Source organism: Epinephelus lanceolatus, chromosome 18, assembly GCF_041903045.1.
Source record: "Epinephelus lanceolatus isolate andai-2023 chromosome 18, ASM4190304v1, whole genome shotgun sequence".
NCBI lineage: Eukaryota > Metazoa > Chordata > Actinopteri > Perciformes > Serranidae > Epinephelus > Epinephelus lanceolatus.
This window is the reverse complement of record NC_135751.1, coordinates 21,382,501-21,437,013: the sequence shown is the minus strand read 5'-3', so window position 1 is coordinate 21,437,013 and position 54,513 is coordinate 21,382,501. Positions and strand designations below refer to the sequence as shown.

General features: G+C 41.1%; 3 protein-coding genes across 6 annotated transcripts; 1 reads left to right on the top strand and 2 right to left on the bottom strand.

Annotated features, from left to right (window-relative positions):
• The first annotated feature begins 3,777 nt into the window (after positions 1-3,777).
• Positions 3,778-11,252, top strand: lpar2a (lysophosphatidic acid receptor 2a). The gene is made up of 4 exons (XM_033644917.2): positions 3,778-4,033; positions 7,253-8,005; positions 8,732-8,994; positions 10,910-11,252. The coding sequence occupies exons 2-4, from the start codon at positions 7,255-7,257 to the stop codon at positions 10,994-10,996; spliced, it is 1,101 nt and encodes a 366-aa protein (XP_033500808.2). The 5' UTR covers positions 3,778-4,033; positions 7,253-7,254; the 3' UTR covers positions 10,997-11,252.
• A 2,766-nt stretch (positions 11,253-14,018) lies between these two features.
• pbx4 (pre-B-cell leukemia transcription factor 4) lies at positions 14,019-46,283 on the bottom strand. Of its 4 annotated transcripts, XM_033644916.2 has the most exons (10): positions 45,354-46,283; positions 41,252-41,325; positions 24,712-24,956; positions 22,022-22,212; positions 21,709-21,844; positions 21,081-21,237; positions 17,751-17,753; positions 17,541-17,644; positions 16,465-16,551; positions 14,019-15,383 (listed from the first exon to the last, which is right to left on the bottom strand). In XM_033644916.2, exons 1-10 carry the CDS (start codon positions 45,536-45,538, stop codon positions 15,294-15,296), a joined length of 1,272 nt encoding a protein of 423 aa, XP_033500807.1. In that variant the 5' UTR covers positions 45,539-46,283; the 3' UTR covers positions 14,019-15,293. The 4 variants fall into 4 exon arrangements, with proteins under 4 accessions (XP_033500807.1, XP_033500805.1, XP_033500804.1 ...); XM_033644914.2 differs by lacking the exons at positions 17,541-17,644; positions 17,751-17,753 and adding an exon at positions 42,915-43,028 and having other exon boundaries at positions 14,019-15,410; positions 45,354-46,281; XM_033644913.2 differs by lacking the exons at positions 17,541-17,644; positions 17,751-17,753 and adding an exon at positions 42,915-43,028 and having other exon boundaries at positions 45,354-46,279.
• Positions 46,284-48,829: 2,546 nt separating this feature from the next.
• dsn1 (DSN1 component of MIS12 kinetochore complex) lies at positions 48,830-53,134 on the bottom strand. The gene is made up of 11 exons (XM_033644920.2): positions 53,035-53,134; positions 52,698-52,731; positions 52,321-52,573; positions 52,151-52,224; positions 51,563-51,635; positions 51,347-51,434; positions 51,181-51,237; positions 50,991-51,062; positions 50,758-50,905; positions 49,161-49,248; positions 48,830-49,058 (listed from the first exon to the last, which is right to left on the bottom strand). The coding sequence occupies exons 1-11, from the start codon at positions 53,067-53,069 to the stop codon at positions 48,976-48,978; spliced, it is 1,005 nt and encodes a 334-aa protein (XP_033500811.1). The 5' UTR covers positions 53,070-53,134; the 3' UTR covers positions 48,830-48,975.
• Positions 53,135-54,513: the final 1,379 nt, after the last annotated feature.

Sequence of the window (54,513 nt, the reverse complement as noted above, 5' to 3'; positions counted from 1 at the left end):
TCACAGCCTCTGCACTTCATTTCAGAAACAGTGCTGCCACCTGCAGACAAAGAGCCACTTGTTGCTTTTTGTGCCTTTACACCTGTGTGACGGCCTCCTGCTTCACCAGGGCCTGCTGTGTGTGTTTTTCCCTATCTGTCTGTTGTTGTGTCTTGCAGGTCCTGGTGGGCGGAGCTGAGTAAGTGCAACTGGGAGCACCTGTCCAGTCTCCCAGGGGCAGCTCATTTTAGCCTGGCTGTTCAATCAGTTTGCTCCCTTCCCCTCACCTGGCACCATGTTCTTGTTAAATTGGCTTCAGCCTTGTTTTTTAGTTTGTGGTCTACACCATACAACAGCTTGCATACATCAATCACTCATTAATCTACCGCCACACTGAGACACTAGCAAAAGTAAATGTGAGTACAGATTATGATCAGTTCCTTTGCTTCATAGTCACTATTAATATTAGTTTTATCAAAAACAGTTAATATTGGACCCATTTTTCATTTCGGACAAATCTTAGACCCAGAGGAGGACAGTGTGTCAGAGTCTCTTGCTCGAACAGTTACAAAACAGTCCATTGTTGCTTACAAGACTGTCCATACATTTGAAATGATAATACAGCTAATTAGCCAATATGTGGAAAAAGAGCTGCTATTTTCAGACATATTTTCATTTTATTAAAAAACATCCATCTATCCATCATTCATTTTCATCTGCTTATCTGGGACCAGGTCAGAGGCGCAGCACTCCAAAAAAACAAACAAAACATTAAATTTATCAAATCATGCAGTAATTTTGCGGTCCCCTGAAGAAACTCTAAAGGTCACGGGCTCCTTGTTGAATAAAAAATTATATGAACTGATTAGAATTTGGTGGTCAAAGGTCAGTGTGACCTCACAAACCCATTTGTGGCCATAACTCAGTAATTCATACACTAATTAGAGCAAAATTTGACCAAATGTCGAACAGGATAAAATGATAACATGATGACATTTTGTATCCAAGAGGTCACAGGTCAACTTGACTTTGACAACATAATATTCTGCAAAAACATTTTTTCCAGCTGTTATTCAACCACTATAACTCGGGAACAGAAGCGATTGTATAGATCCTCTGTGTTGTTGGCTGGAAGATGTGTGTGAAGTATACACATGTAGACATCGCTGATATTAGCAGTGCACGATAATATTTGCAAGTCATTGATATCGGCCGATATTGGCTTTAAAATTATCTATTAGAATCGGCCAACATTCTTTTTGTTATTTTGCATAATGGTGGGTCATCATGATAAGTATGTATGTGTAATATGATGTTAATTCCACTATAGATGAGACTTGATGATCACTAAAATTAAGTGGGGAAAAAGTGGGTATATCAATATCTGTATCTATTTAATGAATAGTAACATACCTGCATATCACATATCGGCAACAAGTCCAATATGGTGCAGCCCTACCTGATACATCACAATTTTTATTTATTTATTTATATATTTTTTGGTCTCCAAATCTCATCTATCCCCACTCTCTACCTCTCATCCTTTTTACATTGTGTGACAGAGAGCAGAGAACCTTTGCCCAGTTCCCAATATTCAGATGAAAATATGCTTCAGTTACATTTTGTAGGTTTACAGTGTAAAATATAAACACACACAAGAAAGAACACTGTTAAAAATCTTTTTTTTTTTTTTTTTTTTTTTGCCTGTAGATGTTGCACATCACCATGTCTACATTAGCACCAACACAGGTTGGACCGGTACTACAACTTCTGGTACTGTGGGTGTGACTGGGTCTGATTTTGAGTGCTTTGCCTCCATGACACTGAGTGCCTGCTCAGTGGATTGTTTTATTTTGAAGGTATTAGTATGGCTGGTATGTATAGGTGTGGTTAGTAAGTGTTAGTATGGTATTATGTATGTTGGCCTCCCAATACATCCATGGTGTAGGCATGGATTGTGTGTAATCCATTTTTACTGTCAGTGGTTCTAAAGCAATGTAGTTCCTCACTGTGACCACAAGAGGTCAGAGGACACTCATGACTCTGAACACAACCAGCTCAACCTGCTCAACCCATCGGACAATATGCCAACGCTGATACTTCCAGCAAATAATTTCTATGCAATAGAACTCTCTATTAATCCACTTATTATCAATATTGATGTTTCAGTTGTTATTACTAATAATCACAGTAATAGTACATCTACATATTCCATTAAGCAAAGCGTCTATTGTGGTGTTGCAGTTCCCCACTGTGACCACTGGAGGGCAGTGAACACTAATTTGACACCTGAAATAATAACAGCACATATACACACAAATACAAATAAAGAATAAGTGGCAATGTTAAAAGAAAATGACATCAAATTAAAAAGGAAAAAATAGAAAAAACAGAGGTACATCCATAGAGAGAGAAAGATATATTCAGTCAGAAGATTTTTGGGGAAAAATAGTATAATTTTCCTAAGGCTTATTACTTTTTTTTGTTTTTTTAATAAACTCAGTTATCTGAGAAAAGCCTTCATTTATACGAGTAAAGGTAAAATTAGAGAATTAATTAAAGAAAATTAATTAGTTATTATCTAGATTATCATAACAATCATTTTACACCAGCCTCAAGACAGAAACAAAAGCATATGAAGACTTCTGGTAAAAACTTTTAAAATAAAAGTAACAGTAACAGACAGTAATAAATAAATGTTTGGTAATTTCATAAAATAGCCCCAAAGTTGTGGTTATGAATATCCTTACTGTTAATTTAATTTTTATTCATTCATTCATTTATTAATATATATATATTTTAAATAAGAATAGACAATTTGTTTTACTTTTTTTAAGCCCAGGATCTAATAATCTGTCATTATCTTCATTCATGCATTAAAGCCCAAAAGGATATTGTTATTAAAAATGCAAGGCTATATATATTTTTGGATACATAATACACCATCATTTATGAGTGGATTATATTTTGTATTATCAATCTGAGTCTTAAACGTAAATAAAGCTGACAAATAAATGTAATGTAGTAAAAAGTAGAATAGTTCCCTCTGAGTTGAAGAGGAGTAAAAGTATAAAGCATAAAATGAAAATATTCAACTACAGAAAATTCATAATCAGTCTAAAATATATATATATATATATATATATATATATATATATATATATATATTTGTTTAAAGATATTTTTGGGGCTTTTTAGCCTTTAATGTATAGGACAGACAAGTGTGAAGGGGGGAGAGAGAGGGGGAATGACATGCAGCAAAGGGCCACGGGCTGGAGTCGAGCCCAGGCCGCTGCGGCAACAGCCTTGTACATGGGGCGCCTGCGCTACCACTAAGCCACCGGCGCCCCTAAAAAATAATTTTAATGGTAAATAGGATACCAGAGTGCATAAACATGCATCAAAATAAAGCTTGTTCGTTAAAAAAAATAAATAAATTTTTTTAGGATCCCCCTGGACCCCCCACAGAGGTCCGGACTGAGCCCCCAATGTTCCCAAATCATAGAAACGCCCCTGGCCTCAGTCAGAGGTCATATGTGTTTTATGCTGTGTTGCCTTCAGGTGCTCCTCCTAAATGACTATTCCTGTTCACGTTTCTTGCGAAAGCCTTTTTGTGTATTTAACGTTATTGTCATTGTGTTGGTATGTCATTTGCGTAGGCTACTTCACGTGTAGCTCCGACAATTTGGGACTCACACAGAGCTAACTGTAAAGAGTTAATAAAAACACATCCGGTTTGTTAGTTGAGCAATATCTCAAATTTCAGTAAGATTATGAGGATGGTTCCTCAAAGCGACATTTCTTCTTTAAAGCCACAGAAAGGGAACAACCGACAGTGTGTGTGGTTTTTCCGACACTCCCGGCTGCAGCTGGAGGCAGCACGGCTACCTGTCTGTCGGGTCCAGCTGATCTGAGTGAGATGATTCACAGAGGCGTCGACCTGTGTGGACAAACAGAGCCGCTCACAGACCGTGTGTGTGTTTCATCTAATGTAGGCGACCAGCTCCAGTTTCATGTAGGACCTGTCTGGATGGAGGAGACTCTAAAACCGGCGGTAGGTCTCAAATAATTTAACACTTCTTCTGCAGAAAGTCTGAAAATGTGCTCGACGCGTGAGTTTCGTTCAGAGATCAGAGATAACCAGTATCAGCAGCACGTTAAACTGCATGCTGGAACACGTCACACCAGTTTAAAGTGTTTTATATATTACACGTGTGTTATGTCTCTTATTTTTAAAATGTTTTTGCCCTAGAATGAAGAGTAAAACTGTCTTGAATTGTTTTGTTTGTTAGCCAAATAATCCTCTGCCATGTGGTGTCAGCTGCTCAGATCTTAGAGTGTGCGGCTTCGGTCTGTCTTACAATACAAACTGGGCATGTTTGAGGTTGTGGGCTGGTCGTTGGACAAAACCAGCACTTGAAGGGGTGTCACTTTTTGGGGGGGGGCCAGGGCTGGCCCTAGGCACTTATGGGTGCCCCAAGCAGGATGTGGTTAAGCACACACACACACACACACACACACACACACACACAAAAAGCTGCATTTCCACCAAACACTTTAGGTACAGTATCTTTGGAACCAAAAGTGACCCTTCAGACATGGTGCCTAGACCCTAGTGTTTCCACTGCAAACAGTACTGTTACATGTGGGCAGGTTGTTGTCACTCACTGCTCCGTCCAACTCTCACTGTATTTCCTCATTATTGGTGACACAGATGAAAGTCTGCTCCTCGTCCACAGAACAAGGCTGCAAGTCGACATTTTCTTCACAAAATAGAACAGGCTGCAGTGAGAGTCTCGCTCCATGGAATATTTAAAAATAGTGGGTCGTGCATTTAGTCCTTCTGAGGCAAGCTCAGGGGTTTAGTGTTGCTGTAGCCCACAGGAACGACACTCTGCAACACTTTCTTTTTCTCTGAGTGAGGATTGAGATATATACTGTTCACATAACCTGCTTGAAGATCCACTCATTACTAAAAGACTATGTCATATAAAAACTAAAGTAATGGTCAAAGCTGTCACATTAAACTTTAAGGTGTGCTGATGGATTCACGTTGTCAACTCATGCGTTGAGTAACATTGCAAGTGAATGTTATTCAACGTATGAGAAACACTTGTAATGTTACTCATGTGTTGAGTAACATTACAAGTGAATGTTACTCAACACATTAGTAACACTTGTAATGTTACTCATGTGTTGAGTAACATTACAAGTGAATGTCGCCGGCAGTCGGCCCAGTGAATTAAGTTACTTTTTCACTCTGCAGCTGCTGTGAAAGGCAGCAAAACATCCTTTGACTTTATAGTTGCAGTCTATAAATAAAACTCCTCGGTATGAGCAGTGGTTACACGAGCCTCAAAACCAGCTACAGCTCAGCCCTGAGCAGAGCGACCGTGCGCTACTGACCAATCAACAGACTGCAGTGTTCACAGCTCCACCTTTTAGTACCAGATCTATGTGCTAGGTACCCCAACAGAGGGGGGACCAAAAATGGGGACTGTTAGGAACGGTTCACTTGGTACCATCCACAACTTTTCACAGTGGAAACGGAAAGAAAAATGTACCGAATTGTACTGAACCATACCTAATACTCTAATCCAGAGTGGTCTGACCAGACTACATTCTCATATACAGTGCAGGGAAGTTCTTATCTCAGTTTTACATTTCCAACAGCTTCACTCTGTGGAGTCGTAACAGAGTATGATAATATCTATGCAGTGCCTTATGTTGTACGAGTTTCCCCCTCGCTTCTTTCACATACTAACCACATCCTGACACTAATATGACCATCTGTTACCATCACTGTCTTCCCCGAAGTCCCTTTGCTGACTCAGTTAAACACTGAGAGATGTAATGTACAAATAATCACGTGAAGGAGACAGTGAGACCTGTTGGGAGCAACACTATGTTTAAACAGCCTGCAGTAAATACGTATGATTTTTGTTTGTTTTTACGACAGTCCCAGGAGTGCTTGTTTTGCCGGGAAGCTACTTCCCATTTTTAGCGTCACTGAGCTTGTTTTGTCACACAGCATGAAATGTTAAATTTCTATTTAAATGTTATCTCATGTTCATTAAAAAACCTTCTAAACCTTAGTAACTCTAAATATTTCTGTAGATAGGGCCAGCTCTGTCCCTGGAGAATTGTGATGAGCATTTTTAACACTATTTCCTAACATTTTATAGAGACAGTTCACAAAGAGTTAATGCGCCGGCTTTATCAAATCATCGCTGGCAATGAGGCAGTCTTAACAACAACACATCTCTGTTTCTGTGCGTGTGGCCTGAAGTCATGTTCCCTCTGTCTGCTGCTGATGAGTATCTCTACAGACACACTGAAACCACTTTGTTGAATGTTACGTTGACTAAAGCCACAGTTCAGTATAATAATCTATTCTTAAAACAGCAAAAATAGGATCTTTAGACTGTCTTGTGTTTCCATTTTCAGTGTATTATAACATTTGTAGCATCAGGCTGGCTCAGACCAGGGTCTGACAACAACACAGATGTGCTCCATTGACTCTCATTTTCAGGCTGGTTTTGTGGATTTGGAGCTGAATGTTGTGCCTGGAGCACGTCGTGTATTAATGATACTCGTTACCTGGAGAGGTTGGAAAAAGATATACATTTCTTCCCTGTTCCAAAACCAAAATCAGTCCCTGAAAAGTGTAGGGTTAGCTAGCTAGCTACTGAAGATATAGCCTACTGAATGTATACACGTGCTGCTTTTGCTTTTTATGATTATAACAGTGAAACAAAGACCGACCCTGCTGTACAGGAACCAGTAAAGGGAAGCAGGGAAGCTTTGCTGATATTCAACCAGCTCTGTGTCATCACACAACATTGTTTGACTTCCCACCGTTGCCAAACACTGTTCATCTGCACACACTGCGATGCCACACAGCTGGTTCAATATCAGTGAAGTTTCCCTTCATATTCATTGTCTTCTGTGGCGATCAGCAGTGATGTGGTGGTTCACTTTTACACTGTGATCTGTAGCCTATAGTTCGGCTTTAGCGTCTAACTATCTTTGTCTTTTTAACCTGTTGTTGCTGCTGAGTCAGTTTGACATCCTGGATATATCCTTCAAACACAGACTGTAGACCCCTCTGTCTGCTTCTCTCTGGAATCACTGTTTCATTTCTCCAAAAACATGATAATCTTCTTGTGGTGTCACCATGAATTAAAAGCCTTATATTGATGCACTATAACGTGTTGTTGCACCTCCTGTAGAAGCAGGTACATATACTCACATGTCAGTTTTGTGTCCCCAGCTATGGCCATGGAGAGCAGTGTGTGGAGTCCCTGCGACTACAGCCACAATGTCACCTTCTTCTACAACCTGGTGGGTAAGAAGATCAGCGAAACGTGGTCGCCGCGGGACTTTTTTGTGATCGGACTGGGCTTGACAGTATGTCTCATCGTAGTCTTGGCCAACCTGATGGTGATGGTGGCCATCTTCATGAACCACCGCTTCCACTTCCCCATCTACTATCTCCTGGGCAACATGGCTGCGGCGGACCTGTTTGCTGGTATTGCCTACGCCAACCTGATGTTGAACACGGGCCCCTGGACCAGAACACTCACCAAGGAGCAGTGGTACATCCGCGGGGCTTTGATTGACATCAGCCTGACAGCCTCTGTGGCCAACCTGCTGGCTGTTGCCGTGGAGCGCCACCAGAGTATCATCACCATGCAGCTGCACAGCAAGATGACCAAGCGGCGCGTGGTGCTGCTGATAGTCGGCATTTGGGCTGTAAGCATCATGATGGGCCTGGTGCCCTCCACGTTTTGGAACTGCGAGTGTGATCTGGCTGACTGCTCCACTGTCGCTCCTCTCTACAGCCGCCGCTTCCTCATATTCTGGGCAGTTCTCAACCTGCTCACTTTCCTTATCATGGTGGCCATGTACACACGGATCTTCATCTATGTGAGATACCAGACCTGTTACGCTGCTCAGCACACGTCGGAGACGTGGCACAGGCAGACTGTTATCAATCTGATGAAAACCATCTCTATGGTTCTGGGTGAGAAGTTGTTTGTGTTCGACCATCAACTGCTGGATGTTAGTTTTGGGTCAGAAGTTTGTAAGGTTTGGGTTTTAATTAACCATAAAATTAACAGAGGTAGCTCTGGCTCATTTTTAAAATGCACATCTACACTTTTTGTGCAAAATATTAGGGACTTATTTTTGTTTCACTTTGCTTTTCTTGCACATTTGCACAACTCACATTTTAGTTTTCTCACAACAAAAAAATGTATCTGCTATTTAGTTTCTCAGAAGATAAGGTGTAAAGGCTTCCAGCACACCATTTCATGTAAAAAGAAACTGTGTATTAAAGGTATCAGTAGTCTTCTAAATGTGCCTTAACTCAAAGAGCGGTTTCAAAGTATTGCTACATGCGGCCTCCCACTTCCGCCAGAAACCAGTTCTGCAGCTGTCGCCTTGTTTGTTTGTCAGACCTCGTCTGATTACTTGGGGTATATCATGTAAAAAAGCTGGTTAGGAATTTCCAGTGTAACACAAGTGAAATTGAAATGGCATTTCTCCTTGTAATCTACCTCTGATTGTTCAGGTGACTCACCTCCTGCAGGCAAATATTTTCTAACCGGCAGTTAAACTTGATATTAAGCAATTAAGGTACAAAAGTTGCCTAATGTAGCTGCACTTTGAGGCTAACAGCTGTCATATCACATGGCTGTGTTTGTACAAGGTTTAAACTGATTGTTGTTAACAATGCACATCTCTGCAGGCGCCTTCGTAATCTGCTGGATGCCTGGCCTCGTGACCCTCTTACTGGACGGGCTGCTGGGTAAAGCCAGCCACGCCAACGCCTACGAGAAGTTCTGTTTGGTGATAGCAGAGTGCAACTCTCTGGTCAACCCCATCATCTATTCCCTGCGGGATGACGAGATGCGGAGGACGTTCAAGAAGATCCTGTGCTGCCTGTGTCGGAGAGGTGGCGACCAGCAGAGGGAGCTGTCACCTGTCGAGGTTGACTCACCACTGCCAGAGGTACAGTCATAGTACAACCTGTTAACTTTACACCAGAGTTACTTAACTTGCTTTGCCTGGGGACCAATTTTGCAAAAAACAAACAAAAAAAAAAAAAGGACGCTGTGGGCCTAGGATTTGAGGTCAGTCAAGGCTTAGTCTGAACCTCTGTTGGGTCAGGGTGATCCTCTCCTGGGACTTTATTTTAATGCTTTTAATGTCAATCCCAAAATGGCTGAGAGGCCACTCGGCACCCTATCACGGGCCAAATCTGGCCCACAGGCCTTGAGTACCATTGCTTGTTTCCCTCCAAGCACTTTAAAACAGGTGTCACTTTATTTACATCCGTACCTGTGGCCTAGATGAACAAAAAAGGCCCACATTCTGATTATTGCTTTTCTGTTACTGTTTCAGTTTTCAATCACCACACCAGTGCACACGCTGATTTCCAATGTAACATATCAGATACTTTGTACCTGACACGAAAAGGAACCAGCCAATTCCCCTTCTTGATTTCTTTGTTTCATTTTGTTAATCTTTGAGTCATGACTGCTTTTTTTTCATATTTGCAGAAACTGTCACAGTATCAACACGGCACTAAAGGAGACATAATTTGAAAAAAAAAGAAAAAAAAAAAAAAAACATTCCTCTGCCTACTCTACTCTGAAAACAGCCAATCAAAGCTGAGGAGTCTCAAAGGCAGCTGTCAAGCACTGCTCATGAATTTCAGAAAAAACAAGGCAGTGCTGCTCAAATATGCATTAAGATTGTTTTACTGCATTTCCCGTTTCTCACCTCAAATGTTTTCAGAAACATATTTTAGTGCACTGTTTGGTTGTAAAATGAGAAAGCCGATCCGGTCAGCTGTTTTCAACATGGCTGCCCAGTCACAAATTTTATTTACCAACTAACCAGCACATCAAAATACGCTTCTGAGAACATCTGAGGTGAGAAATAGCAAAGAGTTACTGCCTCAAGCGAGGGAGTTCAAGTATCTTAGGGTCTTGTTCATGTGTGAGGGTAGGACGGAGCACGAGATAGATCAGCGGTTTGGTGCAGCTTCCACAGTGATGAGGACGCTGCGCCGGACCATCGTGGTAAAGAGAAGGCTGAGCCGGAAGGTCCATCTACCTCCCAACCCCCACCTATGGTCATGAGCTCTGGGTAGTGAAAGAAAGAATGAGATCGCGGACTAGCAGCCGAAATGAGTTTCCTCTGTGGGGTGGCTGGGCTCAGCCTTAGAGATAGGGTAAGGAGCTCGGACATCTGGAGGAAGCTCGGAGTAGAGCCGCTGCTCCTTCACGTCGACGGGGTCAGTTGAGGTGGTTCGGGCATCTGATCAGGATGCCTCCTGGGCGCCTCCCGTTAAAGGTGTCCCGGCACGTCCCACTGGTAGGAGGCCCTGGGGCAGACCCAGAACACGCTGGAGGGATTACATATCTCGTCTGGCCTGGGAACACCTTGGTGTCCCCCTGGAGGAGCTGGAAAGCATTGCTGGGGAGAGGGACGTCTGGGGTGCTTTGCCCAGATAAGCAGATGAAAATGGATGGATGGAAATAGGCAATGCAGGGACAGAATCTTGATTCAGATTTGATCAGTGCTTCCTAGTTTGACAGTTCGGCTACAGTTCATGAGCAGCGATTGACATGATTGACAGCTGTGTTACAGACCCCTCGACTCCTCCTCCTTTTGTTTGTCACTGTTAATTCTAGCAAATGCTATTAGAGACAGCAGGAAGAGGAGGGGGGACATGATTTTTTTCCACAGACTGTCTTGTCCAGTATTTCTTTTAGCGACAGTTTCAGCAAATATGTCAGTTATTTTCATAAAAGTTAGCAAAAGAAAATGGCATCATAATTGAATTGCCTGGATTTCCCTGAAATTCAAACCAGATTTTTCCTTAATGTCCTCCTAATAAATTATGTTTCGTCAACAGGAAACTCTTGGCTGTGTGGAGAAGTCAGAAGATCAGGCCGTCTGTACAAACCGTAAAGAAGACAGCTGGACGCTGCCGGTGGTATGATGGCTGTAGGCCTGCAATTTAAAAAGACTTTTACTGCCATCTAACCAGCACAGACTGTGTAAATATATTTTGTATTTCTGCTGGATGTCAGTCAACTCCTGCCAATTGACCTCTCTTCTGTTTGCATTTCTGAATTGAATGAGAAAAAAAAAATATATATGTATAAAGTTGTATTTTTCGAAAATGATTTTATCCAAGTGGGACACGTTTTCATCTCTCATAGGACAGCGTATCCGCCATCTCGACGAGGCTGACAGATTCACATATTAATCATCAGATGGTGCAATCTCTCCTTTTATTACATTTGACTATCACAAGAGCATTTGTGACAAATTATAAAATGAAACACTCCTAAAATCTGAAATCAAATACTGAAAAATCACACTAAATCATTTTTTATTAATTTTCTAATAAGAACACTACAATTTGTCATATTCTTCCTTTTTGTTTTACTCTTTCTAGAACAATTCTAAAGTTGAGGTATAAAAGGAGTTCATACAGACTCACAAGTCTGAAAACAGTGGGGGTTATATACAAGAGAAATGGAAAGACAGAGGTAGAGAGAGGGGTAAATACAAGGGAAAGAGGGGAGATACAAATATACTAAGAATAAAACCAAAGAAATCAAAAGGGTTTCAGGAGCCATTCAGTGCTGTGGAAGTTATTTAGTCACGAGATTTAAACATGATCAACGGTAACATAAAAAGTAGGTGTTCAAGGTTTGCAGATCTGTTGCAAAAATATCACTAAATGTTTACAGTGAATGATCAGGCGTGAAAGTTTTTGCGGTACGCATTATTTTAGGAGGTGAGTTGACATATTGGTGCGTCTGCTTTAATGTGAAAGTCGGCCTCATAGTTGCCTCCAAAAAAAAAAAACCCAAAACTTCCTGTTTCTGCTAAGTACTGTTTGCATACTCAGAGTATGAGAGTAAAACATAAAAGCATTAAAAACCAGAGGCGCTCTCGAGTGCAAACCTCAGTCAAAGCCAAACAAAAGTGAAAAATAATTTGTGTATCAGTCCTGTGACTCAGATCAGCTCTTCTTTCACCCATGCTTTACACTTCCACCAAGTCTCATGAAACTCAGGCCAGTAGTTTCCCTGCTGACAAACTGAACCCTGGCGAAGGTAATTACTGATTTGAATAAACCTTAGGGTTAATGAGATTAACGTTCCACAAAACAGGCAACATCTGCACCTTCACATTAAGTTGAAAAAGGCTAGTAAATGTGAAGCTCCAAGAGCATGAATTAACAACGGTCCTTTAGACTGTTAAACAGTTTTACAACTCCTTTTTGCCACAGCATTGACAGAATAAATCTTAAACGATCAATCGACTAGTTGTTAACTATTAAATCAATCGCCAACTATCATTCAGTTTGAGAACGTTTTTGAGAAAAAAGTAAAAACTCCTTGATACCAGCTTGTTAAATGTGAATAATGTCTGGTTTCTTTCCTCCTCTGACAGCAAACTGAATCTCTTTTGGTTGTGGACAAAACAAAACATTTGAGGGTGTTATCTTGGGCTTAGGGAAACACTGATTGACATTTTTTGACACAATTTCCTGACATTTTATAGACCAAACAGCTAATCGAGAAAATAACAACGGTGAAAATAATCGTTAGTTGCAGCCCGAAAACTGAAAGTTCTGATTTCAAGGAATCAGAAAATGATTTAGAAATTAAAGGAAGCACAAATGAGTAAATATTTGTAGTGACAGGAAAAGGCTGGTTGATACAGCAAAGTGCACCAAACAATGTCCACTGGAGAACTTCAATTGATATTTCCACAGCACCAAACGTGGCACCCTTAAACCCCACATTGCCACCCAGTTATGTAACAAAAGACCTAAATAATATTCAAAGTTGATACAGAGTTATCGTGAATCCTGTGACACAAAGGCCAAATAAAACTGGCATCTCAACCAAAACATCAAAGTTTATAAAAGAAAAAAAAAATACTGAAACATTACACAAACTGTACAGTGACATCCATTACAACAGGTAGAAAAAGGGGGAGGGGGGGCATGATAATTTGGTGTGGCGATAACGTTATTTCATAAGATACAGTCGTATGAACTGCGATGAGTAACAAAACGAGTAATTAGATGTGGGATATCACGTGTGACCAGCTCATAAGCTCAAGTTTTGTTCTGTAACATATGGTTTAACAAAGTCTGGACTGACACTTGAATCTTCATAAGGCTGTACCTTACTATCAAAAATGCTTTGTTATTCACATAACAGTTAATGTATAAAATAGTTCCAAAAAGAATGAAAATCCCCCAAAAACGTTGCAGGTTTTTGTCTTAAACACGAGTTTTACCACACCCAGTGCTGCCTCTTTTTTTGGTAACAGAGGAGAGAGAGAAGCCCTTGCCCAATCGGCCGTAGAACTAAAAACAAAATAGTTGTGGTTTTACCAGAAGGTATTAAAGGATGGGTTAAGGGGAGAGCATACCTTCTATGCTCACAATCAAATTACAGGTGTGATATGACAGTCCTCACTCCACCCACCCTCCCATGACGCCCCACAACGAAAAAACCCCAAAAATCAAATCAACTTGAGGCATGACAACACCACACAGAGAGACACAGATACAAATATAATTCCCTCCTCTCCTCGAACTGAAAAGGTGGCTGTGCGCCGACTTTAGAGAGACACAGAGTAGCATTATTACATTGCTGAACGTGGTATTTTTGGTTTTGATACAACAGAAGGTTGTAGTGTGTTGCCTCGGGCTAACAAGCTTTGAATGTTTCAAGATTGGGGGGGGGGGGGGGGGGGGGAGATCTCAGTTGAACCCCCCCCCCCCCCCCCCCCCCCCCCCCCCAACCTGGTGTGTCATTGGCTGGTGGAAGCACCCAGTCTCTCTAATGCTTACAAAGGTCAGAGGGCACCAGCCAGTTTGACTAAGACATCCCAAAGAACACTGTACACACGCCCACACAGAGACACACACATCATAGCAATACATGATGCACTTTTTCCTTTTTGGTCTGACTGTAATAATTATACCCTTTTATTTTTTTTCTTTTGTTAATAAAAACGAAGCTAAAAACTCGGAAGGTTAAATGAAAAACAATAATATCACGCCTAGAAGTCCTACATGCATGGAAGACAGTCACGTTTCTAAATTCATGTCACGTTTGTCCCAATAACACATCAATGCCCCACAATCTTTCCGCCCTTCTCCTTCAACGTCATTTAGATGCTTTATTGAGCTCATTTTTGGTGGTGGCTGGTGCATTCTTGGTGAAACAGCATTAGAAAATAGCCTACAATCAAATAAACTAGTGGACAGAAAGCAAGAAGTAAAGTCTACAAGCCATCTACCAACACCCTCTATTGGTTAGCAACAAAAAGGGCTATTAGTTACATCCACTCAACCAAAGATATTCTCCTCTCTCTGCCCTTTCCTCCTCTTCTCACCAGCCCTATTATCACCTGTCCTGCCTGGTATAGAACAGTGATCCCCTTGACTACCCTTTGACAGGTAGAGACACCCATAACAAGGATGCTAACTTTTGTGCTTGACACATCTTTTATGTCAGCTCACTGTGAAAACGACTGAAAAGTTGTGAGGTGTGTGTTATGGAAGGGGGGGTGCATGCACGTCTGTGCACAGCTCACTTATTTTAAATCTCCAACAGAATGAAACACCGAGCTATAAAGGACTGGAAGATACAACAGTGTCTTGTGTTGAGTTGGCAGAGGGTGATCTCGGAGGAACAGATGTGTTGACAACTACCGGGGCAGCACTTTGGTACGAGCGAGGTGAGCGGAGCTCCCTTGTGATCCGTATCAACAGTTTGGCCGTCAAACGCCAAGGCTTCAAGAGATACAGGCAATCACACACAGTTTTCCAAAGCAAAGGGTCGAGTGCAGAGGTCAACAGCACATGGACAAGCTGTGTGAGTACTGTGTGAAGTTAACGTGCATATACACATAATGTACAGACATCATGATCATCTACACAGCTGGGTCAGTGGTTTTTCAAAAAGTCCTTGATAGTAAAGATGTTTCCTATCTGTCTCAGCATCAGTAAGCTCCGCCCCTCTTTTTATTCTGGAGCTTCTAGCGTTGAAGTGGAGCTGTGGGGTGGAGGGAGAACTCCTCCTAACTACTGTTCAGCTGTTCTGTGTTCCAGCACAGTGTGGTGTTTATGAAATGCGCGCGCAGCCTCTTGCGGCTGTCTAGTTGAGAGACGAGGGAATAGTGAAAAATGAGGACAGAGGATGGTAGTCAGAGCAGACCGCAGTGGGAATGAAGAGATGGCAGGGAGAGCCACCGAATCAGTTGGAGGTGTCGGAGTGGACGCTGCCAGGAGGACCGGGAGGAGAGGTGACCGAGGGGGGGTTGGTGGTGTCCTGCCAGCTGTTAGCCTGCGAACAGTCAGGGAAGAGAGTGTTCTGCATGAAGAAGGAGTTTTATAATTAGTCGTCTAAATCAGCTATATTTGTGCTTACAAGCCAAATGACGCAGTCTCAAGATAGCTCACTGGTTGCAGACAAAATGCGTTTAACTCTAAGAACTACATGTGTTAACACATAATATCAGCTGCTTACACTCAGTTTTCATCCACCCAAGTAAGGTTACTCAGAGAAATCAGAACACGTATTCCTACTGACTGTAACCCAGTAATTTAATGAGGACCTATTATCTTCATTTTCAGGTTCACACTTGTATTTTGGGTTTCTGCTAGAACAGTGGTTCCCAACTGGTGGGTCGTGGCCCAAAAGTGAAGACGGAGTCAGATTTAACGTCCGCCACCTCGCTAGTCGGCACCAGAAATATTTAGCAGTTAAACCCATTAGTGTTTTATTCATGTACAAGGCCACTTAACTGTCATGCAGACACCCGCCACTAGTGGGTGCTACAGAGCCGTCAGACAGCAGTGCCCCTCACCGCTGTTAAGCTCGAGCAGACTAAAATTTTAAACAGCACGGTGGGAAATTGGAGCTGTCGTCTTTTTAGTCCTTTTTTAGACTAGTCAACTAGTCTTAATTAAATTTTTCATTTAGTCTACTGGGAATTAGTCGCCAGGAACATCCCTAGTCTTTGGTATCTCAATATCTCTGCAACGTCACTGCAGCTGGGGTATGTCTAACATAAAATAGCGGCACTCTATAACGTAAAATATCACCAATTAAAGCTTCTAAACACAATCAGACATGTTCAGCAGGAATATAATCTGAAATTGGCAAGAAAACAACCAAGAATACAGGTTTCTTAACGTACCCTACATGTAGCAGTGTAGGCTATCTAATGTAAACATATAAAGTATCATGTCAGGAGCAGATGACCATATTAAGAAATCAGGCACACTATGATGTCGTGCTGTAGCCAGAGTAGACCAAACAGTTGGAAACGAGTATTCAGAGCGGACTGAAGCCTGAAGTTTTTGCTCAAATGAATTACCACTCAGTGCAAATGTAAATCATCACAAAAGGAGCTTGTACTCACATCCAGGCGATGAGGGGTGTAGAGGCCACTACCCGACAGCTCCTCATAGCCGCCCGTCAGGTGTGTAGCACGGTGCAGGGTATCCACCTGTCAGAGACAAAACACACCCACACATTTTACAACTAATTTCAGCACTTATAGAAAACTAATGCTTTTTTAAACTAAACAACCACAGGCTGAACAGAGGAGTGATGGACTCCACAAACCTCTACTGTATGCATCAGAGCCAGTCTGTATTACTGACTGCTTTTCCTGCCAGTGAGCTCGTTTTAATGACAGTTGTTTTCCAGTCAATGCCGCCACTAAACATTGTGGCTCATTCACGACTCCCCATTAAACCACTTCTGCTCTAATTTCCATGAAATGAGGGACTGCACCCAAAGCCAAACGGCAAGCTTGTATGTTTTTTTTAAATGTTATATTTCAAGGCTATATAGCGCTTAACAGTAGAAATCTGTGAAATCCTCCGGAACAACAAAACTATACATGTCTATCAACAGACAACAATCACAAGGACAGTTCAGCTTGAGGACATTTCTTTTTGTTCTACGTCAAGGGGTGAACATATGGAGAGCTGGGATGGAGGAACGAGTGGAGAGGGCAGGGAAAAACAAGAACTAAAAAGGCATGTGGCTGTAGGAGGAGTTGTCCCGCACTGACCATTGATCAGAGGGTTTGTTGGTTCAATACGCTGATATTGCAGCTCTATTTCACAACTATGAGTCTTGAGGCAGGCCCTGATACCCCTAAACTGTTCCAGGGGTTCTTTGCTGAGCTCTCTTAAATATGTATGGGTAGGAACTATGTGTACATGTAGCTATTGAAGGATATGCAACAACAAACTGACATAATTCTTCTTGAGTGAAGCCATATGCTCCTCAGGGCTCAATGTACAGAGCAAAGAAGGGTCAGTTTGTGTGTGTTTGTGTTGGGGAGGAGCTGATGGGGTCAAAGGTAAAGTCAGGACGGGATCTGAGGAGAGGTTGAGGTCAAAAGAAGCTAGGCTAAGGGTAGGTATCCAGGGATTCTGGGTTGACGGCATTGAGGTCAACTCTGCAGCTGTCCTCAGTGCATACCTGCGACTGTAGAGAGGGGGCGATGCTGAGACCCTCCCCGTTGAGCGAACGCAGGCTGAGGTAGGCGTCGCCTGTGTGAGACAAACTGTATGACCCCGGTGACCCTGCAGGCAATATATATAGCCAATATCCAATCAGCACAACCACAGTGCCATGGGGTCAAAAGGTCACCACTGGTCACGGACATTGAAAGAAGTAAATTCTAATAACCAGCTTTAAAATGCCGGTCAGTGTTCTCAGCCAGCTTATTCTGAATGGAGCATTTTACAAGTCTGAAAGCCTGGCTTCTTTTCGGCACACACAACAGCTGCACACACCAACTGCTGAAACGTGTGCCAGCTGGAAAATAAAACCATAAAAAAGAGGTGTGTAATTCCAATATTTACAAACACACATTTTACAGCTGCAAAAAGTGAATTTGGTTTTCTTTGGCTTAGCTGCTCTCCTGTGTGGGGATTACAAACTGGGCTTTTCATTAAGGAAAGCTGAATGTGACACATTTCAGTTCCCAAGAGCTGGTGGTGTTTGTCTGTCATCGTGGGCGACAGTCAAGTCAGGGCTAGGCAGTGATGGAGGACATAAGGAGTTTCACTTTGTGGACGTGTAAAAACGCTCAGAATGCCTGATAGTGACCAAAAGCTACTTTTTTGACAGTAGGATTCATCGTTTGTGTTTTAGTGTGCTTTTACCATGAAATCAAAGATACATATTTTTCCTCTTACCTGTAGTGGTGTTTATCAATCTAGATTATTTTAGTTAGAGTGTTTGAGATATGTCTGCCTTCTCTCAAATATAATGGAACTGGATGGCACTCTGGTTGGGGTGCTCAAAGCGCTAAAAAAGCAGATGCACGTTGTTGTCGTTGTTGGTTTAATACTTAGTTTGAAAATGCACAGGACATTAACAGATCATGATTTGAACTGAACATTAATGAACGGTGCAACACTGCACACATCTGCCTTTTTAGTGACTTGTTGTACGCTATAACCCTCTTTACTGTATTTACACTTCCTTTTCTCCTCCCATAGACAGTGACATATCTTCTGGTCAACGCAGCCTGCTGCAGCGCCACCATTTTCTCTGTGTCCAGTAACAAAAAAGGAAATGGTGCATTTGTGACGCCACACATTCTCTTATGTCTAGTATCACTTCTTATTTATAAAAATAACTTCTCACAGAGACAGCTTCGAGTTTAGTCACTCTTAAAAGGTTTCAACAACTTGGCTGTTCAAAGTGGTCCCCATTTGAAGCCATAAGAAGGGAACTGACTACATGATTCGAACGTTTGAATGATCACCTACTTGGTCCTTTCAGCTTCCTTTCCAAATTGGCGTTACCATATTATTTCTGTGTGCTGAGTGTTAAATAATGGTATAAAATAATGCAATGTACTACACAGATGCAAAAACTGAGGCAACGCACACAAATAAGCAATTAAATGAAGACCAATGGGAATGTTTTGTGCAAAGAAAATATGGGAGATGGACAGAAAGTATGTGAAGCAGACGTGAGTGAGTCCCTCTAACTGATACCCATGAGTGTCACAACAGTCCCAAGTTATATTTAAGTGTCTGAAAAGCATCTAACACATGACACAGCACAAGATGGATGCAAGTCTTGACCTACAGACAACCTAAGACCACGACTATCCTGCTGATGACACTCAGCTTGAGATAGCGCCAAAAAAATACATTTGAAAAACTAAACAGGAATGTCTTGTTCCAGAAATCATGACCTGTTTATTAGGGATAATCCAAAGAGCTTGTTGTGAGCAGTTTCATATAGGAACTATTTCTACTGAACTACACCTGCCAACTGTGTCACCGTGCATCTATTCATGGACAAGAAGCTTGTTCTTGTGACAGCATGAGATGTTATATTTATGGCGTCCTCCTCAGTTGTGCTGTAACTTTAGCTAGCTCAGTGGTGCTGGACAAACAAGCAGTAGATGCACGCTTACGCCTCCTTTCCACTTACTAAGTGACTGGTGTCCATAGATCCATAAATGTACGAATGATGCCTCTAGTGTCCAACGCAAGGAAGTGCATTTCTTTACGGATAGATAGAAACCTGATAGAAACTACCTGTAGCCTTGAGAGAGAGGCTAATTTTGTCCAGTTTTCGCCATCCAGTACTTTGGAATATGCGCTTGGAACGTTACCGGGACAAAAACAGGACCAGTTTTGCATGGCAACAAATAAATGAATATGTTGGCCTGCCAGGTATGCAGCATGTTTGGTAAAATATTTAATTAGAAAGACCGAGTCATAATGACGATCTGACTGTGTATGATGTATAACCATATTTTAGCAGAATAACATTACTCACATTCACAGTGTGTTCAGACTGGATAAATAGGATCTTGTTAATCATACAAACTCATCTGACAATCAACACAGGCAACTGAATTGAAGAAAATTGCCTGTTAGCCAGTTAGTAGCCTGTTAGCTTAGCTAGCACACTGTCATACAGCCTCTCCGAAATCCATCACAAATGTTCAAAAAAATTTTATTTTATTTTTAAAACATACTCGATGAAATATTATGGAGGGGAGGAGTTTTGCAGGCACAACGGGTATCACTGAGATTCCCACAGGAATGGACTTCCGGTCGCCTCATCTCCATACACATATGCAAGTGGAAAAACGGGGCGTAACGTCTGTGTGATGATTCGATTGGAGGGTGTAGTTAGGCACAAGTAAAATAGTTCCAATATGAAACTGCTCACTACAAGGACATCCCTGTTGAGTTTTTCCATATGTATTTTTTTGGCGCTTTGAGCATCACAAGTTGAGCGCAATCTAATTCTATTATATGCAAGAGAAGGCAGTCAACTCTACAGGCGATATCTCCAACACTCGGCAACTCACACCAAAACAATCAAGACTGACAAATAGCACTACAGATAATAACTGTCCCTTTAGAAGCATTAGCTACTTTTTAATCATGGGGATAGAGTTTAACATAGAGTTTAGAAGGAATATGTCAGGAAACGAAAAAATTAAATGCTTCCTTGTGAAATAATGGAGGGTAACAAGGCAACCCTAGGGGAAAAGAGATTTAGACAATGCTGCATATTATTGTCACATTTTTAATATTTTCAGATCTTTCATTATCGTCTTTGTTAGATTTAGAATCCTTCATTTGAAGCCATGATTAAAAAGACAGTGTAAAAGTGTGCACTACCCTTAACAGCTGGCTTGCTGCAGCAGTCCTGGATGAGTTAAGATTGTATCTAGGTTCCTTATTACACATAACTATGTTATATACTACGCTGCTGAAGATAACGATTTACCAGTCATTTATTGCTATAAATACAGAGGATAATTTCACATAAATCTGAGCACAATCTGCGGAGAAGGGGGCTGAGAGCATATTTACAGTCCACAGTATGGGGGTTTCCTTTGAACATTCAAGTCAATCCTTCATACAGTCATATTGTGGTTTAGTTGTGTTAAAATGAAAGTGTATGAAAAGGAACCGAAGCCTGTTAATGAGAAGTGACAGAGCTTGTGGGGAGACGAGATGGAGCGTGGGGTACCTGAGTTGGGCGTTGCCGGAGAGTTAGCCTGGCTAGCCTGCGCAGACACATTGGCAGCATCCACCGCTGTTTTCACTGCGTAGAGGTTCGCCTCCTCCTGGAACTTACCAATGTTCTTCTTGTAGCGTATTCTCTTGTTGCCAAACCAATTAGAGACCTGGGGGACAGAGTGATGTCAGAGATTCATATGCATTGTTTCCTTTGCATTAATTTAGCTGCTGTAGCTTCACTGTAGCCCCCTCAGCTAAAAACTTAAATTTGAATTCAACTTTCATCAGCTAGCTTTACATCTCTGCTTGTCAGCTTTTTTTTTTTACTTATTAAAATGTGTCCAGATTGTATTATATACATTTCCACACAGATCTGTTCGCTCTGTCAAGCTCAAAAAACATTTTTTAAGCATTTACACTTATGTTCAATGTGGTCACAACGCATCCGTGACCACCTCCAGAGGCGGTTTGGCCGATCAGATCACAATCTGTCCTCAATACATTTTGGGTCCATTTTCACCTATACTTTTAAGCACTATCTGATTGTAAACAAAGGTGTAAAAGGGGTCAGGGACATGCGATCCAGCTTTCACAAAAACAGCTCCAGTTTCCTGAGTATTTGAGGTGTAGCAATTCACCTGAGACACAGTGATCCCACACTTTTTGGCCAGTTCCTCCTTGGCTTCCTCACTGGGGTAAGGGTTAGACAGATGGGAGTAGAAATACTCGTTCAGCACCTCTGTAGCTTGCTTGTTGAAGTTGCGCCTCTTACGTCTGACACAGACAGAAGAGATAATGGCCAACATGCTTGGAATGTTCAGGTCTGACACCACGTCAACATGCTCAGATCACTTCAGCCCACAAGAAAACAACCAGTCATCCAGAGCGCGCACACACACACACACACACACACACACTCACACACACAGAGAAAGGCACACACAGACAGACCTGGCGTCAAGGAAGCGTGAGCGCAGAATCATGACGGCTTCGCAGGTGCTCTGTTTGAGCTGCATCTGAATGGAGCTGAACTTGCGGTGGATGATGGCCACCATGCGCTCAATCTCTTTGGGAGAGATGGGCCGTGTGCGAGACTGCTCTCTCAGCAGGTTCATTACATGGTTGGTGAACTCACTGCAGGCCTGGACCAAGGAGAGAGAGAGAGAGGAGTTGAATACTACTGCAAAAAGATAGCACGAGCACAGATTCTGTCCACTGCCGTGACATAGTTTTGATGATGACATGCCTCGGGTGTCTGACTCGTCTGTTGATCAGCTGCCTTCATCTTTTTTTAAGAAAAATAGAGTAATATCAGAATACCTTCTTTGTGAGTTAGTTGGAGCACTGAAAAGATATTACACACTCTGCAGCTTTGAATCTCCAACCTACATCAGTGAAACACAGGTACTAAAAGCAAGAAATGTTTTTCCATGTGGTCTTGGAGAGAACATCATCTCAATGTCTGTTAATACAATTTATGAACATTTGTGTAACCAAATCTAACATCAAAATACATTTTCTTGCTTTATAATGAAGCCACTATCTTTATCCATCCGCTATTTAATCAGTTAAATTTTTAAAAAAAAGCACATTGAATGACTTTATGAATAAGAGTCCAGGAGCAAGATGCATAAGACTCTGTGTAGGTTGACAATAAAAGCAGTCTGTTGCACAAAGACAGAAAAGTATATACACATTCCTTTTCCCACATTTATAAAGACACAAATAAAGCTGAGTGCACATGCTCGAGCCTTACTTCCACACCCAGTTAGCCATAAATGGATGTAGAGACACCCTCAAGCAACTTTGCATATTGATACTTTTGCCCACTCCACCACTCATTAGACCTGTCAATGATAAATACGGCAAAGACAGGGCAATTGCACCGACTGTGTCGCATCCACAGAGTTCTTTAACAGCAGAGCAGCTGTCATAATACACAGCTGTGGCGTTTTGTAGTGTCCGTAATAGTAATTCATCACATTTCTACAAACCATTACTGTGGTAAAAATTTAAATTATAGTTATTATTTAACATCAGCAGGAAGATCAATGATTCATTCAAAGCTGACTTGCCTCAGAACTGAGGATGAAACTAAATCATTAACAGGATGATGATGGCTCAAATCTAAATAAAAACATTTAAATTCATCACTCACAAATAATTAAAATTCATTTAATATATGTGCCTTTGACTGACATTTTACTGAATGCTGTGCTGCCTGCGAAAATAATATCATAATATCTGAACCTGGCAAAACCCCTAAAAACAATGTTGCATCTCTGCATTTATATTCAGTCTCCTCTTGTCACCCACAGCTATCTCAGGTAAAACCGTGCGCACACTCTACCTTAATAAATACCAGTGTATGTGTGGGAAAAGGCATATGCATGGTGTTTATACACTTGGCCCCAGATTTTCATTCCAACTCGACAACACCAAATGTTTTCGTAGATTATGTGCTGACTGGTTAAAGCTGAAGTCACCTGGTGTACTCCTTGTTTAAATGATGCCTGCAGACTCTCAGCTGCCTGAGGCATGTGGTTGCCAATCCTTGCACGCTGTCATTCCAAACAACAAGACAGCAGCTAATTATAGCAATTAACATACCTCCTAACTTGAAAACAGAAATAATCGTTCTTGTGGTGTTACATATTCTAACGGTACAACAGTTTACTATATATGTCTCACATTTAACTCAAAATGATTTTTACTAAACTGGTGAACCCAGGTACAGAGGAATCCTCTCTGACCTCAATTAATTTAACTTGTTAATTTTACCCAAAATTAAATCAAAAGAGCACTGCTTTTACTTTCACATTGTGCTACATTCCTGCTAATGTGCAAATGTATGAATCAAAGACTTAAAATAAGGTTCTTCTCCACCTAAATTCTCCTAGAAGCAAAATATAAATAAAATTGTTTATTGGATTTATGGTGATGCGCTGTAAAGCATCCCTGGATGTCTGAGTTAACGCAGGACAAGGACGAGGATTCAGTGAGGTAACATTAGCAATGTAACTCTTCTTTGCCTTCGTGCATTCACCGTACTGCCGTTTGCTGTGTTTTTCCAGCTGGTTGAACAAGTTATTTGTGTTGCTTTGCAGTGTAGACACAAGTCTCATGCACTCTAAGTCTGAAATACTTCCAAACAAAGGATGATGATCCATGTAGTTGGACTAGCTCCTCGCCTTCTGCTCCAGACATTTGATCTTTGTTTTGCCCATCTGCTCTCTGTTGTATATTACTCCTCTACTCTAGTCTGGACTGCAGCTGCAACTTTAAGAAAGTTTTTTCACAGGCTGCGCTAATGGGTATGTGTGTGATGAAACAGGGGATTGAGGGTTCCAGCATTATAGTGAATTTTTATGCACCTATTTGTGCCTTTTTAACATAAATCTTTGGTGTAAATATCTCTATATTTGGCAAAATCAAAGTCCCTTGCTACTTTCATGTTTTTAATTGTGGGGCAAATGCACGTGTTCTAAATACTGAAGGGGGCGTACCCCCTGCGTCCTCCCTACAGCTATGTGGGAAGCTAAAATCGTTATTAAGATTAATATTCCATTAGCTGTGCAGCCCTACTTAATAAATGTGACTAACAGTATATGTTCAAGCATTTAAGTCTGCTCTGCACACACCTGCTCATACTTCTCCAGCTCAGAGTGATAGATCTGGCGAATCTGGGCGAGCTTGGCTCTGTAATCGGAGTGTTCGATGCTGCTGTCGGTAGGCGAGCCCCCCGCTGCTGCTGCTGCTGCAGCCGCTGCAGCCGATCCGCCACCCTTCTCTGGTCCTGACACACCCTCTGCTAGCAGCATGTTGTCCAACCGCATGATCTGGGGATCTGGGGGGTCCTCCTCCTGCACTCCTCGTATACTCAGTACTGGACAGAAGAAGAGAGAGAGTGTAGGAGTTAGACAGGCAAGGTCAGCGTTCACCTGCTCAGAATAAAAATCCTGTTTTTCTTACAGTTTGCCTGAGCCTCTCTAGGGCTGAGAAAACCTGTTGTTTATAAAGTTTTTGAAAACTGACAGACCACACATTTCCCTTCAAGGAGAAGGCTAATACTGTGGGTTCTAGGGGTGCATAGGAAGATACTTTATCACTGCTAAAATTCAAAGAAAGTGCAGCCCTGCCAAAACCCAGTCAAGTTTCTCCCCTGAGTCATTGCTATGAGCGCCTGGCTGAATTCTCAATGAGCCTGAACTTCCTCTAAATCAACAGCAGAGGGCAGTGTGGTCCCTCTGTGGCAGGCTGCCAAAGATAAGGGCATGAGGCATGGGACCAGTAATGGGAGTGCATGTGCTGTCACTATGAGCCCCAGTGGCCATAAGTATAGTTATCAGTTGCTGCTCTCCACCACTGCATTATACCAGGACCTCTGTCAGCCTGCAGCCATGCTCTCATCTCTCTCTCTCTTTCACACACACGCACACACACACCCCTTTACAGATACCACTCCGTTACTGAAAAGTTTAGTACAGACAACCATCTTTTCTTCGGAGCCTCAAGCTTTTAACACTTAATAAAATTTTCTCTCGTCCCTTTTGCTTCTCAATCATTCAACTTCAGAAAGTTCAGGCAGAAACTTGGTATCACAAACAAAAGTCTTGGGCACATTATTAATGAACAGTTAATTTATTTTACAAATCGTCATAATTAGAAATAAAACACATGGTGTTAACAGTACCAATACGCAAATCAAAAATAACTGTAGAGGGGGAGAAAAAAAAAGTCACTTTTATTGCATTTACTCACAAACAGCTTTTTATTGCTAATTAGAGAAAGGGCAACATATTAAAGCTCCAGTGATTGGTTGACTAATCAATAAGCCAATCCACAGAGAATTAACATCAACTATTATGATAACTAATAAATAGTTCCCTAAATTTTTCAAGCATAAATGGTATAGCATAACATTCACTGACTTGCATGTGAGGATTCCCTGATTTTCTCTATTTTACACTGTAAACTAAATATATTTTGAATTTGGATATTTGAATATTTGAGATTTTAATATGCTTAAGTTTGTGTACAATAATAAAATTAATACATTTCGGTTAAGGCTGGGCAATGTAAAGATATCATACTGATATTGTGATATGACACTAGCAACTGTCTTAGTCAGTGTCGTCTTTCCCTAGTTTTAAAGGCTGCATTACAGTTAAAAGATGAAATTTTCTGAACTTAGCAGACTGTTTTAGCTGTTCTATTATTTGCCTGTACCCACTTAGTCATGATATCCACATTAGTAATTATCATTTTTTAAAAGCTCACTGTGTAAATCAACCTTACACTATCAGTGCAATGTTTATATTGAGGTATTTTGTCAAAAATACTGTGATTTTTTTTTTCTCCAAATCATCAAGCTCTACATTTTGCATATATATCTTCATTACAAAAGAGGGTAAGTTGTTGATGCAGCATTTGTAAACTCATATGGACTGGGGTTGCAGCAGTATACCATGAAACCATATACCATGGTGTGAAAATTGATATTTTTCACATCATGTACATTTGCTAATCTTTGGAAAAAATGAAATCAGATGGAGAATATTACCTGCATGTGCGCGTCTCCTTTACTCCTTGACTACCTGTCAGTCATTTTACACATATTTTCATGTGATAAAGCATTTGTTCAACCAAGAGAAATCTTATAATTATTAATAATAATTGTGTATTACCACTTACTGTGAGAATTCAGATGGTCATTGTACCGTGAAAAGTTTTGTCACTCATGGAGACCAGTGCAAAAATGTTAAAATGTGAATAGTGAAATACTGGTTCAGTCATATATTAAGAAACTACTGGGTCCACATTTATGTTTATCTAATTAACGGGAGACTAAATGAAGGAGGTAAAAGCCAATTAAAATAGTGTTGAAACCAGACAGGATTCTGCAGAACACAGACGCTAACAATATGTATGACAAGATTAATCCCAGTGGAAACTGGGTTAGGCGTTTGTCCTCCTTAAGGATTACGCTAGTTAGTCAAAGCTCATCATCAGAGGTTAAGGGGTGCAAGAACTCACTCATTCACAGCCTCTCTTGTTAGCACAACTCCTACAATCTTGTGATTCTTTATGTTGTTGTCAAAGAGAAAGAAAGAAGAAAGAAATGAGGACAAAAACAGTTTTGCTTAAAGTTTCCAAGTGCTATGAAGCAGATGAGTTTTTGCTTTTTCAAACTTCATTTGATAAATGAGTCTGTTCCACCATTTAAGGCCTCTTGTAGCAGAGCGTCCAACTTTCCCTCCCCTTTTTTTCTTGTTCCTTCTTGCCTTTTTCTTTCCCTCTGCTTAGGTCTCTTCTCTCTCCAAGGCACATTCCTGCTCCGCTGCTCCCCCATCTCAGGGCTCAGGAATGCAGCAGACCCAGCCGCCTGAACTAATGACCCTGATTCGCCCATCTCTTTCCCTCCTCTTTTTCCTTGCTTTCAGCCATTCACCAACGATCTCTGCACTTCCTTGTCGGTAAACCTATAGCTAATATATTGATCAAGCACCAGAGGTATTTGTTCTGTACCTGTTGAATCTACTTGACTATTTAGATGCTGTGTCTACGCTCGGATGGCAGTTAAAGTTTTGTGCGCGCTGTCAAAATTTAGGCCATCCCACCACGTACATTTCAGACTGTACGTAGTCATGTGTGGGGCAGATCTTCACTGTCCATCCACTGAGAAGTACAACTGACCTACAGTGAAGAGGGCAACTGTGGCTCTTGAAGCTTCTCACCTCTCCCCCTCCCTTTTGCCCCCACTCCTCATTATGGCCCCCAGCTGTAGCCTAATGCCCCTACATTCCCCTAATTACTCCAATTAAGCTGTGATTACCCACAATTGCACTCATGCACAGTCTAGTGGCCTAGTGGTATTATAGCAGCTGCTGAGATGAGTTAAGATACTGCACAGAAAAAGACCATATGACATAGACACAGGTAAAAAAAGAGAGTCCAAACATCTCCCACTCACAAAACTACCATGCTAATCCTGAGCGGTACAAACAATAATAAAAATCTACAGGTCTGAAAGCTGGCTGGCTGCTTTGCCAAAATCTAAGCAGCGTTTCCTTTTGATCAACTAGCTCCTGACATCGCCGCTGGGCTGGTTCTGCTACTGAGGGACGAAAACTCAAGAGCGCTGTAAGTAATGATACTTAAATTCCCCTTTTTTAAAAATAGGAAGACAACTAAAGGCCCACAGCCTGCATCCACAGCTCTTAGAAATCACACCATTATACACACGTTACCACCCTAGCTGGGCTGTGTGGCATTGAGAGACGGAGCGAGCAACACATACTATGAAATATTCAGGGTATCCAGCTGGGCTTTCACTGCATACATAATCATTCTCATTTCTGCACAGCCAATGTAGAAACGGTGCACTGTGCAGACACAACACACAATATATGAAGTGGTGCAGGTAAGGGTGAACAACCTATCCAATAGTGTAGTGCTGTACATTAACTGTAATGCCTTCCACACATAGGAATAGATAAGACTTAAACGCAGTCAGTATATCATTGCTCAGCTCACAACACAAGCTTTATCCTTGTCTGTCTTTTCCCTCGCTAGCATCCCCTTTTTCACTCTGTCTCCCCCCAACACACATCCCCTCCCCCCTCTCCCTTTCAGCGCACCCCCACCCACCTCCCCGAGTGCCCCCCCTCCCTCCCTCTGTTCTCCATTTCAGTCGAGTTCTCCATGTGAGCCGCAATCCCTCATGCTGTCAGCCCCCCCTCTCCCTCTCTCTGTAGACAGACAGGATTAGCATTTTAATTGCATCAGCTCCCTTGGGTATTCTCAGCCTTTCACTGGGAGAGAGCAAGGGAGCGGGAGAGAGAGGGAAGGATAGAGAAGGAAAAAAAGGGGAAAAAAAGGTAAGGAGAGAGAGGGTAGAAGGAGAACCAAGGAGAATTGAAAAAAGGAGTCACAGGAGAAGATATGTGTGCGAGAGAGGAAGAGACACAGAGAGGGAGACGGAGAGAGAGGCTAAAGAAATATACAGAATCCAGAGTACAGACGTGCCAGAGAGCGAGCGAGCCAGAAAGAGTGAAAAGATAGGACTGTGAAAACATCAGTTTTTCCTTTCATTACAGACAGAGAATTCAGATAAAGAGAATGGGCCATAGAAAGATGCTTTTCACAATGAAAATATGCTACATGAATATGCAAATCTACCGCTCAAAAACAAATCTCGACTGGAGCTCTGGAGCTATGATAGGTAAAACCTTGCATGAGGATTAAAACTGTTTGCAGGATGTAAAATAGTGCCTGGGCAATACAAATGTAGCTTAGGAAAATCTGCCTATTTAAACTACTCTTTCAGATTTTCACTCTTAAACAGAATAAACCTCTCCCTGTACCATGCATGGCACTGAAGAGAGTTACTTAAAACCCGCATGGTTGAATTTGGTTCCATGAAATACGGCTCTAGATTCAAATTTTGGGGTACCTTAAGCAGAAGTGTTACAAAACCCAAACATGACCAGGCTAGTGTTGGACAATATGACTGTATATAGCCTACAGGGCAAGAGTCGAAATAAGGTATGTGTCAATACCAAAAATATAGTAGTCCATACCAATACCAGTGAAATTCAACAATTCTCAATACCCAATCTAATACCTTGGTTAAAAACAAGAACGAAAACAAAACAAAAAATCCTATGTAGGGCCACAACAAAGTCCCTTCTTCATGCCTCCTTTGCATTTTCAAACAGAACCAAACAGCGGCGTCATCATTTCATTCCAGAATCAAGAGGTGCGACAGGCGTGACATGTAATCTAACAGCGTCAGCCTCTTGTGTGACATAAAACTGACACGTCAGCAGCAGTTTCTATACAACAGTGATATTAATTTGTCAATAACAATCATTTACCTTTCCTGTTATATGGATGCTGATCTCATCCTCTGCACGATGGGTGAGGAGCTCAACAAATGTTTTCCGAACTTGCAGCCATTAACAGCCGCTGTTCTTCTTCGAGTTAGCCACTAACTGCTTCTTTTTAGATCACCCGCAGTGGGTCGCAAGCATAACATGTTGTCATAAGGTCACACCCATGCTGCCCATGATCCCGTCTTGCAAGCTGTTCTTTTTAAACAGACACTGTTTCAGTGCTATTACTGCCTCCTGTGGTGGCTTAAAGGTAAGACCACTCTGTCCCCACATCTCTAATCGTAACTTGTATACAGAATGATGAGGCAACATAACAGCACGGTATTCCCACGACGAACAGGCAGTGTACAAGGGGCTACTAACTCCAACATTAAGAACATTTAAAATAAAATTAATCCTGCCCCTCCTCCACTGTAATTTGATGGCTGGGTGACAGTGAAGTGTGCAGCATTTCACCCAAGGTTAAACAATTTTTATCTTGAGGCAACCAGAAAAAGCTTAACATGCAGCGCACAGCACAGAATAGAGGCTCAGCCCCATGCTGCCCCATCATGTCCGAAAGAGTTGCATCCCTGGTACAAGGGCTGACCTGAGTGCTTCGAAGCTTGAATCATTGCCATGGTAATTGATATCCAAATAAGTATTCTAACTCTCCATTTTCCCTTCAAAATCCCAAATAGTCCCTAAATTAAGAAATAGAAATCCAACATAATTCATTATACATTGCCATTAATTATTAATTATTCTCAGACAAGGACATTCAAACTTAGTAAGTCTTGTGACTCCAATTGTCTGACCACCCATGACAGGCTTACAGATACGCTAGCTGTATGTCAAAAATAGCCAAGCATCTAGAATAGTTTCAAAATTTACAAAGATGACCCCCCGAAACTAAAGTGCCAAATATGCCAAAGGGATCTGGCTATCGAAGGTACTGGAGACTAACAAGCGCTGCCACAATTTCAGAATTTAGGCATCAACTAAACACCAAAGTACTGGCTCTTGTGACATCCCTAGAAGAAATGTATCCACCAGTAGAGATTTGGCAATATCATTTTTATGTCTGGAGCTATTCAGGGCAGGCTATGTAGCAAATTGGGGCTGGGTTCTCATGTGATCTGTTGCATAATCTCTTAAATCCAGCTGCCTCACAGGGTAATATAATTTTGGGCAGACATGGAGGAGAATTGTTCTGTTGTTCTCAAGAACTTTTAATGTTAGGCCACTGTTTTTTTGTTTGTATGGAAGCTCCAAATAAAAGACAAAGATAATCAGTGTGATAAAATATGGTGTGGTTATTCAAACCATATCTTAATTTAACCTACAGAACAATTACTGTGATAACATTTCCGTGATAAAGGATATTGGCCAGATCGCCCACTCCTAGACCAGACCTTATCTGAATTATATTTTTCTAAATTCTCATGTTGGATCAGCTTGCCTTTCGCTATGCAGAAAACAGTGATGAGTGGCTTTGGAGATAAGAGAGAGCAGTTTCATCACAGTCCTTGACCTTTAAATCCATGCACTGAAATACAAACTTTACATTCATTATGTCCACTTAGTCACAAAGTTAAGTCTGTTAATGTAAAATCACGTGCTCATATCATGATAGCAGTCTTTAGCAATCTAAGTAGCAGCCTTGATGCCAGTGGCACTTTCTTTACAAAATCATATGCTGTAACAATTGATTAATGTCGACTTTCTCAAACAAGTTCCTCTGTGCATATAGTATTTTGATTTACCAGGCCATTTCGGTGGAATATGGGTTGCTTGGGTGAATAAAATCTTGCCTTGGGCGAGTTGTAGAATATGGCATTAAAAATGAATAATTTCCCTGATGGGCTTTTTGCCAAATGGATTTTGGGAGAAGCTAAATTTCTACTGAAAATTCAACATAAAATGTGTGTGTACCCCATTCTTCTAAAATGGTGTTTTATTTGTGGAGTGCAGTCAACTTAATGAGCCTAATCCATATGTCTATTCCTACTTTAAGCAGCTCACGCTAATCAGCATCTGTTTGGGTAGTCCACAAGAGTCCTGTTGCACGCAGCCCCCCACTATGACACACACACACACACACACAAAAACACAAACACACACACACACGGAGAGGTAAGCATTCAGAGCAAACACAGTGTGGTCTGATTAAGGTGTGAATTGGAGAACTCACACCTTGGCCAAACACAACACTTCAGTCCAACACATCATTAATCAGCCCTTAATTAACTAAAGAGAGAGGCTTGGACACTCGAGCGATGACTATGTGTACCCCCCCTTGAATGGTCATACACAAACACACACACACACACACACACACACACTAATGAGGGATAGATCAATTTGTGTTGTCACTTAATCTGAACAGAAACAGGGCAAAAAGGGAGCTGCAATGTCTTTTCCTTACGTCTACAATTTATATGCATGCATTTGGCAAATTATTGAAAATACATTCCTGATAGCCATCCCAGTAAAGTAAAAAAGCCTGTAAAAAACTGATCAGCAAATAAAAACTGTATTAAAGCTTGAGAACACTGACAGTTAAACTAGATAGCAATCATTAGGCCTTTCACTATAATTTCATTATCAACTTAACATGGTCAGCCATGTCTATATCTCAGTTCATGTATGATAAGATATTGTCCACTGTGTTGCATAAAAATGTCACCTAAATTTTAGCCAACACAATGCCAGAATAAACTGCAGAAAATGTTTCCGTTATTTGACTATAAGACATGGGCATAGTGCCTGAGCGTTTTTTTCTCATTGCCTAAGCTGAAAGAACAGAAAAAAACAAAGCTAAGACACATTTTACGGTCATTTCTGGTTGAATTAAAAGTCCACTGCTCTTGAAAGGATGTGCTTTTGTTACTATGCCAATATACTGTCATTATGCCCGTGGTGTAAAATGTCTTAAAATGACAATAATATTGTGTAATTATTATTATTGTGCATTTAATTTTGGGACAATACACACACACACACCAGTTATCATCTCAAGCCTAGCAATCATATTAATGCAGTCCCTTTAAATGTAACCCAGAGGATACAAATTATTAGCCACCTTCGCAAATGGGTGCACAAGCTATTAAAATCAGTACATAATACATTCCTTATAACACAGTTTTAGTTGACATATCAATATTGAAAATACCAATTAAAACTTAAAATAAATCACCTTGAATAAGACTGATATAGTATAAGACAAACGTCAGAAAGTCATATTTTGTGCATTTACCGTTGGGCTTGACCAAAAAGAAGCACAACATTAGGCTTCAGTCACAAAAGTGTGGGCAGGCTAACCAGCCTGTGACTCCCAAACTTATCCAGGTAGCGTGGACAGCATTAAACAGGCCTCGAGTTGTGGTGAGTACACTGGCAATTGCTCATAGCTTGTGTTCAGTAATGTGAGAAAAAATGATTCAATGTGGAGCATGCTGCGAGCCTAACTGGTAACGGACCGCACACTGAGGTGTTATTTTAGGTGACTGAGCGATACAAGATCTTTTTCATGAAAATATTTTGGTGTTAATATTGCCCAACAAATGGTGTTTCAAGGGTTTATTAAACACTGCTGAGCACCAGTAACTACATCTCCTACATGATACCCCCAGTCTAGTACAGTTCTGCACACAGAGAAAAACGAAGAGACATGGAAGAAAGAACCTGAAATGTCACAGGAGGAAGAGGAGGATGACGAAGAGCACCTAAGCAGGAGGCTTGTTAAAGCACTGCTAGGATCTTCCCCCAGTCAACTCTCATCAGGCCAGCTGCCTCCTGTGCTCATTAGCACAGACTCTTAAGGAGCTCCTAAAGACTTTGTGAAAAATGAACGCTCATTTGAGAGGTCGTTAATTTGCACTGTTATGCAAATTAGATGGCAATTAAGCGATAGATCAGAAGAGCAGTGCCCATTTATAACAAGTGAACAAGCATTATGACACAGTCAGATGGTGCCAGAGAGAGCTGAGGCTACATGGTTAGTCTGCACAGGTCCGATGTACCAGCTTAGTAAGGGATGAGATCTCTGTGTCTATAATATGTCTGGCTGGTCAGGATAACAATTTACCAGTGGTTTTACAGGAGGGTTCCCTAAATTGGCTTTGCAACCAGTACACACATAAATGAATACACATCTTACAAACTGAGGGAAAAATAAACCAATCATCCTCCCAGAATATGGTTTTATTCTGGATTAACAAAAAGTGCTAGTACATCATCATCCATCTATACCGATGAAGAGCGCCACAAGATTAAAAGGAGCACTGGCCTCCTAGTATCTGTAATTACCCAATGCATGCTGCTAATCTCGGGGTGGCTGCTATACCCCCCCCCCCCCCCCACTAGCCCTGATGTTTCCATCTCTCCCCTGCATTTATGACATGGTGTGAAATATACAAACATACTGTCTGGGACAGCAACGTGCACTACTGCAGAGGGGTGGAAGGCTCCCATCAATTGTAATTAATCCTTAATTAGTCAGGATTAGGAGCCAGGCTCCGACACTCTCCCACCCCACCGCCACCAAACTAATGCAATCCAGCTGAGACCACATTTACATATCTTTAATTAAAGAGACGCCGGCTTCTTTTAAGAGCAAAGCCTAAAAGCAGTGTGAGAGGCATGGACATGCTGAGAGGGAGGGCAGATGAGATGAAGAGGTAGGAGTCGGCCCTGTGGGTGATCCCTGACCAATGCTGATGGGTCACTCAATATTTCCTGGTTTCTTGTTGCTAGGCATGAATTGATGGGAATTTTCGTGGATCCAAAGTGTGCAAAAACACGGTGCCTTACATATCGTGTCACTGTGGCCAATTAAATTTCAGTGCTGTCTGTCACCAGTATGTGTGTGCGCACGTCCTGAGTGTTGCTAAGTTTCATTTTCTGCCCTTAATTTAGTAAGTAACCCTAATTAAAAATATGGCAGAAATATATTTAATTAATTTACGGTTTAATTTCAGCTTTTCTCAAAAGACCCGTCACCAGTTTCAACTATCAGGCAAATAAGCAAATGCTTAATTAACTCTGACCCGTCTCCTATTCCAACTGTCCTTGTGTCAAAGTGTAAATCATTCTTCACAAATTACATCACACCAAAGTCCTAGATCTGTCCTGCTATAATGCAATTCACAACACAATGCTTGTCAACCATTAGAGATTTAGTGATTTTTACACTCGGTTGTCCATATCCAGCTACCCTGATCCCTGTGAAATACTGAGTGACAGCACAGCCAAATCACTGCTCTTCATCATGGCCAAAATCATGTTGCAGCAGTCTTGAAGGTGAACAGTTCCACTGAGCTGTTCCCATCCTACAACACACCCCAGACAGCAGTTCCCCCTGTCAATATCCAGAGGCCCAGTTCCTACAGGAATAATACCACATGAGGAAATCAGTTGGCCCACACACCATTAGGCCTAGGCTGAAGGTTGGGGTGCTCTGCCTCCCCACTTTGAGTTGGGTGGTGGGGGGTGGTGGTGTGTCTGTCAGGGCCAGGGGTCTGTGTGATATTAGCCGTCTGCCAATCTGGCTTGGGGAATGGACACCGAGTAATTACTCCTGCTCTTACTGCCTCATCAATCTCCCTGTATCGCTCCTGCACCCACCCCCCCACCCCCCCCCCCCCAACACACACTATCTTTTTTCGTTCTCTTCTGCAAAGGAGCCAGGGAAAGAAGAAAAAAAAAAGCGATTGAGTGGCAGGACACCACAAAACACAAGAGAGGATCCTGAAAAGCCAATGAGATAATCCAGCACCAATACATAGCGAGTGTAAATATAAATCTGTATCTTTAAAATAGAAAACCAGAGGGTCTGACCAAGTGAAAAGTTGTTGTGGCTGTACAAAGGTGGGTGGCCTATTCTTGTTTTAAACCCATGTGATAGTAAAACTGACAATGCCGGTTTGGTGGCTTCACATAGGTCACATTTCTACCTCAAACTATTTTTATCTTGTTACTGCTTGTGGCTTAAAAGGCAATGTATGCTTCCCCTCATAAAAATATAATAAAAGACTTCCCACAGGTTCCTAACAACTCATAAAATTTTATGGCTCTGTTCCAAATTGGGCTCTTTGAAAACTAATAATAATTAAGTTGCTTTAATGAGGCATGTGATTCACTAGACTTCATGTACTGTAGTCTGTCAAAGTCAGTGGAATACAAACATCTAGATCAATCATGTGGGGCTGATTGGGTTTTTTCCCCCAACAAAAACTGAGAGCCTCCAACTGGATAACACAGGTGTGTGATGTTTTGCTGTCAACTTTCAAGCATGGCCTCTAAAATCAAGATATACAAATTTAAATTAGCTCTCTAAAGGCTTGAAAATGCTAAGTGTTTATTCTGGCTGTGAATTAACACCTGGCAACTATGTGTGAATTTAAGCAGTGTTTTGTTTCAGTGTTTTTACAACTACAATCATGCTGTAATTCAATTAACATGTAATTGGGGCTGTTATGTTGCTCAAATGGTATGTAGGTAGCTTTTGAATGCCTAGGTGAGGCAATATTTGGTTAAGGAACTTACATGGTTTGTAAAAACATTACAACTAGGAATGACTAACAACTGCTTTCCCTGACGTTTAAATGGAAGTTTAAACTTATACTCACATTTAAATGCTGCTAAAATAAGTGAACACTGTACATGAGAAAAACTCACTAAAAATGCCAAACCATACTGATTTTTTGACAAGATGTCATCACTGTTGCACTTTCCACCGTCGTACCTGTGAAGCAGGGCTCGCAGGCCACTGTCTTCTTTGTTTTTCCTATTATTTTGTTTTTGTAAACTAACGTTGTTAACATTAGTAACTAATAGATGCTTGTTTTTATATGGCAACATTTTAGTAGGAAAACATTTCACTGCAAATTACATTAATATATAATGTGAATGTCTACATTAATATAATTATAATCCAATAATAAGTTTAATCAACTAGTATTTCTGGTGTTGACTAGTGAGGGTAGCGACAAGTCGACTAGTTGTGTACATTCCTAATTACTGTAGATACTGTATGTTGTGTTATATGGACCTGTGTCTGCAATAAAGCTTTATTATTATGACCCCAATAAGCTGATTAAAAGATCCAATATGTAAGATTTTGTGTTTTCTCGAGATGAGGTTGCAGAACACTATCTAGAGCCAGTGTTTGGTTTGTTCGTTCTGTACTACTTAAGAACAAAATGGCAGATTATATGAAACGACCCCCTATACGTAGATATAAACAGCTCATTCTAAGATAATGAAAACAACAATTTAGGTTATTATAAACTAATGAAAACAGTTATGTTTGTTATATACCACTTTTCCCAATACATCCTACACCCTGGTCCTTTAACATAAATTGTTTAACAGTTTGGTTACCCTGAATGTTGTGTAGAAGGTTATAGGCAAACAGAAAATAATACAAGGACACATTCTGATAAAGCCTGCACTCCTAAAAACAAGGGGCTGCACTGGTGTGTATGTGTGTGTGTGTGTGTGTGTTGTCACAGGTTACAGAGTAGATAAAATATGAACCACTTTGAAGGCTTATTAAACGCCAAGAAGCTGCATGGTGGTTTATACTCCTTTGAAGTAGGATTGTACAACTCTGGACTGTCAATAAGACAGCCATATTTTCTTCATCACATAGTCTAATTCATATTCATTCAATTTTACAATATGTATTTCAATTTATTGATAAGATAACATAACTAAACAGTAGAAGCTTTTATATTAACCAGGGATAGCAGTGAAAAACATAAACCAGAGAGCAAGTTCGTGGAGTTGGCTAAATCTCACCATTCATCCATCTTGTCAAAACATTAATAGGATGTGATGATGGGCTGTCAGCTAGCCGCTTTGCCAACATACTAGCTAAGTGCTGCTGGCTCTGCTGGCAGGCATCAACTATGAAATGCTGGTGCTTGTAGGTGTTTAGAAAAATAAGACATTTCCATCCAGTGTAGGTAAACATCACTGTCAAATTAAACAAACATTACAGGACTGATCTTCATTTTCATCCTAATGGTTTCCTCATTATTTAAAGGATCAGGCAAAGCATGTGCTCTATTAAAACTATCTGATGGACTCAGAGGCTGGTCAGATAATGCACAGAGAGAAGGGAGTGGGCCTGTGGCAGAGGCAGACAGAAAATACCCAGACACATTGTTAGGAAACTGGCACAACTGGGCACCTAACAGAGCAATCAACTGGCTCAAGTTAACATCACACTGGCTACAGGCCATCAGGATGTCCTTGCTGTTAAACCCTCACTGTTGCTGCTGAGGGATACATGGCTCATAAGAGTGGTGGTGTGCAGGTACGTATATGCATATCATAACAATGGTGACTGGTTCATTAACTTTTAACGGTAAGAGGCAACGCAGAGCTGGCCATTATAGTCTTAAATAGTTAGGATGCCTGCCAGTTTGCCAGTATTTCTACACAGCCAACTACCAGCATTATCCCACAGAGTTGTTTATCAGACAGCTTATCAAGATGAGTGGCAAGTGTTGGGGTGTGAACTTGTCCAAGTGAGGGGGAGGAGAAAGAGATTCAAAATACACTTTGCCATCTCTTAGCTAAAAAAAAACGTATAGCTTTAATTCCACTTCAAAAACTATTTTTATTTTCATTTAAAACCTGTCCAAAAATAAACAACCAGGAATGTTCAGGCTTGAAGAGAGGGACTCGAGCAGGATGACAGAACAGAGTGAGTGACAGATTCAATGTTGTCATGTGTGAAGCACGAGGAATGCATAAAAGTAAGGAGAAATGCCACAAACATGCCCAAACTAAATGAAAAACTTCTGAGAGTAGCTGCAGTGGCTTGTGAGAGATTTTGGCATAAGCTGTCCCATTGCACCAAGAGCTATTTTTACAGCAAATACCCATGAGAGCGAGGGAGAACAGAACTGAGTTGAAGCAAAGCCACTGGCTCTCAACTTTGATCATTTCCCGTCTCTCTCCAAGTGCTTTAATTTCTTTTTTGGAGTGTATCTTTAATAAAGTATTAACAAGAATCAAATTTCACGCAGATGGAGGTCATGTTTAATATGAGAACTCAGGACAACGCAGGCACTGTTGTAAAATAGGGGGTGATTTGGGGTGGTGGCAGTGGGGAGGTGGGGGGCACTGGCATTTGCGCAGAACATTTCCTTTACAATGAAAACAATCTAACCAACTGCAGCACTCAGAGGAATTCACCTCCCATCCCCCACACCCCACCTCCCCTCCTCCACCACCACCATTACATTACCATATCAAAGCCCCGAGTTCAGAGCAAGTCTTCTCTTTCAAGAATGGGAGCGAGGCAGAGGGAGGGAGGGGGAGAGGACAAGACCGAGGCAGTAGGAGTAGACCCAAGACCGAGTTTGCTTTTATCCTTGTTCAGTGTGTGCGTGTGTGCGCAAGAGAGACAGAGTGTGTATGTGGACGCGCCGACACAAGTGCATGTTTGTTATTGAAAAAAGACTGCAGAAAATCTGTGGAGATACTAGAGGACTACTGATTGGGTCTTCCACAAGATGCACTGAAGAGAAGTCAATTCACATTCCAGAGGCACATAATGGGGCCTGCAGGGGGGTCTGATGGAGTAGCAGAGAAATGCCAAAGCAGGTACACAGTGCAGTTAGGAGGGCACTGCGTGGCAGATGGCCAGCAGAGTACAGGCAAAGCCAAAGATCTCTATATCTCATGGTTGGCATATTCACCTCAAGCGTGAATCTATTGTTAACCTACCTCAATGCCTTGTCTGTTTTTCTGCTCGGCTTACTGTAAGAGCACTCACAGACCATCTCTCTAGTTTGCTGGGAGACTAAATGTGAAAATCAAAGTGAATGGCATTAGGGTAAATAAGACCACTGGTTGCCTGGGAAACAGTGTACCCTGCCCCACTCACTCAAGCCCAGCCTTTACTTTTGTCCAATCACTGGAGAGCAATAATACATTATTGACAGAGGACCACAACAGGCAGCAGTGCAGCATTTTCAAATTGTATTTGAACAAGAGAGGTTTGCTGTTAGAAGATACACAAGGCAAGTGAAAGAGAGCAAAGCACACAGAAAGACAAGAACGGAGAGAGAGAGAGAGAGAGAGAGAGAGAGAGAGAGAGAGAGAGGGTGGTAGAGGGAGAGGATTCAAAAACGCACCCCATTTACACTACCATAACCATCAATCTGCCATCCATCCCCGGCCTGCGCCTTTGAACCACACTAGAATCTGTCAGATAGCTGACTCGAATAGCTAACAAGATGAGAATAAGCAGCATGTTTACTTACTGAATAATTGTATGAGTAAGAGCAAATCTGAGATATTTACATAGGCAATAATTTCCATCAGATCACGTGTATATGAAATACAACATTATTTGTTAAGACAGTGTCAGAGCACTTTCTTGTTGCTTTGCATGTTGTGTTGGATGTCGGTACTGCATTGATATGCATATCAATGTATTCCCAATACACAATTACCCTACACTGTGTGGTGTAGCTGTTTTAACAGTGTGGGAGAATAGAGCATCTCTTTGTACTGAAATAGCATAACAGTGTGACTGTAAAACAATAACCCCTGTGGAGTTTTTCATATCTGCCTGCTGTCAACGAGCTGTGCATGAACTTTCTGTCGAGATCAGGGTTGATTTTATAATCTAAGAATTTGGAAGTGATACTTTCTGGTAGTGGTAGCAGCGGGGCTTTACTACCCTGCTTTATCATAGTAAATACTGCTGTGACATTCAGCTAATTGTAAGAGCCTGTTGGTTGTATCATTCATACATTTTGTCATTGACTCTTCATCATCCGAGATTGAAACTGACAGGAATGCATAAATGCCAAACCAAGCAGGGTGTATTTCTGCATTCAGGGGCTCCAGGTCAAAATGGAGAACAAAATGGCAAGCTGATAAAAAAGCATGTGTAGTCAGAGTTGTTAGCATGTTCTGCAGCAAGTTCTACGGTCTGACTCAGGTTTCAAACGCACCGATCCACTAAGATTAGTTTCAGCTGGTCAGTGTGAAGTCTGGACAGCAGCCAAAAATAGGTTAAGTTTCTATAATTACTGGGCCAAAACTAAAAAAAAACAGCAGTGCATATTTAGAATGATTCTGAACCAAAGCATGTACAACACATGCAGCTACCTCAGTTCTGCAACTCATTCAACCAATATCCAATCAATAGAGGCCGTTAAAAAGGAAACTTGGAGCCAGGGGAACTGGAACAAAGGCACACTGCATCTCAACACTAGGTTACAACCTGTGCAGACTGAAGAACACAAAGAGAACGAGTGAAGTAGAAACTCACCCGTCTTCTCTTTGATCTCACAGAGAACGCTGAAGAGGGCTGGCTTCATTCTGTGACAGTTCAGGGCATGCTTCCTGTAAGAGAGAAGAGGGAATAAGAGAGGGAGAGATCGAGGAGGATTACGATAAACAGACCTCCATCTCAAGTCATTCCATGTCCTCCCCCATAAAACAGGTAGAGGAGCTGTATGTATTATGCATACAGCATTTCAAGAGTGTAGTGCAACACAGCAGGACAGAGCCATGTTGTTTAAAGGCATTTTAAATTGTCAAATGCCATTGTCAGTGCAGAAACATCCCTGATGCGTCAATCTGAACTAGCAAGAGTAATGTTGTCATTTGGATGCTTTGCACTGTGGGGCAGGTAATGATGCCAAACCTCAAGGTCATCATTACTGAGCACCAGATTCCAGAGTTAATACACAGTAATCTAATTTCTACCTCTTACAGAAAGACTTGTTTCATGAAAGAAGATGGTGAGTTGATAGAGAGGATTAGGATTAAGTTGCAATTTTAATTTAATCAGAGACGTTCTCTTTATTGCCAAACAGGCTAATAGCAATTAAAGGAGAAAGGGCAAAACTTCTACAGTTCACCATAATCAAATCAGAACACCTCAGCAACAAAATTTCCTGCTAATACACATCCATGCACCCACACACACCCATACAGCTTACATGTGTATTAAAATTTAGAAAACTGGAATGCTGTGGCAAAGCCCCATTCCTAATACGACCCTAAATGACTTGTCTCCAACGTTAACTACTGTACCGACAGGGAGAGGGAGTGCTGAGTACGCACAGCACCACATTTTAAAAGTAATGTTTTTCATACTGAAATAGGTTTGAAAGGCACAAATAACAAAGACATGTAACTAAGCATGCACTACAAGCATGCTACAACAGTGTAGCTCATAATGTTCCATTATTACTGTCAGAGGTGTTTTATTTTACTCTACAATGACTGTGTGTAGTTTATAGTGCTGTTGTAATATTGCATTATCCTGTAAAAATGTTTCTGTAGTTTTGTGCACCCCCTGTATTTTTAATGACTCGTTCTATAAATAGAGAAAACACAGGCATATCGGTGTTCTATGGAGAGTCTTACAAATCACAACAGGCATCATTTATTGGAAAAACAGATTTCAGTGGAAACAACTTAAATATGTTATCAGAAAAGTGCAACATACAGTTTAAGTTTAGGTGAAAAACAAAAACAAAACCAGCATGAGGCCTCCATTATTGATGAGTATGAATTGGGAAACATGAAATAAGAAAAACCTGAAAATCACCCTGAAATAAATAATTCATTTTCCAAATAACATTACTAACAACACAGTGAAAACAACCACAGATGAATATGATTTGGCTACACCTGACCTCAACACCAATTCCAGTTGTGAATGTCCACTGCAGTATTAATGAGGGGACCATGGGGACTAGCAAATAGTGCGCCTACTGTATATTAGACTGCGACGAAAGACTGCCTTTCTGTGAGAGTATTCTGAGAGGCAGTATGATGTAAAGAAGTGTGTCTAGCATTAATATGTCATTTTGTCCACCAATTCTGTCACTGCTGGATTGAGTTGGGGGGAGGGCTGCCTTCAGCATGGAGGGTATGAGCAGGAGGGGGAGAAGGAGGTGCTCATGCGGTCCTGTACTGACCTGTGCTGGAAGTTGAGTGGCAGGCCACCCCCTGCCATGCCCCCCCCTGCTCTCCCTCCCTCTGTGGGGTCGTCTGATCCACCCCAATGCGCCGGCGATTCCTCTGGCCAGCATCTGAACATATGGCGACAGGGTGAGAGGATGAGGGTGGATGGTGCGCAGGAAGTGTACTCTGCAACACCGAGTTCTTGCGCTGCCCTGACCACTCCCCATCCCAACACACTGCCACCCTGCACGACAAGGGCGTCATGCTCACATGTGAGCCACGACAAATTAATTTATAGACCATGACTGAGGGAAAGATTGATGTGTGGGTGACAAACTTGATCAGAGTTAAGTATGATGTTGATAAAAACTGTACAATGTAAGTCATACCTACCGCTATATCTTAAACCTATTTGTTATTACAGACTACATGTGGTACCATTATGTTTTGTCCTTTTACCTGAAGTAAACCTGAGCCTAACGATTCAGCACTTAGCGCAAGCTACTCTGTCGGCTAATGCTAAACATATACTGTCCAGTGGATGAATATTTCATTATCAGAATTGCCTTTAATGATCACATACATACTATGCACATGACAGCAGCGAGGATTTGAGCTGTATGGGCCTCACAATTTCAATCAAGTCCACTGAACTGCCAGTAGGCTGCATTCTTTTTAGTATTAATCCTGCACATAAATGGCATGAGGAGGACATGCTCTGAGTGGGAGTTTGGATCAATACAAGCATACAGCAAGGACACCTCTGGCACTTCCGAAGCAGCCACACCTTTAATTAGTTTTTCAGAATAGCCTGTTAACATCTAATAATAGGCCAGCTACTTGATTTCCTACACTATAATTGGCCCTTTAAACCATAATATTTGAAATTTACATTATTCTATTCACTACAGTACAACCTTTAGTAAATGGTCTTTACAATTCATAACAAAAAAAGGTTTGGGAGAAGGAAAACTAGACTGCAAGAAATATTCCAAAGGAAAAATATTTGCATTTGTCTATGAAATAAGGCCTGATTGAGTCCTCAAACTTCTACTGAAGAAAAGGTAATATCCCAGTGTTCATAGGCTGCTGGTATAGCATCATCCCTCCCCCTCACCACCATCTCATTAATAGAAACTCGATTTGCGGACAGCTGCACTCGCGTACACATTATAGGAGAATTGATTGCACCCAGCACACAATGAAAAGGATGAACACCAGGGAGGGAGGGAGTGAAAGAGGAGTGAATTAATTAAGAGAACCAGGTGGTCAAATGTTGGGTGGAAAATCACTAGCTAATGACACATCACACTGTGGCCACGGTCTTGCAGTGGACGGTTGTCTATTGTTGAAATACTGACGCTTCATCTGAAACTGACCTTATGCTCCTTGAGCCACATGGCAAATGAGTGCGGGTCAGTGGCTCACTGCCGCGCATACTATCTACAATAATGCTACGTAAAACACCTCTAACACAAACATTAAGTGACGAGTCATATGAATGAAGGATTGCTGTCATCACAGGCAGCACTGGGCTGATACGTGGGACAACTGAATAATCCTTACCTTAATGTATCAGCTCATTTGCATTTCAATGACTAATGTTATCGACACCCATTTGACGTGGAGCGGCATCCCTGATATATGTTGTTATAATTAGGCAAATCTAATTTGCCATGGTCTGATTAGTGATATGTGAAAGCTTTGGCAACATGACCAGAATGCCTAGTTTATACTCAGATAGCTCTGACTCCAGCAACTTAAAGCATGCACTATCTTAAGAAAGGGGCTTTTGTGTGTTGTTGACGCACTTCTTGGTAGTTTTATTAGTTGATGTAAAAAGGATATTTGCGTCACTAAATGGATATGGTCCTGTGAGCCAATGGGGAGATAACAAAAACTCATGAAATATGTAGGAATTGTTTACTGTATGCAGGGGTTAATGAAAGCATTAAAGATGCACTACTGTGGCCTAAACTATTTTTTAAACCGAGAGATCCATGCATCACAAATACAGCTTCAGTGTTTGGCAAGTGGTTGTGTGCATTTTGCACGGCAACCATTGTCACAGACTCAACAGGGAATTCAAACTTTTTAATTTAACACTTCATTGATAAACCACACAGGATTAACGTTATCGCCCCTTTTCAACCAAGTGAGCATGTTTACAAACTACAGTACACAATAAAGCACGATTTGAAGTAACAAAGACCCTCCTTTCAAACTACAACAGCACTGTAATGTGGGTGTTCAAGTTATTCTGTACCATAATGTATTGGTTTAGCAGCGGATTACAATCAAACGTGAAGTTGCATCAATGATGCAATTAAGCATTACCTCAATTTATGTGATCGTTTCAGAGAAAAGACTAAGCCCTAAAGCAGAAATAAAACACATACAGCGCACTTTAGCTTAGCTATCATGTGTGGAAAATGGCTCTTCGCTTGTCTTACCTGGCCTGTGCTTCGTCCAGGCTTTCGTCGGTGATGGCCATTATTTGCTGTAGGATATCCCCTATGTCTTGCTGAGGTTGACCGAGGGACTGCTGTTTCCTGACCGAGTCTGGGTCACCGACATCGGCTTGTGCTAGTCCAGCGAGTCCGGTGAGACCCGTCAGCATCCTGGTCTGGTCATCCATACTTTCAAAGAAAACTCGCCGTTTTCCTCAGTCGAAGAATACACACAAATAGCTAGCCTGTTAGCTAGCCAGCAAAGTATCTTCTACGACAAATCATACAACACTTCTTACCGTAGCCGACAGCAACGGTTGGAAAATAGTTAACGGCTGTGAACGCGAAACAGATAGCACAAGCTCGCTTTACATTCGCTTGTGTTTTCCCCTCCTCAAGTTAATAAACGCGGCCAGGCTAACGTTAGCTAACCACCGAGTGAAAAGCAGCTAGGTTAGTAGCCGTAGCCCAGCAGAAAAGCAGCAGGGACACACATGCACAGACTGTGTGAGCTTGCCAACAGCGCCTCGCACATTTTCGAAATAAAAAATTAAAAACGGAAAATGTAACGACAGACGACCACTCTCGTCCGGGAAATAAAACTCGCCGATTTAAAAGAAGAAATAAGACGTGAACACAGCGGCTGAGCTGTCGGGCTGTCTCGCTCCAATCAGAAATATCCTACCAAAACAGACTACGATTTGCCATTGTTGTTGATGTCGCGCGAGTATGTGGGACGTTCTGGGCTGCGCGAGCAGTGTGCGTCGCGTTGACCATTGAACTCGTAGCACCACGGAGCGAGAGCTTGCGGGTGGGTTAATCGGTAGACTACTATATAGAAAAGCTAATATAGATTAATTTCCACATTAGCTGGTGTTATATTAGTAACAATGCATCATATAGAAATATTACACCACAACATCCCATGTACTATAACTGTATTATTCCTCCAGGTGACAAGATTCTCTTCAAGTGCTGCCTTTACAAATGGATAGCCCCTTACGTCATCACCACTGCTTGTCCTATTATAATTGGTTCAAGCCATTTCCTTCATTAATATAAGGCGAGATCACCCAATTAACAAAATGCTTTCTGAGCAAAACTTTAAAATGAATGCTTGTATACATGCACAGAAGGGATGGTGTGATATGTGAGCTTATAACAAGCTGCACATGTTAACACAGTAATAAAATGGTGTTAGAGCCTCTCTGATATTACACACAAAGATGTGTATGAACCTAACAAGCTACAACAACCTGTCCTCACTCACAAGTAAGTGTGTTGAATAGCAAAAAAGGAGTATTGAAACTGATTTAGTCTCTGGGAGTCAGTGTCATTTCATAAGTTGTGCCTAAAAGTCAGTGCACTGATATCCATCTGTGTGGGGCCAAATTGTGGCAATTTCGGGAGCAATTTTCAATCTCAAAGCAAAACACCCGACCTCAGAATATGATTCTATCCTAAACCCCCAGATGAATGAAACATCCCATCAGTTTTCAGTATGAAAATGTTGACAGCACAGATTGAAAACAAGTGTCCTTGTTTTTTGCAAACTGGGCAATTCTGCTGTAGTTTATCACTCAGATCAGAGAGACAGCTTTCCAAGACGAATGGCTGGCTGAATGGATGTGGAGGAGAGCTGCAGCCAGCCTTGCTGTACTGAGAAGAGATGATGGGTGTGCATGAGGGAGTAGGACCAAACTGGCAGTGGTTTATGCTGACTCTCCACACATCCATCTACTACAATCTGTAGCTAATCAATCTAAAGTTAGAGACAACAAGAATAGAGAATACAGCAAACCTAAACAGTAATTGTTCATTGCATGTGCATATAGTACAAGTCACAATTCAGGATTCTTGTGGGTTATACCAAGCAGAGAATTTTAACCCTCTGAAAGGTTAGCACTACCACAACCAAACCTTCAATCTGATGCATGTAAGTATAAAATATTAATATATATAATAGCAAAAAGGACCCTCCTTTTCTTTCTAATAATAGTCTACACATAAGGAGCCCAAAGCTTGGTCACACCCAAGGCTCCTTTATCCAAATATGCACTACATCCAAATCAAACACTTCAAGAATAACTTCTAACCTGCCATTTACTCAGGTCACTGAGGCTGTTTAAAGCGACAGTTTACCATACATTTGTAAGTGAGTAACTGCAGGGGTGATCATCTAACCCCAAAGTCAGCCTCACTGTCAAGAGAGGCCTTCCTCGAAAGTAAAAAGACTGTCAGCGGCTTTGTAAACTTCTTTATACGTTTTATTGTCGGTGATTCATTTAAGGATCATTTCTGTGAAACTTCTATTCATTTGGATGCTAAAGCTGCCCTCCTCTCACCCCACAAGCATCAAGGCTCATTTTCATCTAAATAAGAATCGATCTCTCCCGCTGTGCACCATCCTCCCTTACTCACAACTCTCACGGTCACAACCCCGCTTGTCTTCCCTCTGTTTGTCCCTACGCTCCCCAGTCACTCCCTTGAATACAATCACAAGGAAAATTGAGCATACACCATGTAGGAGATCATAACTGCAGCACACAGGAAGTCATTCACTCTTTATTTATTGTTGGCAATGGGCAAAAGCTGTTTTCTGCTTGCTGCAATCATCAAAATTAACTCTGAGCATTAATGAGTGAATGGGTCCAGGAGATAGGGAGTGATAGCGAACAAAGCTTTGACTGACTGGTACAATGTCAAAGCTTCGTTCTGCATCAGTGACCCAGCCAAATGCAAGAGATGGGGGTGAGTCACTGTGGGGGGAGGGGCCTCCTCCTGAATGGTCAGGGGACACTGATGAAGTGAAATAGATGCAGCACCAAAAAGAGAGTAAATGCTTGAGGATGAGCATGTTAAAAGGACTGTAAATAGACTATAGGTAAACTGTAGAGCATAATCCATCTGTGTTCAATGATCTTTATATTTAATGCTTTACTGTTGCACAAGTCAAATTTAATTGGAAAAAGTGGTACATGTCTTCACAGGATTCATGATGCTTTTTGAAAATGACACTACATACACCAGCATGGTTCAGCTACTCTTCACATTGCTGCTTTTCAGATTAATAAAACAATGGTAAGCAGACCACTTAAAATGCCACCAATGACTTAATTTTAAACTATTTTTTTTAATCAAATTCAGTTTAGTTTCCAAACGCTCGTTTATTGTATGACCAACCAATATCCTAATTTTGCATAAAGTTCTCACTGTTTTCTTAAACATCTGCCTTCCTCTTAATTCCTGACAGTGTAGTCTTGACAGTTCCAGGTTTTACAGGTAAGAATACTTAATTAAGGCCTAACAGAAAAATCCACTCTGGGAATTTACCAAGCCTTTCATAATATTGTATAGCCAGCCACTGCCACCTGCTGGTCAAACATATGGACTACCTCTACCACCAGTCCTGCTGCTGATGGAAGTGGTTTTATTTGACACAGAACACATTACTTTATCCAATAACAAGAGACAACAAAGGCGGAGTAAAGACATTATATTTTCCCAAATCACATTAACAGCAAAATTACCAGAAAATAATCATATATGAGCTTCATATACAAGTCATATAGAGTCATGGTCCATCAGATGATTGATTGCTTGTGCTTGCCTCATGCCTGAGTGACTATGTAGTTGCGGAGGATAAAGGTGCTGCCAGGAGGTTCTTGATGGGGTCGGGGGAAAGATCCTGGAATCCTGCTTCTGCGGCTGGAAGGAAAGAGTAACCAGATTAAATGTTAAATGGCCAAATCATTGTTGATTCCATAGAATTATTCCACAGAAAAGATGAGAGACAAATAAAGTCTTTACCCAGTCGGCCACTGGTCTCTTTCACTAGCAACTGTGACTGCTCCTTGATGGACAGAAGCTTTCTAACCATCTTAGTCTGTGTGTCCATCTACACATGAAAAAAGAGTAAGTTATTGTATTATATTTATATCATATTTGAGCTGTAGTCACTATACTTGAAGGGACAGTTCACCCCAAAATCAAACATACATATTTCTCCTCCTACCTGTAGTGCTACTTATCAGTCTAGATTGTTTTGGTGTGTGTTGCCAAGTGTTGGAGGTATAAGCTTCTCTTGAATATAATGACACTAGATGGCACTGGGCTTAGGATGTTCAAAGCAGCAAAAGAGAGGAAAAAAAAATACATTTGAAAAACTTAACAGCAATGTCTCTTTCCAGAAATCATGATCCAGCTCCTCGACATAATCTACAAGCCTTGTTTTAAGCAGTTTTATATAGGAACTATTTTCTTTTACCAAACCACACCTGCGAACCAGATCACTGTGCAGAGGTAAGCATGCATCTACTCATGTACAACTGACTCGTGCAGATGGCACCACAAGACGTAGACATTACTGGCAACCCCCTCAGTAAACATCAGTAGAAATGTTGACTATGTAACGTTACCTAGCTCAGTGGTGCTAGGTGCATGTTTCCCTCTGCACAGTGATACAGTTGGCGGGTGTAGTTCTGTAGAAAGAAAATAGTTCCTACATGAAACTGCTCACAACAAGCTCTGTGGATTACCTTGAGTAAATGGGTCATGATTTCTGGAAAGACACTGCTGTTGAGTTTTTCAAACATATTTTTTGGCACTCCGAGCACCACAAGCCAAGTGCCATCTAGTTCTATTTGGAGATAATATTGGAAAGAAGCTACATGTTTCCAACACTGGCAACTAGTGCCAAAACAATCTTGATTGATAAATAACACTAAAGGAAAAAGGAAAAATATGTATTTTGACAACTAAAGGAAACAACCCTGTACCTGTACTGTAATACTTGGATTCAGATGTTGCTAAACTTTGATCTGAGCACAGAATTGTTTGACATACTTTTTTTTTTTCAACCAAGCTACACCGAGAACAAAACCAAAAAGGTATTACATGGAAACAGACCTTTTCTTTGGCAGAAAATAATGTTTTCTTGAAGGACTCAGCACTTCAAAACCATTGAACTTGTTGCTACAATGGAACTACAGAATACAGAGCAAAGAAGTACAGATGTTGTGCTTTATGTGTTTATTTTATCTCAAATCTACCTCAATTGTGACTTTTAAATGAGATTGGTTGAATGTGAATGTATTAATTTATTGGCACAGTCACCTTGGACTGCTGAGAGCCAGGCACTTCTTTCCCTTTCTTGTGGACAGCACTTAAGCTGCCCATAAATCAGTAGCATCTGCTTTATGTTTCATCACTCTCATGGCCAAAATACCTTTTTCTTCAAAAAAGCTTCTGCATTTTATACATACACCGTCATACAGATGGTATGTAAGAACGATGTAGTAATAAAAACCTTACAGATTTCAGCTTCTGCTAAGAGTCAATCACTTCTACTGTAGACATGTTTATGAGTTATTTGAGTAATGATGTAAAAATCTAATTTCAAACATACAATCGTTGCCATAGTGTGAAGCATGGGCTGTTGTCGACAGAGGAGACCGTGGTAGTCAGGTTTACTCTGTAAAAAATGGTACTGGGACGACTGGGCCACAGATGTAGTGTCTAATGATATGCCTCCCTCCTGGCCCTGCTCCACTTTCCTACAAATAATAAAGAACACATTAAAACACAATTGAGCAGATAATATGTGACACACTGTAACTCAACAACAGTACACATGCTCACCTTTCCAATTCCTTTGCTTTGCTCCGGTGTTTGTTCAACAGTGCCTCCCAAGATTCACTTTCAGCCTGGAGCCTAAAACATGACACAGGCTGTTAAACAACAGAACCACATGTGGTACGTCCCACAATCTGTGTTTTTAAGTTTGAATGAATATTTTGTGTGTGCTATTGTGATATTAAGCACAACATACCTGTTGATGGCTTTCTGGACTTTTTCCATGGCTCTTTGCACTGCTGGGTCACTAGAACTGAAAGCAGATAACACAAGCATAAATGCAGTATAACATGTTCATTTGCAGATTAAAAAACTGTATAATGCATGGAGAGTACTGAAAATATAAAAAACAGCTACAATACCTGGCTGCTCCAGCAGGGAATTGATGACCCTGGTGCTCATCGCGTATGCTTTTGGCCAAACAACCCCACTCTTTCTGCATGTGCTCAACTGCACCAAGGAAAACACAGAACATAGTTAAAAAAGTAACATGAACAAAATATTTTTTTTGACAATAATCCAATAAAAATAAAGAGCTCCATGAAATATGTACCAAATGAAGCAGTGCAAGCACTAACCTTGTTTTTGAAAAGACTCCAGTGAGGTGTTTGGCACCGACTGTATGGAATCTTGAGTTCTTTCTATTACCAGCTAGAGACAAAGCACAGGTAATTAGTAGGACTGCAAACAACAGTTATTTTCATTATTGATTAACCTGCCAAATATGGTTTCTATTAATTGTTTTGTCAATAAAATGTCAGAAAGTAGTGAAAAATGCCTGCAACAATTCCCAAAGCCAAAAGGGATGTCTTCAAATGGTATTTTCTTTCTCTGAAGGTAAGTACTCCTGAATAAAACCATAACATCTGATTTTATATCTATTAAATTTAAATTTCAGTGCAATATCTCTAGTTATTATCCAATAATTATGGCATTTCTAAATATACTTAATTGATGTCAGTACCAGAGTGCATACCCAATTCATTTGTTGAATACCAACTGGTTCCTTTTTAAATCTATTATCTTTCCACATATTTTCAGTCAAGTGAAAAAAAATATCATCTCAATCAGCCATCACCAGTGAGATGAAAATAGCTCCCTGTGTCTGTCCATATAAAAGTCTGTTACAATAAATTTACTTCTACTCTAATGACCCCACCACTCACCCTCATTGAAGCCTCCATCAATTTCTCAAGCCTCTCTTGCTGTGGTAAAGATGCACTGATGCTCCTGCACAACACTGCAATAAACACATAAATAAGGATTTATACTGCAAAAGGCCAACAACAACAAAAGAAAATACATGATGACAATTCTTTACTGATTAGAATCTCACCCTGATATGGATTGGGAAGGGCAGGGAGTGAGCGTCGGGTTATAGTAGCTCTTCTCCAGGATTTCCTTCGTGCAGTGGGGCTGAAAGTTGGACATGACGGTCCCTCTGTGTTTTCTGTCTGCATCGCTAGTTGGTCCCCTGCATCTGTTTTCTGTCTGCTGGGTGACACGGAGGTACGGGGAGATTTGTTTGGGGGAGCTGTGCTGGGGCTTCTGGAGAGGCATCTTTTCTTTGTCTGTTTCTCCGAGTTGATCTTGGTGTAACGTTACAGAGATTAAACAAAGAGCAAAGTGAGTGACAATATACGTTAGCATGATAAAGCAATGGCCTTAGACTTAGCAAAAGTGTTGTCAATAGCTTAAATGTAAATGTCTTACCTCATTCTGAGTATCGACGGCGACACTTTCGCAACTGCAAGGACATTTTGTGTAACGTTATTTATAAGATATGTCAACATCACATTGATAACATATCGGTAATATATAAAAATGTTTAAGAAAATTAAGTTACTACAGTGTTTCGCTTTCACGTTTAACGCTAAGTTACGTTAGTGCGGTAACTGTTAAGCGCAACAGTAAACAACAATAATTTACTTTGAGTATAACTGAGACGTAAATAAACGCTTTAATATATCTTCTTACTTAAGTTACATACAATATTTGATGTTAAGTCGGTTGTCGCTACGTGAAAGAAACAGAAAAAGAAAATACAAACCCGTCATGTCCCACAGCCGAATATTTTTCCGCCATTTTTTCTTTCAAACCGTTTTCTTCACAGCGCGCGCTCAACAAGCCAAGCCCCTCTTATATCCAAGCATCATGGGAAATGTAGTGTGTCACAGGAGATGCTGCTAACAAGGTGGCAAGCAGCTTTGTGGGAGTTGTAGTCTTGAAAACTTAAAACTATGCTCTCAGTAAATAAATTAAAGAAACCCTCCGTGATGACACAGGCAGTATAAAACTGAATGTGGCTGTCACCCTTTAACACTTGCAAGCTGGCTGCATGATTATCCATTGATTTTCATAGGCCATATCACTTTTCAAATTATAGGGTACAATATTCAAAAATCTACCCAAAGACACCCAAACTTACTGGGGTTTAATTTTAAGATTTTAGAAAATAAACGCCATCAAGTGGTAAAATACTATGAATAAGAATATATTTTAATGTTTTCTAGACTAGAGGTAGGCAACCTGCGGCTATGGAGCTGCATGTGGCTCTTTAGATGCTCTCCATTGGCTCCCTGTGGCTTTGACATAAAATTATATGGAAATAGATAATGGTTATTTTAACATTCAGATTTTCATTTGTCATTGTTGTTAGCCAAGAGTGATTATTGCATTCTACAACTGTAAAACTGTGTAGCTTATACATCGAATTAAAACATGGTTTAACATTTCATCAACTTAAATGTGTGTCATACATCTGCGACCTGGGGCGTTTTCCTCTAAATTTTGCTGAACTTCTGTAGTGGTGGCTAGCCTGGAGTTTCTCTATCTTGGCTAGCTATGGATTCAAAATCTGATTAAGGAAAAGTCTTGGAAGAAAACAGAGGATTTAATAGTGTGTGAACAGATTCATTTGATTTCACCACCAATACTGCAAAGTTTAAGTACTAAATAATCATAAATAGCCCACTGCAGGGTTGCCACCTGGTAGAAAATCATATTAATGAGTGCTCATTAGGACCTATTCATAACGCTGATGGGTAAATTTAGTTGCAGCTCCAGGCAGATTTTCTTTTCCTTTTTCAGGCCAATAATGGCTCTTTTAGTAGTAAAGGTTGCTGCCCCCTGTACTAGACAATAATTTCACAAGTGAAATCAGCAGGAAATCAAGTGCAGATGTTTCTGTACAGAGGTAACCACGATGGTGAAGGAATCCAGTCCTCTAGAGCAAGCACTGACCTATTAGTTCAAAGGGGCAATGCTGGCTCTAAACCACTTTGTACATCTTGGATTTCTGATATGCAGTTGAAGAATTCTTCACGTGGTTCTTCAGAGTTCTGGTACTTTGGCCTCCAGAGTTTAAGACCTTGTGCTTAACAGCTTTGACCTCCTTTATGACATTTCCCAACCACTGGCTATTTGTTTTAGTTTTTTTAATAGTATAGCAGTATAATCTGCTGAGTGTAAATTCAGTCATGAAGAGCTTCTACCCCCATTGGCCATCCTCTCCACCAGGCCTGCTTGT

Coding starts and splice junctions, on each gene's coding strand:
- lpar2a (XM_033644917.2), top strand. CDS start 7,255: ATGGCCATGGAGAGCAGTGTGTGGAGTCCCTGCGACTACAGCCACAAT. Junction 8,006..8,731: donor AACCATCTCTATGGTTCTGG/GTGAGAAGTTGT, acceptor ACATCTCTGCAG/GCGCCTTCGTAATCTGCTGG. Junction 8,995..10,909: donor TTGACTCACCACTGCCAGAG/GTACAGTCATAG, acceptor TTTCGTCAACAG/GAAACTCTTGGCTGTGTGGA.
- pbx4 (XM_033644916.2), bottom strand. CDS start 45,538: ATGGATGACCAGACCAGGATGCTGACGGGTCTCACCGGACTCGCTGGA. Junction 21,845..22,021: donor TCACGCTTCCTTGACGCCAG/GTCTGTCTGTGT, acceptor TGTCTGTGTCAG/ACGTAAGAGGCGCAACTTCA. Junction 21,238..21,708: donor GTGGGATCACTGTGTCTCAG/GTGAATTGCTAC, acceptor TCTGTCCCCCAG/GTCTCTAATTGGTTTGGCAA.
- dsn1 (XM_033644920.2), bottom strand. CDS start 53,069: ATGGCGGAAAAATATTCGGCTGTGGGACATGACGG. Junction 51,063..51,180: donor GTCCAGAAAGCCATCAACAG/GTATGTTGTGCT, acceptor GTCATGTTTTAG/GCTCCAGGCTGAAAGTGAAT. Junction 50,906..50,990: donor AAAGCAAAGGAATTGGAAAG/GTGAGCATGTGT, acceptor TATTATTTGTAG/GAAAGTGGAGCAGGGCCAGG.